This window comes from Henckelia pumila, unplaced genomic scaffold (genome assembly GCF_033568475.1).
Source record: "Henckelia pumila isolate YLH828 unplaced genomic scaffold, ASM3356847v2 CTG_674:::fragment_3, whole genome shotgun sequence".
NCBI lineage: Eukaryota > Viridiplantae > Streptophyta > Magnoliopsida > Lamiales > Gesneriaceae > Henckelia > Henckelia pumila.
The window spans coordinates 243,595-315,683 of NW_027331881.1; the positions used below are offsets into that span (position 1 = coordinate 243,595).

The 72,089-nt window shown below is 33.6% G+C and overlaps 3 protein-coding genes across 5 annotated transcripts in view; 2 read left to right on the forward strand and 1 right to left on the reverse strand.

The window, feature by feature from the left end:
* The first annotated feature begins 26,483 nt into the window (after positions 1-26,483).
* On the forward strand, positions 26,484-44,629 carry LOC140873580 (DNA-directed RNA polymerase 3, chloroplastic-like). 3 transcript variants are annotated; one of them, XM_073276757.1, is made up of 19 exons: positions 26,484-27,354; positions 28,457-28,660; positions 28,749-28,882; positions 29,140-29,209; positions 29,617-29,675; positions 29,908-30,025; positions 30,341-30,454; positions 30,625-30,753; positions 31,702-32,118; positions 32,652-32,702; positions 37,372-37,442; positions 37,655-37,739; positions 37,842-37,994; positions 39,569-39,643; positions 41,702-41,791; positions 42,231-42,278; positions 42,373-42,487; positions 43,319-43,422; positions 43,885-44,629. In XM_073276757.1, the coding sequence occupies exons 1-19, from the start codon at positions 26,518-26,520 to the stop codon at positions 43,993-43,995; spliced, it is 2,985 nt and encodes a 994-aa protein (XP_073132858.1). In that variant the 5' UTR covers positions 26,484-26,517; the 3' UTR covers positions 43,996-44,629. The 3 variants fall into 3 exon arrangements, 2 of the variants coding, with proteins under 2 accessions (XP_073132858.1, XP_073132859.1); XM_073276758.1 differs by lacking the exon at positions 30,625-30,753; XR_012148080.1 differs by lacking the exons at positions 42,231-42,278; positions 42,373-42,487; positions 43,319-43,422; positions 43,885-44,629 and having other exon boundaries at positions 39,558-39,643; positions 41,702-41,757.
* A 2,246-nt stretch (positions 44,630-46,875) lies between these two features.
* LOC140873589 (nuclear pore complex protein NUP43-like) lies at positions 46,876-49,474 on the reverse strand. Its single transcript, XM_073276771.1, has 5 exons — positions 48,827-49,474; positions 48,182-48,254; positions 47,610-47,847; positions 47,384-47,457; positions 46,876-47,255 (listed from the first exon to the last, which is right to left on the reverse strand). Exons 1-5 carry the CDS (start codon positions 49,438-49,440, stop codon positions 47,202-47,204), a joined length of 1,053 nt encoding a protein of 350 aa, XP_073132872.1. The 5' UTR covers positions 49,441-49,474; the 3' UTR covers positions 46,876-47,201.
* A 17,087-nt stretch (positions 49,475-66,561) lies between these two features.
* Positions 66,562-72,089, forward strand: part of LOC140873594 (protein REDUCED CHLOROPLAST COVERAGE 2-like) — a gene marked incomplete at its 3' end in the record, with an annotated part of 6,352 nt that continues 824 nt past the window's right edge. Inside the window, 10 exon segments of the mRNA XM_073276774.1 lie at positions 66,562-67,016; positions 67,689-67,750; positions 68,539-68,631; positions 68,747-68,819; positions 69,364-69,768; positions 70,491-70,555; positions 70,667-70,798; positions 71,357-71,398; positions 71,469-71,709; positions 71,712-71,992. Of these exon segments, the coding sequence (XP_073132875.1) occupies positions 66,944-67,016; positions 67,689-67,750; positions 68,539-68,631; positions 68,747-68,819; positions 69,364-69,768; positions 70,491-70,555; positions 70,667-70,798; positions 71,357-71,398; positions 71,469-71,709; positions 71,712-71,992 (1,467 nt within the window).

Here is a 72,089-nt window from a genome sequence, read left to right on the forward strand (position 1 = left end):
CATCCAAGAGTTGGGTGTAATTTCTGAAGCTGTTGGTCCAGTCCCGGTGTACTGTGACAACACGGGTGCCATTGCTCAGTCAAAGGAACCAAGGTCTCATCAGAAGTCCAAACACGTACTGAGGAAATACCACATCATCCGGGAGATCGTGGAAAGATGAGACATCAGTGTCGAGAGAGTGGCCTCTACAGACAATATCGCTGATCCGCTTACTAAGCCCTTGCCAGGACCATTGTTTGACAAACATCGCGAAGCAATGAGATTACGTAGTATGACTAGTTGGCTTTAGGGCAAGTGGGAGATTGAAAGAGTGGGTGCCCGGTTAGCTAACTTGTGGCTAAGGGCTTTTATGACTCTATGTAAAATAATCTTTTGTTTAATATAATTTACACTCTTATAATGGCATTGACTTTATCTTTCTTCATAATGTTATATTATGATATACTATTGTTGTTTTGATAAAGACCTTGAATATACTATAGTGTATGTAAGATGTGGTAGCACATGGGGATGGCTATCATGAAACACATCTTATAGTCACTGTATATTCTAAACTGTTCCTAGTCAATTGAGCCGTCCGCAAATAAGGATAAGGATCGCTCGAGATTGAGACTAGCATTTGAGATGCCGAGTACCACGTTTCATTGGTGTGGAACATAGAGATGTTCAAAGCATGCAAATGGATATTCATTTGATGAATGATCGAACTACCCTATTCGGACTTTCCAAGTGGTTATCACTTATCGAGTGGATAAAGTCCGCGGTTTTGGTTGTACACCATTAGTCCTTATTACTTGAAACATCATTGAGACTCTATATGCTAGTACTGTACTTTGACTCGTTTACCGACTCTATTGGGGTCATCAGGTGTCGGGATTGGGTACAGTTATGACACATATAGGAGTCGATGCTTTGTTGTCAAGGATTCACCACATACTTGCGAGTGTGGATATCCTATGTGATCTGAGGAGATATTAGTGTGACGAATCTTTGGTCAGAGTACATGATGTGTTTTAGGTTAATGGGTTTTCCTAGTAACACATGTGATGTCACTATTTGATCTCCAAAATGTAATGCATAGTTATCGAATCTCGAACGACTCTCGATATACCAATGGTTGTTGATTCGATCGGGATATATGGATGAAGGGACCGTACTGTACGCTAACCAAAATCTACTGGTTCTTGCAGGCACTATCAGTAATACCTAGGAAATCATGGGGCGATGTTGCTAGGCGCTCTTACCATGATTCGATGGGTAAGTCGGAAATTGTTGTTTCGAGTCACAAGGAGTTGTGAGCCCACGGCTAGCTGTATTCCTGAACCATTGAGGGTTACACAAGTAATGGATTACTAAAACCCCGTAGAGATAGTTAAATTTAAAGAGTTAAATTTAATATGAAAGAGAAGTTGGACTTCTTAACTAAAGGGAGTGGGATTTCCTAAAATGACAAAGGGATGGGCATTTTTGAAAATCACTGAATTTGGATTCAGAAAAATTATCTTGACTCTAAAAGATGCAGAAATGGTTTTTGTGCACATTGGTGAAATCAGTTTATCAATCGGAGTCACGATGAATTTTATATTAATTTCTATAACGACAGGCTTGGCTTGTTGGGCTTAGCTTTAAGGAGTTAGAGTCCTAATACAATTATAACTTAATCTAGTCTAGAAATTATCTATAAAAGGGACTGCAGTGTTCGAAAATTCCAAGCTTTCAGTCTAGCAATTTTCGAAAATCAGACTATATTATTCAAGAGGTTTTTCGAAAATTCCTCTGTCCCTTTTAGAGAAAAATTCGACTTGTATTTTTTGTGAAAAATTACAAATCGAATTAACAGATCATATCTGTTTATTCTCTACGTAAAACTTCTGATTGATTTCTAGTGCAGTCAATCAGAGGGTTTCTATTTTTCATTCATGGACCTAATTCCGGAGTTAGATCGTGACTGTCATCGGTTCCCGAGATTTACAAGAAGAGCAGATTAAATTCTGTTGGAGTCCACGATCAAGCCTTTGCTTGACGAGGTAAAAATTTAATTGTGATTTTATTTTTACTTGAACAAATTTAATCTTAAAAGTTTTGATACTCATATATGGAATCGTTCCATATAATAAAAATAAAATTTTTAAACTTCCGCTGCACCGGGTATCAATTTTTAATTGATCTGAACACCGTTTTCCAACATGTGGTTCTTCTGTTTTAACCACATATCTTGGGGGATTCCCTATGGGTTGTTCACCCTCAAGGGAATTCATTTTTAGATCTACTACTTTGAGATTCGTAAAAGAATCCGCAAGATCTTGTAGATCCTCGAGATTTAATCTTTCTAAAGTAGTCATCAGATAGTGTTTTTTTATGATACTGCTTTTATAAGATTAATCATCATTTCATCATCAGTTAAAGGTTTTTGAACCATTTTGGTTTTACCTTTCTGATGTAACAAAGGTTCGGTACCAAACGAGAGTGGTAACCTTCCTCCTGTATTTCCTTTTCTAGAACCAGAAGTGTGTTCTAGATTTATGATTTTATTTTGAAGATCCTTTAGAGTTCCAAGAATTTCTTATTGTTTCTTAAGGATTTCTTCAATTTGCCGAGGTATTTCGTACAGCTGATTGTTGTAATATTGTACCGTCTTTTGAATTTCTCTAAGATCTCCGGAGAGTTTAGAGGAATCTGGGGTAATCTCTAAAAATTGAGAGTTAGAAATCATCTTTCTTTATCCCTTCAAAATTGAAAGCATTAATCACAACCTGTTGTAAGTAATATATTGTGAATGGATTAACTTGTTTATAGGATTTCATATGAATAAAATCCTCTTGATTCAAACCTTCGTTTGAAGTCATCTTTTGTAAAAATCTTCTCCTTTTTTGCGGATAATTCAAGTACCATAATTGAGCACAAACATTGCATAAATGAAGTACATAAATGCATAAATTGGGTACAAGAATTAAACATTGGATTTGACCAAGTTTGGTGGTCCTAGGGAGTTTTAAGAAAGAATTTTTATTGTAGGGATTTATAAAAAAGTTAGGTTTTGGTTTAGGAATTTATTCACAATTGACTCATAAAAGGGGCATCTCCAAACCTTTTATTTCAAAATTAATAAAAAAAAAACATTTTTCAAGCAACTGGAAAATGATAATTCAAATTTCTGAAAATGAAGAAATTGATGACATAACAATCTGTCATGTATAAAAATAAGCTTTGTTATCGAAACCCGATCAACAAAAACAAAATAGTAAAAATAACAGTTTTTACTAAATGGAAAATGTATGAGAATACAAAAACAAATATTTTTAATTTATATTCTCAAAATATAAATTTTGATATTGAAAATTGTGAAAACAATCTGAAACATCTCAAAAATTGTCAATCTTTAATTGATAATTTCGAAGATTTTCAGAATCTACTAAAACAAATAAATTCAACAAAATGACTTTTAATAGCTCTAAGAAAATTAAGAAGTTCTATCATCTGTTAGAATGACGGAAGTAACAATTCCAAATCAAAACAGTCAGATTGACGAATCTGAATAAAATCAAGAATATAATTTGAGTATTATATTTAATCAAAGTAAGTTTGCTGAAATACAGAAAACATGATTTTATAATTCAAAAACTAATCTAATAGATCAACCGGGAATATTAAGTAAGATTTCAAAAAGAATCTAATTTATTATTCGATTCGAACAAAAGAACGATAATGTAAAATAAATAACGAACTAAGGTCTAATACTCTAAAGTTATTAACAACTCAAGATATTGAGACCATCATGGCAAAAGAAAGTGAAAAAGAACGATCTGAACTGAAATATGTTCACATCGGAGGAATTGAAATAATTGTATCAGCCCACTACCGAGAAGGAATAGATACACCAATTGAAATCACAGTTCGTGAAAAAAGAATACGTAATTTTAAGGATTCCATCCTTGAAAAAATTGAAGGAAACTTATGTTACAAAAAGATGAAATTTTGTATTTATCCACAATACAATATATCTCTTTTTGATAAAAACATAAATGATGTTTTAACACTAGATTATTACTTTTATAGAAATAATCTTATGTTAACAGGAAACCATCCAATCAATATAAACTATGTTATCGGTTTAGCAATAAGTAATAATTCTCAAACAGGAATAATTTCATCAAAACCAACTATTTATGTTGAAAGAATGTTTGAAAATATTACAAGAATTGAACACCCTCGAAAGACATTTATTGAATAAATAAATCCCTATAAAAGATGGAGTTCAAATGACCTCCAAATCACAAAACATTATGTACCAAGAAGATCATTATCATTTGCTAGAAATGATGAAGATATTCTTGAGAAGATTGGAACCATGAATCAAAATATTCTTAAAATTAAACAAGCTATTGTTAATGAATCAACCTCATCGTAATGAAGTCCTTAATAAAATTAGAAAAAGATCTAGGAGATTTAGAAAATAACATTAATAAGATCAATCTAACAATACAAGAATTAGAGAAAAATTTCAAAGAATATATTGATTTAGCTACGACTAGATTAATAATAGAACAAAAAAAACATAGTAATGAAATATTAAGCTATCTTAAGGAATTTTTTCCAAAGGATAAAGGAAAAGGGAAAATAGAGGAAGAACCATTCAAAATTGAATCATAGTATAGAAATCCTCTCATTTATGAAAAAACTAAGTATGGAGATATTTAGTGAAACTGATCAATCTGATTATGAACAAATAGGAATAAATACAGAAGAATTATATCATTCTCATCAGGAATCAGAACAATAAAGAGATATGGAAATTTCAGATTCAGAATCAGAAGATGATTCTAGACCACAATTAACTCTACGAATGAATGTAGGAAGCAGTGGTGGTGGAACCAAAACTGAAAACTTTGAGTATAACAGAGATCAATATTCTGAAACCTATAAAGATGTTAGAGATATACTTAGAGAATCAAAAAACGTCAGGATTTGTAAAACAAAACATACTAGATTTAGGATGTTCTACTGCAAAAGAAAGAAAATCAAAGATAGATCATTGGGCAAATGAATTATCTGTACAAATTCAATTAACACCATTATTAGACAAAAGTGAGAATATCCAAATATTAACTCATGGAATGATAAAAATGACACTGGTAGGAGCAGTAAGAACTTGGGCTGAAAACCTAGTAATTACTAATCTACCACAAGGAATGACAGGACATCAATATTTTGAACTATTCGTTGATGCCTTGTATCAAGAATTTTTAAGAGTTTATAATAATGATGCTAATTTAGTAGCCAAAAACATAGAACAAAATAGAGCAATTTTTATCTTAGATAATATTAAATTATGCAATTTATGTTATGTAGAAGAATTTATTTGTGATTATGAAATAAATTATTATCATTTATTAGATACTGATAAAAAGGAACATTATAAATTAAGTATCTATAACAAGATACCTAATATACCAATAAATAGTAAAGACGAATTTCTAACCAGCTCATATGCTAAAACTTTAGGAGGAGATATTAAATTTATCAAAGATCTAATAACACAAAGATGCCATGAAGTAACATTAAATAAAAGAATTTCCAAATCTTACAAACAAAACAATAAACTTTGTTGTGACAAAATGGAATTCACAGTAAAAGAATATGGTTGTAAAACAAACACGCCACATAAACATTTAAAACGACAAAAACAAAATAAACCTAATAAACTTTATAAATCATTTAATATGAAATTTATTCCTTATAAGAAAAGGAAATTTAAAAAGAATTTTTTCAGAAAACCTTATAGAAGAAAATTTTATAAAAGTTTGATAACAAAAAACCACCTTGCCCGAAAGGAAAAGGAAAGAATTGCACATGTTGGTTGTGCAATGAGGAATGACATTATGCAAATGAATGTCCAAAATGAAATGAAAAGAAAAACAAAGTTAAACTTTTAGAAGAACTATATACTCTTGGATTTTATCCCGTAGAAACAATTGAATTTTCATCAGATGATGAAAATATTTATTACCTTGATGAATCAAGCGAATCAGATTTAGAATCGGATTCAACATTGTATGACTCAAGCTTAAAAATCGATTTAAAATAATCAATAAGTAATTGACAAAGATTAAACCAATTCAAGGCTATTTCCCAAAATTAAATTTTGCAAGGGCTATTATTTCAAATAAAAGTCAACTTAAGGCTATTATTTTAAATGGCCCAATTAAAAAAGTAGATCATTCTCAAATTTTATTTTAAAAACTAGACCAACACAAATTTTATTTTGGTCAAATGACCTCTCCCAAAAAATAAAATAAAATTAAATTAACCCCCTTTTAAGGAGAAAAACGTTATCCCTTCCCTCCATCTTTCTCTTCACAACGGCTCTTCTCTTCTTCTTCATCATTGATCATCTCCTCTTTGGTTTTCATTCTTCCTCCATATTAATCAAGATCACATTGTAGTTAATGTTATTCTGTCTATAAAGCCTCAAGTTTTTCTCAATATAAAAAAACTTGGAAGTTTAGGTAAGATTAGATTTTTTCGCAAAAAATCTACTTTTGTTTATAAATGTACTGTTTTGTATTATTATGTATATATTGTAAACAAAATTTTTTATAAATTTTCATCCTTAATTTTTCAGTCACCCAACACTATAAGATCAACCGCTCGATTATTTTTTCAGTCGCTCGAGCTATTTAATCGCAAAAATTTATTTTGTTTATAGATTTAATGTTTTGTGTTATTGTGTATATATTGTAAACATATTTTTTCATTTATTTTCATACTTAATTTAATTGTTCAGTCGCCCAACACTATAAGTTCAGTCGTCTGACTATGTATTCAGTAGCCGTAGCTGTTTAATCGCAAAAAATTATTTTTTTCATAGTTTTACTGCTTTGTGTTATTGTGTATATATTGTAAACATAATTTTTCATTTATTTTCATCATTTATTGTTCAATCGCCCAACACTATAAGTTCAGTCGCCTGACTATGTTTTTAATCGTCCGAGCTGTTTAATCGCATAAATATATTTTATTTATAGATTTAATGCTTTGTGTTATTGTATATATATTGTAACATAATTTTTCATTTATTTTCATCCTTAATTGTTCGGTTGTCCAACACTATAAGTTCAGTCACCCGACTATGTATTCAGTCGTCCGAGCTGTTTAATCTCAAAAAATCTATTTTATTAATAGATTTACTTCTTTGTGTTATTGTGTATATATTGTAAACATAATTTTTTATTTATTTTCATCCTTAATTGTTCAGTCGCCCGAGCTGTTTAATCGCAAAATTCTATTTTTTTTCATAGATTTACTGTTTTGTGTTATTATGTATATATTGTAAACATAATTTTCATATAGTTTCATCCTTAATTTTTCAGTCATCCAACACTATAAGTTCAGTCGCCCAACTATGTATCCAGTCGCCCAAATTTATATGATGCAACTTGTAAATTTCTGACATCATTATTACTTATTTTGTATAGGAATGACGATCATGTAGTTGGCGATGATACAGATAAAGTAGTTGATTTCTCCACTTACTCATGTAGTTGTTGTGTGTTCCAATGTGATAAAATCCCTTGTAAACACGCATTAGCAGCTTGTCATCTGGAAAATTATGATATATATGAATTATGTTCACCTTATTACCTTGTGCATATGCGATGCCAATCCTACTCGGGTACCATTTACCCTGTGCCTCATCCAAGAGATTGGAAGATTCTCGATGATATTTCTATTTTGGGCGACAACAAATGAAGAAATGCAGTATATGCAATGATGTTGGACATTATAAGTTGACATGTAGTGATTAAATTCAAGATTTATAGTTATTTACCATATAATGGTATACCTACATTGATGTTAGAGATTATCAATTCTTAAACTAGTATAAAATAGCCCAAGAGTGACCGAAGGTGACCGAGTTATATGATATCAAAAGTGATTAAATTCAAGATTTATAGCTATTTACCATATAATGGTATACCTATATTGATGTTAAAGACTATCAATTTTGAAACTAGTGTAAAATAGCCCAAGAGCGGCCGAAGGCAACTAAGTCATATGATATAAAAAGTGATGAAATTCAAGAGTTATAGTTGTTTATCATATAATGGTATACCTACATTGATGTTAAAGACTATTAATTTTGAAACTACCGAGTCACTTTTTTAACTAATGTCTCTCGGTCGCCATTCGGTTGCCTTCCGTCGCTCTCGGTCGCTCTTAGTTTTAAGTTGTCTTATTTATCACTTGATTCAAATTTTTTAGCTTCATATCCATTTGAATATACAATAAAATATTGAATATATCCTTAGAAACATGAACTGACTTACTTTTTTTAACTAATATCTATCGGTCGCCTTCAGTCGCTCTCGGTCTCTCTTAGTTTCTATTTTGCTTATTTATCACTTGATTCAAATTTTATAGCTTTATATCCATGTGAATATACAGTAAAATATTGAATATATCCTTAGAAACATGAACTGACTCACTTTTTTAACTAATATTTCTCGGTCTCCATTCGATCGCCTTCAGTCGCTCTCGGTCGCTCTTAGTTTTTATTTGGCTTATTTATCACTTGATTAAAATTTTGTAGCTTCATATCCATGTGAATATACATTAAAATATTGAATATATCCTTAGAAACATTAATTGACTCATTTTTTTAACTAATATATCTCGGTCACCATTCAGTCGCCATTATTCGCTCTTAGTTTTTCTTTGGCATATTTATCACTTGATTCAAATTTGTAGTTTCATATACATGTGAATATACATTAAAAGATTGAATATATCTTTAGAAACATTAATTGATTCATTTTGTAACTAATATCTCTCGGTCGCCATCAGTCACTTTCGGTCGCTCTTAGGTTCTCTTTGGTTTATTTATCACTTGATTCAAAGTTTGTAGCTTCATATCAATGTGAGTATACATTAAAAGATTGAATATATCCTTAGAAACATTAATTGACTCATTTTTTAACTAATATCTCTCGGTCTCCATTCAGTTGCCATCAGTCACTCTCGGTCGCTCTTAGGTTCTCTTTGGCTTATTTAATATCCCTCGATCGCCATTCAGTCGCCTTCAGTCGCTCTTAGTTTCTCTTTGGCTTATTTAACACTTGCAATTCCATAAGAACATGATTTACTCACTTTTGTATATTCTGTAAGACAGATAACTGAATCAAGGGATCCAAAACAACACAAAATAATATTTCAATACAACAGTTGCAATTCATTAGTTTTTGTTTGCACTTGTACGAAATATAATAGCTACAAAACATGCACAATCACCAATGTTTGGGGGTTCTATCTGTATAACAGTATACACTTTCTCTCTCCGACAACAATGGAAGAATATGAGCTAAATCAGGGTTTGAATCATGAAATTGACCATTCACAATGTTTGGGGCTTCTAGTTCCAGTTCTGAAGGTGTCAACACACCAATAACCATCTGTAAATTTCAAATAACAATATTCCAATGGTTAATTACACTCGAGTATTCAAAATATTAAATAAATAAATCATTGACAAAATATTCACTCGATTTAAAGACTCGTGTGATGCTTTAACAACTTCATTGTACTTTGGAGATGATTTCACATGTCAATCATTTGAAATCCATCCACACATGCATAGAAGTATTCTGTCAAATCCATCTCTTTGCTTGACAAACTTTTTTTCAATGTCAGTAATACATTCATATGCAAGAATCTACATATAAAAAAGTATAACTAACTTAATATCAAATATTGACTAATAGTCGAAAACAAGTAAAATATCTTACTTGTAACGGATGAACAAATCCATTCAAGATAAACGCTCCATATTCGACAATCTTGTGTTTCTTCTGATTTTTTTTAGTTTGATTTGAGGTAAATCTCTCTTTAAACTTTTAAGCATTTTTCTATAAGTCATCGTTCCCCAAGGATATTTTTAAAACAAATCCAAATCCTCTACTAAACTCAAAATCATATCGTCAACTTGAGGAACGGTCTTTTGTCGAACTGACCAAAGAACAGCAGCACCAAAGTATAGACAAACTAATTTCAACTTTTCCAAATTTATAGTACTTTCAGGTGTTTTTCTTATCTCCTTCAGCTTTTCTGCCACCTCCTCAATATACCTTTTCATTTCCACCAAAATGTCTATCTCGAAATTGTATCGTCTCTCTAACTACAGGAAAGTCTTCTGAACAATCAAGCATAGTTATAAGTGCATACTCCATTTTTTAAAATCTCAAAGGTCGTTGATTCACAACCATCCACAACTCATCACTAGAAGATATACATGACTGTCTAGCCATTAAGAACCATATGATCTGACTGGATAAATTGTAATATCTCGAATACTTGATTAAATTACCAAATTGAGTTCCATCAACCATATTCATCATCTCCGCGTCATTCAGACATTCATTGATCGTCTCTGATACATTTTTGTAATGAGAGTTTGTTTAAACTTAACTTGCATTCAAAATATTTCTTTCTAGATAACTGAGGTTTCATTTTTACCTACGCTAAAAAAAGCATAAAAAACATAAATATTTTACAAAGATAACGGGAAAAAAAATGCTGAACACGATTTCTCAACAAAACGACAAATAGTTTATTCATTTATTACTTACAGACATATAAACGAGTTTAAGCATACACAATTTCACAAAAATAAACTATAATGAAACTAAAAATTCTATAAATAAAAATAATATAAAAATATAAACTTTCCCAAGCTTCTTCATCTGCCATTTTTTTATAAATTTTAAATGTATGGTTTTATGTTCGATTTTTAAATGGTCTTTGCTGGATAATTTCAATGGAGCTGAGAGAGAAATTATTGGTCACCTAAAAAGGAGAAAAAATTTATATCGTATAGTTCAACATCTATTAAAGAATACTCAGAGTAAAGATAATCAAACCTAAGAATTGAACTCACACGTAAAAAATTTTATAAATGAATTACAAAAAAAATACTAAATTAATCTCTAACATAAATAAGGTTACTATTAATAATACATTTATTCTGAAAATTGGGATCGCACTTTTGGACAAATTTAGGTGTGGCTAAGTAGAAACATATTATTGTAGTAATTCGCAAGCAAGAACTTGCCGAAGTGGTGTCAGGCTAGCATAACATTACATTATATTTCCAAGTATTCTGAATATTAACATACCAAAGTGAAAAACCAAAACTCAAAACTGAAGACAAATCACCGCTATGTCTTTACGAAAGTGGCGTCAGTCTAGGGATTCTGTATTCGTTCTGAGTGGACTCGATCGGCTATGATGAACTGATGGGTTATGATGGAGGAATTATTCAACATTACTGAAAAGCCAAGAACTCCATGGAAGTGAGTTCAAACGTTCTAATTTCTGGCCCGAATCCGAATCCAAATCCGAATCTTTGGCATCTCTTCTTCAAGCTCTGCTTGGATTTTTTTTTTGATCGAGATGGATGCCCTTCTAGTTTCAGCAGAATGTTAGATTTAGATTGGGAACGGAACTGGGAGGGAAAGAGGAAGGGGAAGTTAGGGGTTATGTTAAAAAATATGGAAAAGAAATTAAATTAAAAAAGATTTTAAAGAAGGACAAAAAAGACGTTTCCAAAGGGAGAGTTGTTTTTCAAAATAGCAATTTTCCGAGTACCTTTTCCCTAATTTTCCCTTTTTAATTGGCCCTCTTATCCTATTTGAGCACAGCTCTGTTCCTCATCAACGATGGCTTCCACAGCTCCATTCACCCCAAGACCCAAAGCTCAATTTCAGCAATCTCCTTCTCCCTCCCCTTGTTCTGCTTCCACTTCTTCTTCATGGAAACCCCACAAGAAACCCAGTTTCCTTTCCGTCTCAAGCCCCGATGTTCCCAATTTTTCTCTAAGCCCCCAGCTTCACTCAACCTCCTTCCCTGGAGCCCTTAAACTCCCTTCTCTCCAAAACCCTTCACCTGTTCTTTCTCCCCCTATATATGACTCTACTAATGAAAATTTTCTGGAGAAGATGGAAATGTTGTCGAATTTACAAGTAATCCCTGATGGGTTTCCTAAAAATTTACCTGGGGAAGAAATTAATAGAATTTTTATCCAGGACCCACCTTGGATATCCTCTATTTTCATGAAAAGTTTGCTTTTTAGGAGCAAGAGTAGAAGTGGGGTCAAAATAGAATTTAAAGAAATGGAGAGGCGCAACTATTATTTGTTGAGGAGGAGACAGGTAAAGGCAGAGACCGAGGCGTGGGACAATAAGGTGGAGGATTATAGAGAATTGGATAGGGAAATATGTGAGAAAAAACTTGCTCCGAATTTGCCTTATGTCAATAAATTGATGTTTGGGGTGGTTCTGAAAGAGTGGGTGCCCGGTGAGCTAACTTGTGGCTAAGGGCTTTGATGACTCTTTGTATAAACAATCTTTTGTTTAATATAATTTACACTTTTATTAATGGCAATGACTTTATCTTTTTTCATATTGTTATATTGTGATATACTATTGTTGTTTTGATAAAGACCTTGAATATACTATAGTGTATGTAAGATGTGGTAGAACATGGAGATGTCTATCATGAAACACATCTTATAGTCACTGTGTATTCTAAACTGTTCCTAGTCGATTGAGCCGTCCGATAATAAGGATAAGGATCGCTCGAGTTTGAGACTAGCATTTGCGATGCAGAGTACCACGTTTCATTGGTAAGGAACATAGAGATGTTCGAAGCATGCAAATGGATATTCATACGATGAATGATCGAACTACCCTATCCGGACTTTCCAAGTGGTTATCACTTATCGAGTGGATAAAGTCCGCGGTTTTGGTTGTACACCATTAGTCCTTACTACTTGAAACATCATTGAGACTCTATATGCTAGTACTGTGCTTTGACTCATTTACCGACTCTATTGGGGTCATCAGGTGTCGGGATTGGGTACAGTTACAACACATATAGGAGTCGATGCTTTGTTGTCAAGGATTCACCACATACTTGCGAGTGTGGATATCCTATGCGATCTGAGGAGATATTAGTGTGACGAATCTCTGGCCAGAGTACATGATGTGTTTTAAGAAATGGTTTCTTAGTAACACATGCGATGTCACTATTTGATCTTCAAGATGTATTGCATAGTTATCGAATCTCGAACGACTCTCGATTTACCAATGGTTGTTGATTCGATCGGGATATATGGATGAAGGGACCGTACTGTACGCTAACCAAAATCTATTGGTTCTTGCAGACACTATCAGTGATACCTAGGGAATCATGGGGCGATGTTGCTAGGCGCTCTTACCATGATTCGATGGGCAAGTCGGAAATTGTTGTTCCGAGTCACAAGGAGTTGTGAGCCCACGGCTAGCTGTATCCCTGAACCATTGAGGGTCACACAGAGTAATGGATTTTTAATCCCCGTTGAGATAGTTAAATTTAAAGAGTTAAATTTAATGAACAAAGAAGTTGGACTTCTTAATTATGAGTAGATGAGTAAGATTTCCTAAAATGACATAGGGATGGGCATTTTTGGAAACCACTGAATTCGGATTCAGAAAAATTTATCTTGACTTTAAAAGGTGCAGAAATGGTTTCTGTACACATTGGTGAAATCGGTTTATCAATCGGAGTCATGATGAATTTTATATTAATTTCTGAACATGCGGGCTTTGCTTGTCGGGCTTGAACTTATGACTAATGGGTCCTAAGCTGTTAGCGGCCTACATTATAAATAAGTTATTGCAGTACAGAAATTAGACACAACAGGTCACAAATTTTCGAAAAACCTAGTATTTTTCTCTGACAGTGGCCGCCCTCCTCCCCTCTGCTCGGAAAAATCCAGTCTGTGAATTTTGAATTACAGTCTGGTTTAACGGATCAAATTCGTTAATTCTCTTCGTAGAAACTTCTGATAGATTTTCTAGTGCAATCTATCAGAGGGATTAAATATCCGTTCGTGGACCTGATTGAAGAACAGTTCGTCCATCAGTTCCAGGGATATACAACAAGAGCAGAGCAATCTGTTGGTGTCCATAATCTCGATTCGAGATTGGAGGTAAAAATTTATAACTGTTATTTAATTTTTACACACACAATTTAATCGTAAGGTTTTGATACCCATTATGGAATCATTTCATATAAAATTTTAAACTTCCGCTGCACCGGGTATCAATCCTGATTGATCTGATCGCCTCGTTCTCCAACAGTGGTATCAGAGACAGGTTGCTCAGATCAAGCGATTAAATTAATCGATTGTACAAAAAAATTTTAAGCCTCGGTTTTTGAAACAAAATAAATATTTTAAAAATAAAATTTTTATTTTTTTTTTCGGGCAAAACCCGGGCAGCGATTGGATCGCTGCCCGGGGGGGGGGGGCAGCGATCGTCGCTGCCCTAGGGGCAGCCGGGCTGCCCGGCCCGAGCCGTTTGGGGCGCGGGCAGCCCGGGAATGTCCAGGGCGGCCCGCGAAAAATTAATTTTTTAATTTTAAAATTAAATTTTAATATGTTAAAATTCTATTTTTGGTCCGATCGAAAATTGTTTTTGATTGGTCCACGAGGCGTCGGATCGAATTGTTCGAGTTCGAAAATTTTAAAATTGATTTTTGGATAAATTTGAATTTTTTGAAAATTTCAATATTTTATCCGTTAAATTGAATTTTGAAATTAATTATTTTTGGTACAATTGATGATAAGATATGATCTTATGGATATATTGAGTAAAATATGATTTTATGTATAAAATTGGATTTTATAGATAAAATATGATTTTATTTGATAAAAAGATAAAATATGATTTTGTATGTAAAATAAGATTTTATATATGAAATATGATTTTATCCTTTTAAATTTAAATTGTAATTGCATGTTATCCAATAAATTAATTTTGAATTAAATGTTATTGGATAAGGATGATCGATTGCCATCACCAATTTTGTAGGTGTATGTTAGGAATTTACATTTGTTTTTATTGTTGTTGGATTTATTAATGGGCCTGGTTTATGGCCCAATATGAATTGTCATATGTAATAAAAGTGGGCTTGGTTTATGGCCCGTTCCCACCCCTTAAAAATGTATCCCCTACTTGTCATTGTTATTTATTGTAAATACATTAGATTTAGTGGGAGATGAAGATTTGAAGATGGAGGTGGGCCCAGCAGACAATAAAGACAGAAGAAATGTAAATTGGAAGCACAATGTAATAGGATTGCATTGCATACTGCATATTACCTAGGATTGGACTAAGACTCGTGATTGGCAACCACGGGTCGATTAGAAATGGAATCGATCATCCTATATAATATGTGATATTATTGTTGTATGCATGTTTTAGACAAAATTGTGTGAATCCGGCAAGCATACAAAATTTTAAAAATGATGAGACAAATTTTGAAAATTAAAATCCCTCATTTTAAATATGATTTAAAATTGATATCAAGATAAATAAAGGAAATTTAAATTTGTTTAAATGTTTCTACCTTCCATCAACGATCAATGTATGAGATGCTACCCGCGGATACGGTCCGGCTCATATTATTGGGGGGGCCCGTTCGTCGAAAAGCTGTACATTGGATCGACACATGTTGTAAGTTGGGTGGAACTCCCATGGGATCGGCTCATATTATTGGGGGATCCACATGGCGACCGTCCATCACAACTTAATATTGATGGGTCATCTTGACATGTCACAATAAACGGCGTCATATTATTGGGCCCTTATTGGACATGAGGTAAAAACATGGAGGTTGCTTTGGAAGCAATTGGGCTCTACCTTTTGAAAATTATGGTTGGCTGATATTATTCGGGACCATAGTTTGTCAATTGGACTCCATGTTCTCACTAAGAAAAACAGTTTCCCGTTTTCACTAGAGGGTAGTGAAATCGTTAAAATAGTGGGAGTGAGATTCATAAAATAAATTTCGCCTATTTTATGTCTTAGTAAATTACTTAAACAATCACTGATATTTGTCTGTTTCTTTTCAGTATTTCATATAGATGAATTCGCGTAATCCACTTTTCTCGATCCTCGAACAAAATAAATTGACTGGTGCAAACTATACGGAATGGTTCCGTAAGTTGAAGATTGTCTTGACTTCGGAGAAGATGCTCTACGTGTTAGAAAAATCTCCTCCGAAGGAAGCACCAGCTGACATAAGTCCGGAAGAGTTAGCCAAATTTGATACATGGTGGGACCATGATATCAAGGCCAAATGCTATATGCAAGCCTCGATGTCTGATGAACTCCAGAGGCGATTTGAGGATACCGTGAATGCTGCTGACATTCACGTACAACTCAATGAACTTTTTGGGGCTCAATCGAGGGCTGAAAGGTTCGCTACTGTAAAGGAGCTAATGACGTGTCGCATGCGTGAAGGGACTTCGGTCCGTGATCATGGGGTACGAGTGATTTGGCTCATACAGAAGTTGGTAACCCTTGATTTGGTGTTGGAGCATGAACTCAACGTGGACTTACTACTTCTATCTCTTCCTTCTTCGTTTGACGGATTTGTGGTGAATTTCAATATGAACAAGATAGAGGCCTCCCTTGAAGAGATGGTCAATATGCTTGTGACATATGAATCCACTTTAAAGAAGGATAAACCGGCTTTCTTGGTGGGCTCCTCTTCTGCTAAGAAGGGGCCAAGTACAAAGGGTAAGAAACGTTCTGCCCCACCCAAGAAAATCGAACCAGAGAAGAAATACAAGACAAAGGCTTCAAACATGGAAAAGTCCAAGGATGTTTGCCATTACTGCAAGAAGCCCGGTCATTGGAAGCGTAACTGCAAGGAATATCTAGAGCAGTTGCGAACTGCGAAGGGTATGCTCTATATTGAAATAAATGTTTCACTTAATACTACTTCTTGGGTATTGGATACCGGATGTGGATCTCACATTTGCAATGATTTGCAGGTGATGACAAGAAGTCGCAGGCTTAGAATGGGTGAGACCCAGTTGAGACTCGGAAATGGTTCCAGAGTTGAAGTTAAAGCTGTGGGAGATATTTATTTAATTTTGCAGAACGGTTTTAAGTTACTTTTGAGAGATGTTTTATTTGTTCCGGATTTGATTAAAAACATTATATCTATTTCTATGCTTGATAGAGATGGTTTTTCTTGCAATTTTGTAAATGGGATTTGCAATATTTACAAGAATGAATGTTTGATTAGAAATGGACAACTTGAAAACGATCTATATAACTTAAAATTGAAAGACGTTCTAATAATTTATGTTGATAAACCGGCAACAACAAACAAAAGGAAAATCGATAGTCAAAACCCGGCAAACCTTTGGCATGCCAGGCTAGGTCAAATTTCCTCAAGGAGGATGAACAAGCTAGTGGGAGAGGGCATGTTTGATATGTCTGATATTAACTCTCTACCTACTTGTGAATCCTGCCTAAAAGGAAAAATGACTAAATCTCCTTTTAAGGGAAAACCTGAGCGTAGTCAAAATATGTTGGATTTGATCCATACAGATGTTTGTGGTCCATTTAGAGTTGGTACTCAATATGGCCACACCTACTTCATTACATTTACTGATGATTATTCTAGGTATGGGTATTTATATTTAATGAAATATAAGTCTGAAGCATTTGAAAAGTTCAAAGAATTCAAGGCTGAAGTAGAAAACAAGCTAGGTAAAAGTATTAAAGCACTTCGATCGGATCGAGGTGGATAATACTTAAGTACCGAGTTTTTGGACTATCTGAAAGAGAATGGGATTCTCTCTCAGTGGACTCCTCCTATGACACCACAGCTGAATGGTGTATCGGAGCGTCGTAATCGAACTTTGTTGGACATGGTTCGATCCATGATGAGCTTCACTGAGCTTCCACCTTCGTTTTGGGGCTATGCGCTTGAAACGGCGGTATTGTTGTTGAACAATGTCCACACCAAAGCAGTGGACAAAACACCATACGAGTTATGGAATGACAAAGCTCCTAAGTATTCGTACTTGAGGATTTGGGGATGTCCTGCTTACGTGAAGCAAACAGTGGGAGATAAGTTGGATAGTCGATCCACCTTATGTTATTTTGTAGGGTATCCGAAGAATTCAATCGGATATTATTTCTATCATCCTGCTGAAACAAAGGTGTTTGTTTCAAGGAATGCCACCTTTTTGGAGAAGGAGTTCTTATTGGATAAGAAAGGCGAGATGATGGAACTCGAAGAAATTCGAGAAGAACCCGAAATACAAAATAACGATCCTACACCTCAGGAACCATTGATAGACACGCCTGTACCTAGAAGATCCGAGAGGACTTCTAGACCTCCTATTCGATATGGTCTTCTTCTTGAAGGGGATCAAGATGAACCCGATGTTGGATGTGATCCAAGAAACTTCAAGGAAGCAATTTCTGATGCGGATTCAAATTTATGGCTTGAAGCTATGCAGTCGGAAATAGATTCGATGCATACAAAACAAGTTTGGTCTTTAGTAGATCCTCCCGATGGAATTGTTCCAATAGGGTGTAAATGGATCTACAAGAGAAAGCTTGGGCCTGATGGTAAGGTATTGACCTACAAGGCGCGATTGGTGGCGAAAGGTTATACTCAAAGACAAGGAGTTGACTATGATGAAACCTTTTCACCAGTTGCAATGTTCAAGTCCATAAGAATCCTTATTGCCATAGCTGCTTGGTATGACTATGAGATATGGCAAATGGATGTGAAGACTGCTTTTCTTAATGGAGACATTAAGGAAGAAATCTATATGAAGCAGCCTGAGGGGTACACATCCATGGGAAGCGAGCATAAGGTATGCAAGCTTCAGAGATCAATCTATGGTCTAAAACAAGCATCAAGAAGTTGGAACCAGAAATTTGATGAAACAATAAAGGATTTTGGTTTCATCAAGAACCCGGAGGAACCATGTGTGTACAAGAAAGTAGTTAAGGATGCTGTGACATTCTTAGTACTTTATGTTGATGACATCCTACTCATTGGGAATGACGTAGGGATGTTGCAGTCAACAAAGATATGGTTATCAGGTAGATTTTCGATGAAGGATTTGGGTGAGGCATCCTATATTCTAGGGATACAGATCTATAGAGATAGATCTAAGAGAATGATAGGACTCACTCAATCAACCTACATCGACACCATATTGAAATGGTTTTCAATGGATGGGTCCAAGAGAGGACATCTACCCATGTGTCATGAAGTTTCTCTATCCAAGTCTATGTGTCCCAAGACTGATGAAGAGATAGAGAAAATGACACATGTACCATATGCGTCAGCCATAGGTAGTATCATGTATGGGATGATATCTACCAGACCAGATGTAGCATTTGCTCTGAGTGTCACGAGCAGATATCAAGCTAATCCCGGTCAAATGCATTGGAAAGCCGTGAAGGACATTCTTAAGTACTCGCGAAGGACTAAGAATATGTTCATGGTATATGGAGGAAGAGAACTGAAATTGGAAGGCTATACCGACTCTAGCTTCCAAAGTGACGTGGATGACTCGAAGTCAACCTCTGGATTTGTGTTCATGCTCAATGGCGGTGCTGTCTCTTGGAAGAGTTCCAAGCAGGACACCACAGCGGATTCCACCACTGAGGCAGAATACATTGCAGCATCAGCTGCTGCTAAAGAGGCCGTTTGGATGAGGAATTTCGTCCAAGAGTTGGGCGTCATTCCTGAAATTGTTGGTCCAGTCCCGATGTACTGTGACAACACGGGTGCCGTTGCTCAGGCAAAGGAACCAAGGTCTCATCAAAGATCCAAACACGTACTGAGGAAATACCACATCATCTGGGAGATTGTGGAAAGAGGAGACATCACTGTCGAAAGAGTGGCCTCTGCAGACAATATCGCTGATCCACTTACTAAGCCCTTGCCAGGACCATTATTTGACAAACATCGCGAAGCAATGGGTCTACGTAGTATGACTAGTTGGCTTTAGGGCAAGTGGGAGATTGAAAGAGTGGGTGCCCGGTGAGCCAACTTGTGGCTAAGGGCTTTGATGACTCTTTGTATAAACAATCTTTTGTTTAATATAATTTACACTTTTATTAATGGCAATGACTTTATCTTTTTTCATATTGTTATATTGTGATATACTATTGTTGTTTTGATAAAGACCTTGAATATACTATAGTGTATGTAAGATGTGGTAGAACATGGAGATGTCTATCATGAAACACATCTTATAGTCACTGTGTATTCTAAACTGTTCCTAGTCGATTGAGCCATCCGATAATAAGGATAAGGATCGCTCGAGTTTGAGACTAGCATTTGCGATGCAGAGTACCACGTTTCATTGGTAAGGAACATAGAGATGTTCGAAGCATGCAAATGGATATTCATACGATGAATGATCGAACTACCCTATCCGGACTTTCCAAGTGGTTATCACTTATCGAGTGGATAAAGTCCGCGGTTTTGGTTGTAACCATTAGTCCTTACTACTTGAAACATCATTGAGACTCTATATGCTAGTACTGTGCTTTGACTCGTTTACCGACTCTATTGGGGTCATCAGGTGTCGGGATTGGGTACAGTTACAACACATATAGGAGTCGATGCTTTGTTGTCAAGGATTCACCACATACTTGCGAGTGTGGATATCCTATGCGATCTGAGGAGATATTAGTGTGACGAATCTCTGGCCAGAGTACATGATGTGTTTTAAGAAATGGTTTCTTAGTAACACATGCGATGTCACTATTTGATCTTCAAGATGTATTGCATAGTTATCGAATCTCGAACGACTCTCGATTTACCAATGGTTGTTGATTCGATCGGGATATATGGATGAAGGGACCGTACTGTACGCTAACCAAAATCTATTGGTTCTTGCAGGCACTATCAGTGATACCTAGGGAATCATGGGGCGATGTTGCTAGGCGCTCTTACCATGATTCGATGGGCAAGTCGGAAATTGTTGTTCCGAGTCACAAGGAGTTGTGAGCCCACGGCTAGCTGTATCCCTGAACCATTGAGGGTCACACAGAGTAATGGATTTTTAATCCCCGTTGAGATAGTTAAATTTAAAGAGTTAAATTTAATGAACAAAGAAGTTGGACTTCTTAATTATGAGTAGATGAGTAAGATTTCCTAAAATGACATAGGGATGGGCATTTTTGGAAACCACTGAATTCGGATTCAGAAAAATTTATCTTGACTTTAAAAGGTGCAGAAATGGTTTCTGTACACATTGGTGAAATCGGTTTATCAATCGGAGTCATGATGAATTTTATATTAATTTCTGAACATGCGGGCTTTGCTTGTCGGGCTTGAACTTATGACTAATGGGTCCTAAGCTGTTAGCGGCCTACATTATAAATAAGTTATTGCAGTACAGAAATTAGACACAACAGGTCACAAATTTTCGAAAAACCTAGTATTTTTCTCTGACAGTGGCCGCCCTCCTCCCCTCTGCTCGGAAAAATCCAGTATGTGAATTTTGAATTACAGTCTGGTTTAACGGATCAAATTCGTTAATTCTCTTCGTAGAAACTTCTGATAGATTTTCTAGTGCAATCTATCAGAGGGATTAAATATCCGTTCGTGGACCTGATTGAAGAACAGTTCGTCCATCAGTTCCAGGGATATACAACAAGAGCAGAGCAATCTGTTGGTGTCCATAATCTCGATTCGAGATTGGAGGTAAAAATTTATAATTGTTATTTAATTTTTACACACACAATTTAATCGTAAGGTTTTGATACCCATTATGGAATCGTTTCATATAAAATTTTAAACTTCCGCTGCACCGGGTATCAATCCTGATTGATCTGATCGCCTCGTTCTCCAACAGGTTCGAGCCTTTGAGGGAAGCCATCTTGAAGGAACAGAAGACCCCGAGGACTAAGAAAAATAAGGCGGCTTTTGCGCCTTTTGTAGTTGCCCTGCCTGCTGAAAAAATGGTTGTCATCGCATAAGATTATGGCGCTGATGATGATGGGTGGAAAGGAGGATAGACATGTGCGAGTCGTGGATGCATCAATTCAAATCGGGGTGGCCATTGAGCAAGATGTCGGAACTATCATTTTGTTATTTGAGGCATTGAGTCTTTTTTTTGCCACTAATGGTTTTGTCAATTACGGACATATTTGAATATTTATTTTTTACTTCCACTGCCTCCTTTGGATATGCATTTGGATCATTTCTGTCGTATACAATCCAGATAAACTGCAAAATAAAAATAAAAAAAAATTAGTTAAAATTTTCTATAAACAATTTCATTGTTGCAGTGTTTATATATTTTCATAGTATACCTCATCATGATTCATACGATCAAAAGAGTCTCTTATAATTCGAAGAGAGTGTGTCGGTGCATGAGTATAACTGAAAACATTGTTCCACCTACAATAAAAAAAATGATTAAATATCGAGTAAATTAATCTGAGTTCATATTATGACAATAAATTTTTTACCGAGCACCGTAGGGAGAAAATGGCATAATGTCATCAGCAGGATTCGGGGCCACAAAATGAGATAAACCAGTTCGATCAGGAATAACACATTTAATCCTGCTCCATGCCCATATCTGTCATGAGTAAAAAATATAATTAAATAAATATTAATTTAATCTCATTTCATCATTATAAATTATACCTGCAAAATATATAGACGTCCGGCTATTTTAGATTTTCCTATACGTGTTGCATTGCACAACTCACGATATAGGAACGCTAAAACTGCACCTCCCCAACTGTAAGATTTTATTCGATCAATGTTCCGGAGCAGTTGTAAAAAAATCAATCTAGCCGATCCTCCTTGATAATCTGGTAGCATTATTCCTCCGATAATCATCAATGCTACACACCGACTATATTTCACAACATCAACCTCGGAACTATTATCATCAATGCCTTTGAAATGCGTCGCTAATGGCATAAATCCCAATAAATTTAAACATATGTGTTGCCATTCTCCCACTATATGTGAAGCATCTATACCAGATATAGTCTCACCATCAATTGGTAAACCCCAAATAACTGAAATATCCTGCAACGTGATAGTCGTCTCATCACATTTAAAATGAAATGTGTGTGTTTCACGTCGTCATCGTTCAACCAAAGCAGTGATCAAATGATGATCATAAACACGAAATCCACACTGCAAAACACCGAAAAATCTCATATGATGTAAAAATGCTTTAACACGGCTATGTAAGTCATTCTCCAAATATAATCTCCAAATCAAGTTGTCTGATTGTTTGGCTTGAATAATTTTATCAATATTTTTCGAAGAAACTACTGATGATATATGTGATTCCTGCAAATATAACACGCTCAAATCTTGTACCGTTGTCATTCTGGAAAAAAAAAAAGACAAAAACTAATCAATAAGTTAAATAATTATAACAATCAATTATACTTATAATAAATACACTAAAAAATAATACATACCACGATCGAATAATAATCTTCATGCTATTTGGAAATAAAATAAAACATTAAATACAAATTACATTAATTATAACAAATTTGTCTTAAACTAACTTTCCTTATATTTTTAATTTTTTATTAACTTAAAAAAAAAAATCAAAATGCAATATTTTTGTGTATATCAACAACTAAAATTAAATATTTTAAAAAACTATCATATTTTTTTTTATCATATCTAAATAAAATAAAGAATATCAAAAAAATATATGTTTAATTAATCTAAAAATGTGATATTATAAATATTTTATATCACATTTTTTAATATGAACACAAAGTATTAAATATTGGGATATCAAACATTTTATATTTACCAAAAATTTAAAGCTTAAAAAATACAAGTTATATTACAATTTGTGATTAAAAATAATGTTGTATGAATATTATTTTTTTATAATATTTAATAAAAATATGAAGTGATTATCAACGTTATATTTATAAGATAATTTTTTATTTATCTGTTTTGAGTTTTTAAACATACTATTACTATCTGTCTTGAGTTTTAATTTATGTAAAGATATCACAAATTTAAAGATAATTATAAATGGTTAATATTTTAGGTAACTTAGTTTAGGAATTAATACTATTGACAAACTTATTAAAAACAACGGCAATCAAATAAAGGGTATAATTGTAGAGCGTGAAGGATTAACCAAAACATTATATAATATAAAAATATATTATATTAACATAACCAACAAACTATAGTCAACATTTAACTTAAAAAACATGAATAATAATAGTATTATTTAAAATATTCACAGAACTTAATATTTGTTATAATAATATTAATACGTACCTCTATTTTATTTCACGTTTAATATCAAATTTACCGGCAAAAACAATATGAACAAAAATTCATATGAATAATAACACAATTTTTTAGAGAAATAATTTTGCATGCAAAATATAAAAAGAATTAAAACAATAATATTACAAACGTACCTAATTCAGAAAACAACGCAAAAAAGATTAAAGAAAGCTTCGGTGCTTCTTCTATAAAATAAAAAAAGAAAGCATTAAAGGAAAGGGAATAATAGCTTCGATTCTTCTTCTACAAAATAAAAAAGAGAAGCATTCGGTGCATGAAAAGAGGGGGAAGGACAGCTGCGCATGATAAAAATGAGAGCAACACTCATCTATTTATCATACAAGAACAATAATTTTGCATCACGGGCCAAAAATAACAAAGTGGAGGGTCCGCTTCTGCGATCAAGAGGACGCTGCGAAGCGGACGCTGTCAAAAAACAACGTTCGCTTCTGCAGAAAGCGGACGCTGCTTTTGGCAGCGTCCACTCCTGCAGCAAGCGGATGCTGCTTTGGCAACGTCTGCTAGCTTTATTAGCGGACCCTGCATTTTACTGCAGGGTCTGCTATTGGCAGGATCATTTTGCAGTAATACTGCAAAACCCCCTGCCATGCATACGCACCATTCGAATCAAATTGTGACTAAAAATAAATGATATATTCATCACTTGTACCTCTTTTGTCATGACTTGCAATAATTGTCAATTATTTTATAATTTTTATATAATATTTTTAGAGTTATTTGCATCAAATATCTCTCTAAAATATTGTATACACACTTTTGACTTCACCACCGTGAAATTTTAATAGTCATCTCACACTCCGACCTTTTATAAAATTAGCACACGTTCCCTTTCATATGAGTGATTGGTTGAGCATGCGTTACTCATGTGTGTGGGCAAACATTTTGAGTTTTTTTTTTTTTTTTTTTTTGCATCAAATACCCATGTGAAATATTAAAAATACATATTTGATTCCTTGAGAGTATAATTTTTAAATCTATTTAACTCATAATACACAATTTTTATTAAGATCCAATTATAAAATATTTATCAAACATTTTCATTTTATTAATTTTTATTTTTATTTTAAATTTATTATTCTTAATTAATTTGTTTCTACAAAAAATATTATTACTTAATCTTGCTATCATTATTTTATTAAACTCACTTTTTATTTCCAACTTTTTCATTAAATATGCATTCATAAATAAGAATTTAAATACCTAAAAGTACCAAAATACTGAACCAAAATGATAAGTTCATGCATATTACTTTTTAGATTTAGGACTATATATATAATATTGAACCAAAATCTAATTTTTTCGAAAAGATACAGTGCACAATTTGTAGTAAATAATAAAAAAAATAAAGTGAAAATGTTTAATAAATATTTTATAATAGGATCTTAAGAAAATTATATATCATGAGTTGAAGAGATATAAAATGTAGAAAATTACCCCATTTAAATAAATAATTAAATTGGTTTTATTTATAATTCTATATTTAATTAAGTAAAATAATATAATTTAATAAATTAAAATAATATAATTTTAATAAAATAGCTATGAAAAGTATTAGTTATTTTATCTTAATATTAGCTATACGAAAAATATATTTTTATAATCAATTTTATTTATATTAAAGTAAGTAATGGTCAATTATTTTTTTTTAAAAAATTAATACTTAAATTAATTAAAATAATTTCATAAATAAATTTAATTAGAAATATTATTTAATTTATTAAATTAATTTTGTTTATAATATCTAAAAAATTTTGGAAAAATTAATAATATGTAAAATTAATAATTAATAAAATAAAAAATGTTTAATAAATATTTTATAATTAAATCTTAAGAAAAATTGTGTATTATAGGTTGAATAGATAGAAAATTATAGTCTCAAGAGATCAAGTACGCATTTTCAATATTTCACATGGTATTTGGTGCAACAAAAACTTCGGAATATTTTTCTAATCACATGAGTGACGCGTGTTCAACTAATCATTTATATGAAAGGGCACGTTTGCTAATTTTATAAGAGGTTAGAGTTGAAGATGCTTATTAAAATTTCACATGAGTATTTGGTACGAATAACTCAATATTTTTATATTTGATAAATTCATTTATTATGCATGCAATTTAATTTTTCAAATGCAGGTTTTATATTTAAAAAATAAAATCTTCACATATTCATTAGCCGGAGATATATATAGGGTATGTATATTTATTATTTGTTAATTTTTTTTATAAAAAAAACTCCAAAATATCGCCAATGAGGTTTAAGGGAGGTTTTTTTGGATGCCACCCTCTTATCCTATTTGAGCACAGCTCTGTTCCTCATCAACGATGGCTTCCACAGCTCCATTCACCCCAAGACCCAAAGCTCAGTTTCAGCAATCTCCCTCTCCCTCCCCTTGTTCTGCTTCCACATCTTCTTCATGGAAACCCCACAAGAAACCCAATTTCCTTTCCATCTCAACCCCCGATGTTCCCAATTTTTCTCAAAGCCCCCAGCTTCACTCAACCTCCTTCCCTGGAGCCCTTAAACTCCCTTCTCTCCACAACCCTTCACCTGTTCTTTCTCCCCCTATATATGACTCTACTGATGAAAATTTTCCGGAGAAGATGGAAATGTTGTCGAATTTACAAGTAATCCCTGATGGGTTTCCTAAAAATTTACCTGGGGAAGAAACTAATAGAATTTTTATCCAGGACCCACCTTGGATATCCTCTATTTTCATGAAAAGTTTGCTTTTTAGGAGCAAGAGTAGAAGTGGGGTCAAAATAGAATTTAAAGAAATGGAGAGGCGCAGCTATTATTTGTTGAGGAGGAGACAGGTAAAGGCAGAGACCGAGGCGTGGGACAATAAGGTGGAGGAGTATAGAGAATTGGAGAGGGAAATGTGTGAGAAAAAACTTGCTCCGAATTTGCCTTATGTCAAGAAATTGATGTTGGGGTGGTTCGAGCCTTTGAGGGAAGCCATCTTGAAGGAACAGAAGACCCGGAGGACTAAGAAAAATAAGGCGGCTTTTGCGCCTTTTGTAGATGCCCTGCCTGCTGAAAAAATGGCTGTCATCGTGATGCATAAGATTATGGCGCTGATGATGATGGGTGGAAAGGAGGATAGACATGTGCGAGTCGTGGATGCAGCAATTCAAATCGGGGTGGCCATTGAGCAAGAGGTCGGAACTATCATTTTGTTATTTGAGGCATTGAGTCTTTTTTTGCCACTAATGGTTTTGCCAATTACGGATCATATTAGAATATTTATTTTTTACTTCCACTGCCTCCCTTGGATATGCATTTTTGTTGCTCGTGGGTCTTCTTCGTTAGTTGGGCTGTATAAGATTATTTTGAAGATGCTGAATTAAATTGGAATAATTTATAATATTCAATACCACAGATAAGATAGTGACAATAGTAATAATAAAAAAAACAAGAAGAACAAGTCATTGAGGTTCACGTGGGGGTGCTCTCTTATGACTTATGAGGGATTATGCATGTTGATTATTAGCATATGTTCTTTCTTATGTTGATATGGATAAAGGGTGGTTTTTCATCTTTATTATTTTAGCTACATAAATTGATGTTTTTGTTCAACTTATGCTTTAAATTATTGAAGTATATGTTATTGATGGAATTGAGCCTAGTATTATCCGGATAATCATTCTATGCAAATGTCTGGAGCATCAACTAATGTTTTAATTTAGTTCAGAATGAGATGAGGTTGTTTTACAAGGCAAAATGAAAATGGTTGGCATGTTCTTCGTGCATATAATTCAGAGTTCCTACGAGGAAAGTAATCCCATAGTTTGATAGCACATTTTTTCTTCAGCCAGACAAGGTTCATATATTGTTTCGGGGACGCTGATTAAAGAAGGTCTTTTGGATGATTTTGCTGCTTGTGATAAACGTGATCAGATTCAGCTATATTGACGAAGATTTGCCGCTTTGAATTTGTGATTGAGCAGTTTAGGTCGAACATGATCAGATTCAACTATATTGACGAATGTTTGCTGCTTTGAATTTGTGATTGAGCAATTCAAGTCCCTGTTATGATGAAGAAAGCACATTATGTGTTTGCGAGTATCTATTTGCTCTGTGTTATCTCATTAGACTGTGAGGTCGTTCATTCACGTCAATCCTGTACTTTAGAACAACAAACCCCTGTTAGCATTCTCTCACTTCACACTTTTGCCAAATCGGAATTCGTTTTCTTACTGGATATATATAAGTATGAAGATTAGTAAATAATTGAGTCTCTGTAATTGATTTTTTTTCCAGGTAAGAATCCATAACTTCTTGGAGAAAACAAAAAAATTTCAGGGAAGAGCAAAGGGTGAGGAAAGTGAAGGAGATTCAAGTAAGGACGCAGCGCTTTTAAGAAAACGAGTTAGGAGTCTAATTAGAAAGAACAAGGTGATTGAGGTCCAAAAGCTGGTGAGAAATGAGGAATTTAAGTTATGGGGTCGAGATACACAGGCTAAGGTTTGGAGCTCCATGATAATCGCAGAACTGAGTTCTTAACATTTATGTACTTACCTTCTTGTTTCTCAGCCATTTAGATGTCTTGCAGTTGGGCTGTTGTCTGATACAATTGTTAATACAAACTGCTTATGTGCAACCTCCAGTCACTCAGTCAGCTGACAGTCCCCCTGATGTCCGCCCTGCATTTAGACACGTTTTCAAGATTGCAACCAAAGATTATGGGTGAGTGATATTTTATTTAATGGGATTTTAATTTTTACCATCATAAGATATTGACACCAAGCATGTGTAATATGGCTGATAGCATTGACTGTTGTGCATTGCAAAATCACCTAAGCAACAAGTTGCATTTTGTTCTGGAACTTCTGATTGTCAAGTTCATGAATTATTGCGAGCTCGTAGCCCATAGGTTTGATAAGTTTTGTGGTTAATTTGGTGGGCAACTTTGGTGCTCATAATTTTTGCTCCTCGTCTCTCAGGCAGAACATTGTCAGGAGGTATGGAGTTATTGACTGTGATCCTCTTGTCCTTGATGGGCTTGATACCACTGTGAGTCGGTTCTATAGCTAATTTGTTTCATATTTGTCTTATCCACAAAGTTCTTGTTTTTGGCTCTTGGCATCAGCATATTGCATTACTCTACGTGGCTTGCAGTGATTAGGTCAATGACTCTTTATCTTTTTTTTTTCATCCACATTATGGAGATGTGTAATGTGTTAAACAAAGTGCAGATTTTGATCTTTATGAAGTTCATTTTGACACTGAGCCCTGATGCAATTCTTACACATAATTGAGAGTCACTTGTGAAAGTAGTTTCTTTCATGTGAAAGTGCAGTACCTTTTCATCTTTGAAAGTTCTATCAATCCGGTTTTGGATTTTGTTTTTTTATCTTCTTCAAGCATCATAATTAGCTTTCACCATTGTCTTGAAATCTCTAATTTTATGCCCTTTCCAGGTTAAACATATGATCATTCCTTATGTGCCAATGTTGGTGCCACCAAAAAAATGGAAGGGGTAGACTTCTATTTCTCAATTGACAGTTCTATTTGAAAAAACGCTCTCGTGCTATAAATCTAGTGTGTCAATGGAGTTCAACATAAGATGCCAACACTTGAAAAGAACTTTCATAGACCTGTAACACCCAACTCTTATTACTTACATATTGGAGTGACCTAACCTTGGATAATGATGGGTGCTCTCAGTTGACATTCTTACGTTCCGTTATCAATTGGTCTCATCCTTTCAGGTATGACAAAGGTGGGTACCTGTTCTTACCTTCATATATGATGCGAACCCATGGGTCACGGCAGCAACAGGATGCCGTTAGAGCTGCTCCAGCAAAACAGCTGCAGAAAGTATATGAGGTGAGATGTGCACCCATGTTCTTTACATTATGTTGGCGTGCTGTGCACTCAGTTAGGCGATGGAGTCACGCGTGAAATGGCATTTTTTAGGCATCTTCACTATGTTCAATAGTTCAAATGCAACTTTCTCTTCAAAACAAGTACTAACTTAAGTATTGTAAAGTGAAACATACTTATAATGTTCTCTTTGATTGTTGGAGTTATTTTATAACCTCTTCCTCGTACCATGATACTTGTTACTTGGATGCTCTCTATTTCTATTTAGATGTGTTTGAATGAGGTAGTGTGTTAAGTTCTGATTGAATGAATATGCAGGCTCTTGATACTTTAGGAAACACTAAGTGGAGAGTGAACAAACGTATATTAACTGTGGTGGAAAGTATTTGGGCCAGTGGAGGCAACATTGCTGGTTTGGTAGATCGCGAAGATGTAAGTGTAACTTCCTTATTATTTTGTCTTCACTCGTGGAACCACGCTGATGCCACTATTCTCAGAAATTGTGTGATATGTGAAGCTTTTGAGCCACATCTCTCTGATCTACTGATCTGCACAGAATAAGTTTGCCGTATCATGATAGAAATACTTTTTTCATGGTGTAGGTTCCCATTCCCGAGTTGCTCTCTAATGATCTGCTTGAAGTTAAGAAATGGAAATGGAATGTGCGAAAGACAAAGAAAATCAATCAAGAGAGGCATTCTCAAAGATGTGACACCGAACTCAAGCTATCAGTACGATTTTAATCATTTGGAACTGTTTATTGTGCAAAAGTAAAAAAGTATTCAAGTTACATAACTTTTGTTTCCTTGGTCATCTATAACATTTAATGCCCGGTGCCTGGGATGCATTTTCAAGCATGCAAATTTTTTTACCAGGAGTTACAAATAAGCTGGGTAGTCATTTTTCAATTTCATAGAACTGAAGCAATAATTCCCTCCAAAGGTCCCAAGTTCAATACTGTAAAGTATTAGCTTCCTCTTTGTTGATATTGGGTTTATAAGTTTATTTTTTGTTACAAAATTCATAAACTACCCAGTCTAATATGATGTCTCCTCTATTATTTCATGAATGATAACCTGATGTTATTATTTAATTTGAATAAATCCTTGATGCCCATATTCAATTAAGTACGAGTATAATTCCAGTAAGGTTATAAATGGCCAGCTTGGACAGTTTAGTCTGTTGGGGATCCTAATGCAAAGATAGACAGCGATGCAATTTATTTAGAAATTCCAATTTTAAACCTACATTTGAATAACAGAATTTTTATCTCAATCGGTAACCTGGAGAAGCTGGAAATAGACTTAATTTGTGGCTCTATCAATGCAAGAAATAGAAGCTAATTCATATTCTTTTATCAGCATCACTATTCAGCTTTACGATTGCAAGCCCTCGTTATTATGTTATTCTATTTCATTTTTGGTAGATTCTAAGCCCATGTTAACAGGAAGATGATTTAGTTATGCAGCTTTGAGATAATTTTAATTGTAAATTTAAACACGAACATCAATAATTTTTTACTTACTTTTTCCCAAGAAGCCCGTCCATTGACTGAGTTGCTTTGTCGACTGGTTTAATAAGCATAAGCTAGACGATATTGTTCAAGTTGAGGGGGGGGGGGGGGGGGGGTGTGGTCAAAGACTATAAAGATGACACTAAGCAGAAATTTTGTGATTCAGGTCGCACGGAAGATGAAAGATGAGGAAGGTTTTTACTATCCCCACAATCTTGATTTTCGTGGCCGTGCATATCCCATGCACCCTCATTTAAATCATCTGAGTTCTGATCTTTGTCGAGGAATTCTTGAGTTTTCTGAAGGTAGGCCACTAGGGAAGTCTGGGTTACGTTGGCTGAAAATTCATCTGGCAAACCTATATGGAGGAGGCATTGAGAAACTCTCTTATGATGAACGTCTCTCATTTGTGGATACTAATGTAGCCGAAATATTAGATTCTGCTAATAACTTCCATAATGGAAATTGTTGGTGGTTGAAGGCTGAGGACCCTTTTCAGTGTCTAGCTGCATGTGTTAATCTTGCTGAGGCCCTAAATAGTTCATCACCACACACTGTTATCTCACATCTGCCAATTCATCTGGTATGCACTTGTAACCTGCAGCTCATTTTTGCTTTTATCAACTTCCATTGATGGAACACTAATACAAGATAAAATAAAAGGGTGGCGGTGACTGTATGACTCAAAGGCTTGATGAAAAAACATGGTTTTGAAAGAAAAAATTTACTGTCGTATTCATGCAGCATGTAAAAAGAATCTGAAAAATCGTAGATTCTTGATTCTGCTGATTGTCATTCCAAGAGATTCAGTAAGGCGAAATTTAGCTTCAAATTTACAGATGGTTTCTCACTTATTCACAGCCTTATTTTTTACGAGCTGCTTCAATTTTTATTTCATGTTGCTCACGACTTGAGCAGTCTATACCTTAGATCTTAGTTTAATGGATTTTTTTTACCATCACTCGCTTTTCATCCTTCCAAAATATCGTGTTCTCCTTTTTTGCCCCTTATTTTTGTCCCTCGACTTCTATTGTGATTTTTTTTCTGAGCATTTGAATTTTACCATGTCATTTGCTCTAGTAATCTTAATATTCGTTGTTCGGTTTTCTGATGTAGGATGGCTCCTGCAATGGCCTGCAGCACTATGCGGCTATTGGAAGAGACAGTGTAAGCCATTTTTTCATATTTGTTTATCTTCTGTGGAGGACTTTGTGTGCCTAAAATTTGTGTTCATGATTTATAGCTATCGGGGATGAGACAGATAAACTCTTGTTTTTTCAATTAAAAGTTATATTCTTGAAGCAGTTTAATGCCTGAAACTCTTTTTTTTTTTAATAAAAATAATAATAATTGTTAAAAATATGAACGACAAGAGAAGGGAGAGAAATATTGTTTCTCATATATTTTACTAACTTCTAGAGTACAATATAAATAGAAGAAAAACTAACCTAATAATCTGAAATCCCTATGTTTCAGTATTATTATTCAAACTAGATATGTTATCTTCTAATCCTAAAGAATTAATGATAAGATAAGAATACTCAAAATTTAAGATAATATCCATATCTCCAACACTCCCCCTCAAGCTAGTGAATAGATATTTATCATTCCTAGCTTGCTTGTCAATTCTTCAAATGCTGTTTTCGACAGGCTCTTAGTCAAGATGTCTGCAACTTGTTGCCTTGAAGGAATATAAGTCATGCACACACTCTTATCTTCAATCTTTTCTTTGATGAAATGTCTATCGACCTCAACATGCTTTGTTCTATAGTGGTGGACCGGATTGTGGGCAATATTTACAGCTGCTTTGTTGTCACAATAAAGCCTCATAGGTTCTTTGTTGGGTATTCTCAGTTCTTCAAGTACCCTTTTTAACCATATGCCTTCACATAGTCCTTGAGCAACAGCGCGTAATTCAGCTTCTGCACTACTCCGAGCCACTACCGATTGTTTCTTGCTTCTCCATGTTACAAGATTGCCCCACACATATGTACAATAACCGGTGGTGGATCTTCTATCCATTACTGACCCTGCCCAATCAGCATCTGTGCAAACTTCTATTAATCTTGGTTCCATTTTTCCGAAGAATAGACCTTTTCCAGGAGTGCCTTTGAGATATCTTAGAATTTTTCTTACTGCCTCCAAGTGTATGCTGCATGGAGAGTGCATGAATTGGCTAACCACACTCACAGCATAGGTAATGTCAGGCCTAGTGTGAGATAAATAAATTAACCTTCCAACCAGCCGTTGGTATCCTTCTCGATCAACGTTACTCTTATTATCTCCTGGTCCAAGTTTCAAATTCTGCTCCATTGGTGTCTTAGCTGGCTTGCAACCCAACATGCCTGTTTCTTTCAACAAATCTAGAGTGTATTTCCTTTGGGATATGGTGATTCCCAGTTTGCTTCGTGCTACTTCCATTCCCAAGAAATACCTAAGATTTCCAAGGTCTTTGATTTCAAACTCAGTAGCCAAAAACTTCTTCAATTCGTCTGCCTCTTCTAGATTATCTCCAGTGACGATGATGTCGTCTACAGACTATCAAAATAGTAATTCTTCCATCCTTGGAATGTCTGAAAAATAGAGTATGATCAGTTTGTGCTTGAATATATCCACGACTTTTGATGGATCTAGTAAACCTCTCAAACCACGCCCGAGGAGATTGTTTGAGTCCATATAGAGCTTTCTTCAGTCTGCATACTTGGTTAATTCCCTGTTTTTCTTCAAATCCAGGAGGAAAATCCATATACACCTCTTCATTGAGGTCCCCGTTCAAGAACGCATTCTTCACATCTAATTGCTGTAATGGCCAATCAAGATTAGCAGCTAATGACAATAAAACTCTTACAGTGTTTAGTTTGGCTACAGGAGCAAAAGTTTCTTGATAGTCTATGCCAAAAGTTTGAGTAAATCCTTTAGCCACCAATCTCGCCTTGTACCTCTCAATGCTCCCATCTGCTTTATACTTAATTGTGAAGACCCATTTGCATCCCACAGTCCTCTTATCCTTGAGCAGTGTTGTGATCTCCCATGTGCCATTTTTTTTCAGAGCATTTATTTCTTCAAATACAGCCTTTCTCCAATCTGCCCTTGCTAGAGCATCATGAATAGTTCTAGGAATCTCATTAGTTGAAAGGTTACAAGTAAAGGTTCGAAAATTGGGAGAAAGATTATTGTAAGAAATAAAATGTGAGATAGGATGTGCAGTACATTTTCTTACTCCTTTGCGAAGTGCAATGGGTATATCAAGTTCGGAAGAGTTTACCTCTGGTTCAAGGGCTTGTGGAGGTGGATCCGGTTCAGCCTCTTGGTTCTGCTGAGCTTTAGTTGGCTCTATCCCTTCAGCTCGCTTTCTCCTAGAATAAACAAAGAATTTCGGTGCTGCTTCATCTCCCCCTGTTTCCAAATTTTCAGTTTCTGTTATGGGCATCGTAGACTTAGATTCTGTAGGTATGAAACTGTCATTTGAATTGTTAGGCACAAGCACAAGTGGGCTGGAAGACACGGAAACTTGCTGAAGTGGTGTAGGTGATGGTGGTAAAGGAGTTTGCCATGACTGATCTTCAACCGTATTCTCCCCCTGAAGAGAAGTGGTGGGAAAGAAGGGCTGAGACTCAAAGGACGTGACATCCATGGACACAAAGGTTTTTTTCAGCTCCGGAGAGTAGCATTTATAGCCTTTCTGAGTTGCTGAATAACCTATGAACACACATTTTATGGCACGAGGGTCAAGCTTGGACTTGTTTGGGTTGTGATTGTGCATGAAAGTAGTGCACCCAAATGTTTTAGGAGGTAATGATGAAATGGCACGAAAGAGGGGATATTGTTTTAACAGAGTTGAGAGAGGGGTGTAAAAATTGAGGACTCGGGTAGGCATTCTATTGGTTAGATACGCAGCTGTTAGTACCGCTTCTCCCCAAAGATACTTTGGAATATGCATAGTGAACAACAAAGCTCTGGCCACCTCTAAGAGATGACGGTTCTTTCTCTTGGCAATGCCGTTTTGTTGAGGTGTGTTTGGGCAAGAACTATGGTGGATAATACCCTCACTTGAAAGATAATTCCCAATAATGGATTGATAGTATTCACGGCCATTATCAGTGCGGAAGACTTGAATGGTGGTTTGGAATTGTGTTTTGATCATAGAGTTGAACTTTTGAAAAATTTGGCCAGTTTCTGATTTTTCTTTTAAAAGGTAGACCCAACACACCCTAGTATGATCATCAATAAATGTGAGAAACCATCGAGCCCCAGAATAATTCTTTACACGTGATGGACCCCAGATGTCACTATGAACTAATGCAAATGGGCGACTTGATCTATAGGGTGTAGCAGGAAAAACAGAGCGTGTGTGCTTGGCTAGTTGACAAATTTCACATGATAACAAGCTGGACAAGTTAGAACTTTTATTGCCAAACAAAGATGGGAACATATGTTTCAAATACTGAAAGTTTAAATGTCCTAATCTACGATGCCACAACATAATTGTGTCTTTATTGGAAAAATAAGAATCTATTTCAGCCTGAAAAGCTTGTTTATTCTTAGGAATAACAGCTTCAAGGTAATAGAGCCCTCCTTCCATTCTAGCATTGCCAATTGTCTTACCCGAATCCTGCTCCTGAAATATGCAACAAAACTTGGAGAATTTAGCTGTGCAATTTTGATCTATGGTGAGCTTGCAAACTGATAACAAATTGCAGGTCAGATTTGGGACATGTAAAACAGAGTGAAGGGTTAATGAATCTGAAATGCGAACTGAACCTTTACCAGCAACAGTGGAAAATGTTCCATCCGCAATTTTAACTTTCATATTGCCAGGGCAAGGAGAATAAGATGAAAATAGCAGGGAACTACCTGTCATATGGTCAGAAGCGCCTGAATCGATGATCCAGGGTTGGTTTGCTTCTGTTACAGCTCTATATGCAGTGGAAAAGGTACCTGTTTGTGCTAGGGTACATGAGGCTGATGGAATTTTTGTCATGGATTGACTAATCAGCTTCTGAAGATGTTCTAGTTGATCTCTGTTCAAGTTAAAGCTCACTGATTCAGTATCAGGGAATGAAGATGGGTTTGTAACACTTTCCGCAGTTGCTTTAAACCCCCTGTTATCATAACCCCTACTGCGTGGCTTCCAATTTGCAGGCTTCCCATGCAACTTGCATTGAGACCTCTTTAAAAATTTTTTGGAATTTAATACATCTGAGGTAGACTCCTTGGATTCCTTAGAACTCTCCGTCATGGCTGTTTTTACTATGATTAATACGGAACAGAAACCGGTTTTGATACCATGTTAAAAATATGAACGACAAGAGAAGGGAGAGAAATATTTTTTCTCATATATTTTACTAACTTCTAGAGTACAATATAAATAGAAGAAAAGCTAACCTAATAATCTGAAATCCCTATGTTTCAGTATTATTATTCAAACTACATATGTTATCTTCTAATCTTACAGAATAAATGATAAGATAAGAATACTCAAAATTTAAGATAATATCCATATCTCCAACAATAATAACAATAAATAAATTCTAGCAGCATACTTTCTCGAAGTATCTGTTTATGGCTGAACTGTATGTTTATGTTGTAATCCAAGACGCAGTGTGAATTATCTTTGTTTGCACTAGCATATGATGGATCTGTCTGCTAAATTGCAACCGAAACTTATTGAGTTGCATTTTACATTTCTTGCTTTATTGTCTATTAGCCTCTCTATAACCCTTTGAATGCTCTTTATTGTGCCTTTAATCATTATCGACTCGGGCCTCTTGATTTCTCACTTGAAAGCTTTAAATGACATCACACGTCTCTTTGCTGGCTTTCTGATTGTTTTCAGTTTGAAGCTGCTGCTGTCAATTTAGTTGCCAAAGATAAACCTTCTGACGTTTACTCAGAAATTGCAGAGAGGTTTGTTGATTTGACCATTAAGAAATTAATTTTGTTGCAAATTGAATACTGGAATCTTATCAATCAGATTTGATAGAAGCCTCTTCAGCCAAACCCACTTCTAAACCTGCTCATGCATACTTTATTCTCATGTATTTCTGGCAAGTCATTTTACCTTCAATAGTATTATTGACATCATATGTGCCATTCATATTTACTTACTGTCATTTTAGGGTCCATGATATCATGAAAAGAGATAGTATTAAGGATCCTGAAACTGATCCGAATGCCTTGCTTGCCAAACTCTTGATTGGTCAGGTTCGTATTTATTTTATAGAATTACCAGTAACTGAACTCTGTTTTCCTTGTTTTGAGACATCATTTTCACATCCAAGGACCTGATTTATTGAAAGCTTTTAGGTAGATAGGAAACTTGTCAAACAAACAGTGATGACTTCAGTATATGGAGTCACCTTTGTTGGTGCACGCGAGCAGATCAAAAGAAGGTTGGAGGAGAAGGGTCTCATTACTGATGACAGACTTCTCTTTTGTGCAGCTTGTTATGCTGCTAAAGTAAGTTTCATGCACAAGAAAGAGTTTTGTTCTTGCATCAATGTCGATGTTACTTTTTTATTCTACTTCATCCTTTCCTTTTTCTGCAAGTTCAATTGCGTTAACTTCTTGATTTTAAAGAAATTATCGGTGCTTGATTTCTCAGCTAACTGCCCAAGCTAAGTTTGTTTCTTTCGCCCGTTACCGCACTTTTGTGTCATTTGCCCAGTAGTATTCAACCGATGGAGTGGTGGTCATATGGTTAATGCCCATAATTTCTAAAATTGTCATGTCACTGTTATGGATTGTACCGAAGCATTCATGACGATACTATAATATCAAAAAAGTGTAATAAATATTTGATAAGACAACAAAAAATTTACGTAGTTTATCCAATATAAGCTACGCCCACGGAGCTACTGCAATCTTTATTATATGGAGAAATTTTACAAGTCTATACAGCAAAACTCAATATCTCACAATCTCAACACCGAGTATAACCAAGAAATGATTTCTCTAACTCAAAAAAAAAATAAACACTCGATATTTTTCTTTGTATTGCTCTATTGAATAGAGCTTTTGATGGGATGATGGAAACTGAAAGAGATGGAGCTCTATTTATAGAGCTCCCTGTGCATGTGAAAGCTTGAGCCGCAGCTTCAATTTTTTCTTCAGTCGATTGCATGTGTAAATCTTTTCACAATCTGATACCCACCATTCTTGACAATTTAAAGCTGTCAACACCAACCATACTGACAACTTGTCTTTACAGTCACCTTATGTCTTGGATTACTAGTTACTGGACATTTGACTTTGGTTAAATGCATGGCAAAGTTGCTTAGTTTCTAGTTTGATTTTTGTAGTCAGCATAAAATTACTGAATTATATATTTTATTCTCGATTAGTTTAGTTTTTTTGGATCAATCACGCTCCTTGTTGAGTTATTGTGTGGCCGCGTGGGTATATAACTCGGTAATCCAATCATGCAAGCGTTTGGACATCTGGCACTCGACAAAAAACCTTATTATTGTCAAGGTAATCCACAAGTTCTTGTTCACCTTTTAGGCACCACTCAAATGTTGAGTAAGCGGTAAGGGTGTGCAGGCATCATTAAGTATTTGTCAGTTACACCCTGTTACATTTGCTAGCAGAGTTCATGGTAAAGGTTAATTTTTTTTATAATCATCGGGTTTCAATGTTTGTTATAGACGTATAGTTCAAGCTTACTGCTGAGGATTCAAACATGTGCTCAAGATCAGGGATTTTATTGCCAAAGAAAAGTTGCCATGCTGAAAGAATTCTCCTTACTTCAAACATTGACAGTGAATGAGAATTCAGTAGACTTTGACATGTTTAATCTTAAAACCTACTACTGAACTTAGTGATATTCATTCCATGATAGAGTTTCTGACTATAATTATACAACAATCAAGAACATTTGTGGTGTCTGCCAACCTTTCTAGAGTGAAGTAACATGTGCACCCTCTTATAATATCTAAGATTTTTCTGAAAATAAATGTTCGTTTCTTTTTGCTGAATTGAAATTGTGATAATATTTGAAATGGCTTGTTAACACATTCATAGATCTTTCACAGGTTACGTTGACTGCCCTTGGTGAATTATTTCAAGCTGCACGTGCTATAATGGGTTGGCTAGGTGATTGTGCTAAGGTTTGTCGAAGATTGCAAACTTATTTATATTATGTTGAAATTCTTACTGTTAAATTTTTTTAACAATAGGAAGATGGTGAAAAGAGTAGGGGCAGAATACCACAAGCCACTCATAATTAACTTAATGCTAAGCTGTTTTTGTACGGTAACCTAGGGTGTCAAATCCACTTGCTACTTTTATGCATCTGTAGTTTGTTTAATCTACTGAAGTGAATATAAATAAATTTTGAAACATTGAGAATTCAACATAAACTAAAATTTAATAAGAATTTATCAATTTAAATACAATGAGATCAAGAACTAGGCATCGGGATTTCACTTGAATACTTGATTAATTCGTTTTTTAACTACCAATTTTAATTTCGTGGTACTACTTCATTATATGATTCATGTCTCAAATATACAATCAGAATATATTCTGTGACAACAGAATTGTAAAAATTCTCCTATGTTTGTCTTTTTGAGGCGTTTCCTTTCAGTTAAGAATAATGGGATTTGCCATTTACATGGTTTGTGATTGACAATATACCTAGGATGGGTTCCAGTAACTGATAGTACATGCAAGAAATCTACAAGAAACAAATAATAAGCACATAAGAAAAACATGAGTGAAACTGCAACATATAGGTATATCATGTGTTTGGATATATTGTCCAACAATCCATTTTCTCACGAACAACGAAACCAAATGCCAAATGGTAGCCTTATAGGCTCTTATTTTCATTTCAACTCCAAAACTCGTGTTCACCAATTTTCATATTTACCAACAAGAACCTATCAAAAATAAAACTTTTGTCCTTCAGAAACTGATATCAAAATGTTTGCATCATTGAAATATATTTTTCATAAACCACATCTCCAGGAAATATTTTCCAGAAAGTGTAGAAAGCAAGATCAAACATAGCCATAATATATGGATTAATAAAATTGAAGATATAAATAATTATTCTCAAAAATAAAATGATTGGTAAATCTTATATGGGAAATAAGGAATATTATAATTGAAATTCATAATCAAGATCTTCAAAATTGTAAAAAGGTCTACCCTAACATGTGGAAAGTGGAAAAACAATGTTTTGTTGAGCCTTTTCCATTAATGCAGGAATTATATTTTTAATGTACAACCCAGGGTTTGTTCTGCATGTGAGCCCACTTCTTCTACCCTCTACGGGTTTCTTTAAGTTATACCCAACCTTTTATGCATTAAATAAAAACAAATAAAATTAACAATTAAAAAGTTACTGCAGAGAAATGCTACTTTTGGGTATTTTTTGCTTTACGCTCTGTCAATTAATTTTGTGACGTTAAATGCAGATTTTTATTTTCTCATTGTTTGGTCATGAGGGTTTATATCCAAGAACGGATGCTTAGAGGACTAGAAAAAGTTCTGAATGCGATTACTTATCCTTATGAGAAAGCATCTCGGAATGAATATTGTTAAAATGATTCCTAAATGAATCTCAATAAATTTTGTGAAATTTATATTCTGATCTTGATGATATCTGTTAAGAAATGGACTTGGAACTAACTCAACTTCAAAACCTAGCTCAAAGGGGAAGGTTTGTCTTTGTCTATATATTAAACTCCAGGTTATTTAACCAACCGATGTGGGACACAATTAACATACCAACACACCTCTCTCACGTCTAGGAATGAAACGACTTGAGCGTTGAGACATTAACGGGTGACCCAACTATGGGACGGATGACCCAATTATGGGCAGTCCAACAAATACGGCGGGTCTGATCTGTAATACCATGTTAAGAAATGGACTTAACATTAACAAGATTGATGTATAGAGGGCTAAAACTCTGATTATTCTCGCCTGTTTTATAATAAAATGAACACCTGCCTATATATGTGAGAAGACCAAGGATATATAAGAGTAGGAAATTATTCCTGTATATATCACAATAAAATTGTGCAAAAAACTTGTTGTGGTCTTGACATTATAAAGTATAATTCCAAAATATTATCTCTAAGGCGACGTGTTTGTTAAGTAGGTCGTTGTTGTCTGCTGAATTTTATATTTTTTTTTTGTACAATGAAATTTGACAGATTATCTCCTCAGAAAATCAACCTGTTCGCTGGACAACACCTCTTGGTCTTCCTGTAGTACAACCATACTTTAAAACTAAACGTCATGTTGTAAGTGTTGTACTCTCAATTAGACAAACTCACTTTATTTTGTGAATATGTATTTTGTGTAAACTTAACTAGATGGAATCATTATGGTACCATAGCGTGAAAGCATACAAATTGTTTTGATGCCCATAAAAGAAATAGATTGTGAAAGATCAATGGTATCAATGCTTTGCTAAATGATTTTTGCAATCTAACAAGCTGACTGAGTAATAGTCACTAGTCAGTATTGGAACCATTAAATTCTGCCATGGTCATTACTGGAATGCCGTTTGCTGCTTCTTATCCAAATTGTGGGCACATTCCTACTGTATTGGAATCGACATTGTTAGTTGCATGATTTAAAAATAATTTAGCATTTCAAATATCACATTGCATGATGCAAATACAACTTGTGGATTTGTTACTGTCTTACTGATTTGAGTCATGACTCGCGTCTATGCAGATTAGAACTTCTCTTCAAGTTTTGGCTTTGCAACGTGAGGGCAATTCAGTAAGTTGGACATTCCTCGGTTAGCTCTCTCATATTTTTGCGAAGAATTTGGCCTTGCAATTATTAAGGGCTGTATTACAATGTCTTACTCCAGGTTGAGTTAAGAAAACAGAGAACTGCCTTCCCTCCCAATTTTGTGCACTCGCTGGATGGCTCACACATGATGATGACTGCCATAGCTTGTCGGGATGCTGGAATACGTTTTGCAGGTTTGTTTTGATAATTCTACACTCTTATTCATAGCTATGCTGCATGGATACGGGTATCGTATCGGATACGACACGGATACGGCTACACGGAAAATTTTGAAAATATAAGACACGATACGGCTAAGATATGGCGATTATTAAAAACTATAAAAAAATATTATATATATATAATATAAATTTATTATTAAAATTTAAAAATCCTAGAATAGAAAACTATATTTCATCAATGATGAAAGAACGAGAGCATGAAAGAAACGGGAATGAGGAAGAGTGAAGAAAAAATGATAATTTAGGGCTTTTTTAGGCCCAATTCATTTAATTTATTTATTAATTAGTCCTTAGAAATTTATTTTTTTCAATTTAACCCTTGAAAATTTTTATTTTTTTTGCAATTGAGCCCAAAGGTATCCAGAAATGTGTCCTAGCCGTATCCGACTGGTTAAACTTTTAAAAAGTCAATGACATGGTTTTTGCCGTGTCTGACACGTATCTGCGTGTCGTGTCCGTGTTCGACACTTCAAAAAAAAAATTGGAGTGTCCATGCTACATAGATTCATAGACTTGGTGAGAGTGATATCATCGTGCGAGTGAGTTGTGTGGGAAGAAGAGGAGATGCATATGTGGTGCGCGGAAAGAAATATTTGGGATTCAAGATGCAATGGAGTTTAGCATGTTTATTATTATCACCATAATCTTTTGGTGTCAATTATGCTACATGTTTCCCATCTATTGACGGCCAAAACTTAGTTGTGATATTTCAGAACTTGCATTCTCTGTTGATCAGATTGTACTATGGAAAATGAATCAGCTATATTTTCTTTTGGATCACAGGTGTGCACGATTCCTTTTGGACTCATGCATGTGACGTTGACAGGATGAATCAAATACTAAGACAAAAATTTGTTGATCTGTACAGCATGCCGATACTGGAAAATGTGAGCAATCTTAACATGTCAAGTGTTGTTTTGTAGTGTTACATGGTGTTGAACTCTGCTGTTGCTTCCTTTATTTAGTGTCTCTGTGTGCGTGTGAAAGATCTTCTGGATGCTCGGGAGTTGAATAATAGAGCCTACAATTTTTTTGCACCCCTACCTCTCGGATTCTAAACCACCTTCTAAGGATTATTGTTTATTTGTTTTTCTTATTAAATTCTTAAATAAAGAATACATTCAAAAACGCGAGTTTACCAAGTGTAACAGATCAATGCATGTGAAATATATGCATCAATGTCTTTATTTCACAACTCCTACCTGAGTTCGTAGACCATATAAAGTAATACATGCTACACTACTTTATTTTCGTCGAAGTTACTTTTTAAAGCCTCTTCTGTATGGCACATTGTTTACTGTCATTTTATATGATTAACTCGCGTTTTATCAAATGAACTGCACAAACAGCTGCTTGAAAGCTTCCAGGCATCCCATCCAAACCTGAACTTTCCTCCTCTGCCGGATAGAGGAAATTTTGACCTTGAAAAAGTTATTGAGTCTCCATACTTCTTCAACTGACTGTACCTAATCTGCCTGTCTTCGAGCACTTACATGAACAAGGCTATCTTGTTTAGCTTTCTATTGAGAGGCTGCACTTGAATGCTAGAGAGTTCAGCACACGCTGATTTCAATATGAGAAGAGATGACAGCTTGCTCTTCAAAAAATCAGAGGCATTCCTGCAGGGACTAGCTATTCTGGGATATCTGGAAATTGCTTCATTCATCAGCCATCAGAATTGGCTTGTAAGAATGTCTGCGTCTTACTAACCCTTCACGGGAAGAACTTCAAGATTGGAGGGTTGAATTATATTGTTGAGGGCAAGAACGAGGTATAATTCATTCCTTGGGTATTGAAAATTGGTGTTTGGACGTCGCTTCAAACAACGTTGCTTTCCTGCAAGTGTGTACTGTTATCTGTATGCTGTTGGAGCTGGGAAGAGCAGAGCAAATCTAATTTGTCGACGGGGCTAACTGCTAACTTTTACTTTGTAATATGGCAGCATTTGTATTTTTATATGTTGCCAAAAATACATTGTTGGTCAAATAGGTTTTTTATGGCCTCTTTTTCCCCTGTAAATTAACCTTCAAACACGAGACATTTATTCATGTATGTATGTTAGATCTTGGTCAAGCAAAAATTAATTCTTTTCATTTTTTCGGTATCATCAGAACTACAGACAAAGCCACATAGGTTGATCTCCTAGCAAACCGGTTTCCAACGGTATTGTCCTTGCGACATAGGTTGACATAGCCACCTAAATCTTGGTCAAGCAAAAATTAAAACTACATTTTTTGGTTTACAATTGTTATATTTACAAAAAAATTTCATAAATACAGTATAATCTTGCTAACTTAATACTCGATAAATTAATAATCTCTATAAAGACTTGGGTCAGTTTATTTCAATCGATAATTTCGATAAATTAATGAGATAATAAATTTTCAAAAAACTCTTATATTAATATACGGTCTTATCAATATTATAAATTAATAATCCTATATAATTACAAAATATAATTAGAACAAGTTATTAAAATGTGATTATATTATTTGTTTTTTTCTTGAAATTCAAATCTAATTGAAATCCATCTCTGACTTTTCTCGTTGCATCCAAAAGTTCTGGTCTTACATTCTCAAACTTTAACGAATAATTGTTCAAAGTTGTTTTCCCAATGAATATTTTCTTTTTTGTAACTGATTCCAAAGATATTGTATCATCCTCTACTTCGAGGTTGTTTGACTAAGTTTATTAAAAACAACTTATAAGCTCTAGGAACTTATAAGTTGTTTTAGGAGCTTATAAGCTGTCAGATTTTATTTTTAAAATAAGATATTAGAGTGTTTGGATGATGTTGACATGTTTAATATATAAGATAAGATTTTTTTATTGTCAAAGTTACCAAATACAATGAAAGTAATGTAAATAGTAATATATATATATATATATATATATATATATTTATATTTATATAGTTTTAGAATTTTATCATAAATTTTAAAAATATATTAAAAAATAATACTATTTTATATTTTAATTTTAAAAAAATTGATAAATTATATAAAATGATGGGTAGGAAACATGGTGGATATTTAATAAAATATATATAAGGATGATATGAAAAAGTAAAATATTAAAAAAATACTTTCTAAAAAAGTAAGAATGACTTTATCTTTTTTTTAAAAATAGCTTAACAACTTATAAGTTGTTTGGAAAAAATTTTACCAAACAGATTTGAAGAAATTATAAGCTCTAAAAAAACAGCTTAAAAACTCTACAAAAACAAGTTGTTTTGTAGAGCATATAAACCCAATCAAACATCCTCTTCTTCATCAATGTGATTTTCAGTTGCATTTCAATTGCATTAACTGTAATTTTTTCTGAATTTTGCACTTTTGAACATATCAATTTTCACGTAGATAATATGCAAATATTTTTTTAGTAAATAATACGATAACTACTAGTACTACATCAATTTAATTACTATATATTAATTAGATTGAAAATACACGCTTTAAAATAATGAATTATTAATTTGTCAATTAATTAAGACATCTATAAATTAATACAATTTCATGGTGCGACATTATTAAAGGCAAGTTTGCATTAAATCATCAAATCCAGACATATTTTTGCATGTAGTCTCTGTCAAAAAAAAAATTTGTTTGAACTCTCCGATTCACACAAAAATCTGCACTTCTTGGGCCCACATATTTTTTTTGGGGTGAAAATCAGTACAAAACATTGAAAATATGATACTAATATATGATATTTGAGTACTAACTAGTTTGGATTTGGTACAAAAGATAAAAATTTGGATACAAACTTTGAACAACTTTATTTATATCAACATTTACAACACATGTTGAGATATTCAATAATTATATATTAGTATCAGATCTAAAATAATTGATACTTCAATATCATATAGTAGTATCATATTTCTAATGTTTTGTACCGTCGTTCAATTAAAAAAGAGAATATGAAATTAATACAAATACGTGCATACGTATTTGAGTACTCTAAAATACATATTAATACCAAATTTGAAACAATTTATGCTCAAACATCATATATTAGTATTATATATTTAATGTTTTGTACCAACTTTCATTTGAGAAAAAACATGTGAACCTTGAAAGTTCAGAAACATTTTGCTTTAGATCAAGAAACTCAAACAAATTTTTTTCTGACAGGAACTTAATTGCAAAGTTATGTTTGGGTTTGAGATTTAAATCAAATTTACTCCATTATTAATCTAAAGAGATTTTATCGTATCTAACAATAATCTTAATTAATTTAATAGTTTAATAAATAATAATAATACAATAACCATAAATACGTTTGGTAAAGTTTTTAGGAAAATATGTATTACAAAACTTGTGTCGGAGAATTTGATAAAAATATATAAAAAGCGTTTTTCTTTCTGGGGTCGGATTGAACAACTCTCCCAAAATTACTTGCGTCCACCCAGAGCATATCATTATAGCATATATTTCATACAACCAACATACTTGTAGAACAAACTTTGTTGATCCCCCAGCAACACTAAATTATGAAATGGCTGAAGAAATGAGTCGGCTGAAACTCGAGCTGGTGCATTCGGAAAATCGACCTAAAGTTATATCAAACTCATACGATAAGCTTAGAATGAGAATTTTCACATCACAAGCGAGCGAAAGCAATGGATGCAGCTCATTCCAATGCCTGGCCTTCACACTAAAGCTCATGGCCTCGTCAAGATGGCCAGCGATTCCCATTCCAAACTACACACCACATCCTGCAAGGTGACGGTATTTATAACGTTAAATATAGCATGGTTGAAAGTCAGATGAAGTGCAAATTCTTTTAAAAAATGGAACAAAACAATCAAAATGAGAATGGTTTTTGTGAATTGTTGAGATTTACCGAAGGATTTTGCCTGTCGATGTCAAAGCTGTTTATTGCACATGGTTCAGCCAAAATCTCAATCGGTTGCTGACCTGCAATATTGAGTAGAAATGTAGAATACATAAGTCCCTAATCATGAAGCATATATTTTTATACTCCAACACTCAGTGTCCACAAAATGAACGATCTGAGTCATTGATGGACGTAATTGCAAGAAAACGCGGCTACCAAGAACTATGCGCACCGTGCTCAATAACAGCAAGGATTCCATCTTCTGAACAAGTCATGGCTGGTAGAATCCTAGATGATGACAGGTTACTGATCTTAGAAGTATGAATATAATTGTCATACTGAACCTCCCATACGTCACTTTCTACAAGTGAATTGGTTGGCTCATCATGAAGACCAACTGATGACAAGATAGTGGACTCTTTTGGTGATCGAATATCCCATGCAAACACAGTACCAGAGGAGCCTCCTGCCTTCACGTACAAATATAAAGCAAATCCAAAGGTAAGATAACTAAATGACGACTGGGAAAATAACTTCAGAATCCAACCAATAAAGACACCCAAAGGATAAACTGAATATAAATTTTCACGCACATATATACATCCAATACCGGTTTTTTTTTTTTCTTTTTTCTTTTTTCTGCCCAATGTGAAAAAGTGGGAGGAGTACACAGTACTCAGTAGAACCAGTATTTAAACAGGATGATAAAAGTGATAAACTTCCAGATTATATATTGCGACCAGTCATTCATGGTTGTTTTAATTTCAGCACAGTCAAACTAAGAAGGATAAAGAAACATCTTACGAGGCAAGTATACTTTCGTGATGGGTGGATATCAATGGAATGAACAATTCCAGAAGTAGTCCCCCCATCTTTCCTGTCAATGTAATCAAGCAAACAACTTACAGCCGAACACAAGCACATAAATCATGGTCCATGGACCAGAAAATGAATAATCAAAACAAAAGTGCATTCACCTATGAAATGTCGCACAAAGTTCTAATATTGAAAACCAAGTGCGAAGTTTGGTGCAAACCCATACAAATTCCACTCATTAAATGCCTGTGATAGCATGCTCATATTACAACTGATTTATGTTTTCTACTTGGCTCGCATTTGGACGAAGAATTTGAATTTGAGAAATCAAAATTATGATAGATTGATTTGAAATGAATGGTTTTGAAATCCATTGGATTGACTGATATAGATACTGAAAACGGATAGGAGAAAATAATACAAACACCACCCTTACTGACCTCAAATGCTTCAACAAGATAAACAAAATTCACAAATAACAGTAACAGCTGATTATCAAATTCTCAAAAGTTGCAAGATTTACCCAAAACTTTCTCTAATATATTAAAAAACGGTATCTTAACTTTGAATTCCATACAACAGACCCATTGATCAAGACCAACATTCCTCTAAAGAGCAGCATCAAAACATTACCAATCGCCCTTGAACAAAGCCACTGGTCCACCAGGTTTCCGCTGATCCCACCAATGAAGGCCGAATCGACCAACCCCGCCGGTCACAAACTCCACAGGAGAAGCCCACTTAACCGCACTGTACGAGACCAACCCATTACTATCAAAAACCCTCCTAAAACCCCCCTTCTCCGCCAAACCCACCAAATTGACCCTCCCATCTTCCCCAACACTCACGCACTCGGTCCCATTCTCACTCAAATCAATTCCCGACACAGCCCCATCATGGAACCCCTTCTCAGGCACCGACAACTCGAAACTCAAAGACCCGTGAATCAAATCAGCAGTAAAGAATAGAAGTGAGCCGGAAAACGTCGAAGCGGCGATGATGGGTCTGGAGGGGTTAAAGGTGGAAGCGCAAGTTCTCAGTGAAGTGATTCTGGAAGGAACGGAAAGCGAAGACTGGGGTATGACAGAAGGGGACAATGCTAGGGTTCGGAGGGAAGGCGTGGAGGTGTCGGAATCAAAGCCGGCGAGGAGAAGATGGCGAGCGGAGGTGGAGAAATGTGGCAGCCAGCGGACGGCGTCGATGTATGTGTCTTGCGGGAGTCTCTGGATTTGTGCTGCCTCACCCATGGCAGTTCGCTGCTCCACTGTGGTTTTAGCTTAATAAATTATTATGGGATTTTCATCTTTTATCACATTTGTACAGTGTCTTTGTTTTTCTAGTTTTTTTTTTTTTTAAACATGAAAACTTGGGTTGTTATTTTTCGGTATGCATTTGGTAAACCGTCAAATTAATACAATAGATTGCAATCGATGTAACCTACTAACCTTGATATGGTACTAATTTAATATTGATGTGTTATTGATGTGTCTAATGTCACATCATCACTATTCACTCTGAATGAAAAATGAATACAATTACTAAAAGTTAAAAGATGTAACCTACTAACCTTGATATGGTACTAATTTAATGTTGATGTGTTATTGATGTGTTTAATGTCACATCATAACTATTCACTCTGAATAAAAAATGAATACAATTACTAAAAGTTAAAAGATGTACGACTTGAAATTTGATAATAAGATAACTAAAATCACAAAATAACAAAATTAGTCGACAAAAACTACCTTTTCCCCTAAATTTTAAAGAGAATGAACACACGACTTAAATGATATATAAAAAATAAAAAAACAAAATGATTCATTTTTTTTAAAAAAAAAAAATCGAATTTTGCACATAAAGTGAGTGCCAATTTTTCTTTTCTTTGATACAAATAAATTTATATAACAATATTCAATTGCTGATAATTACGCTTGAAAACTGACCAAATTATATAGTTGACGGTAAAAGATAGGAAGTTTAACAAACCATTGAGAATTTGGTTTTTAAAATATATGTTAGCCCCTCACACGTTGTGTATATAAAGTAAACATAATTTTTTGTGAATACATAAAAGTTTTATGTTGATTAATTTTCATATCATTTCGAATTTAAAACCAGATATGATATAATAATTATAGATAAATTACGAATAAGTTTGTTAGTTTATACTCTTTAATATTATTAATATTACATTTTTAGACGAGAATATAATTGTAATTTTCATTTAACTTTTATCAAATTAATTGAAACTTAGTTAGTATAGAGTGTAAAATTTTAATTAAAAATAAGATGGAGAAAATAATCAAAATTTAAAATCTCTCATTTTTATTCCACTTCATCATTTTAAAATATTTGAAATATTAGAGTCAATTTAGATATAGAAGTGATAACTTAGAAATAAAAAACTTAAATAGGTTTTGTTATTTTAAGTGTTTTATAATTTTTATTAAAAAAAACAGACGTGATCATGACGTATGGTTAAATGTTGAAAAATATTTTTGTTTTTATTTTTAAATATAGTTAGAAGAAATAGTTAAAAATTATAGCTTCTAAAAAGTCATTTTTTTTATTAAAAAAACAAAAACAACAAACACAACGCACTCTTGTAATACCAACAACATCGGAAGCTTCAATCATTGCCGAAATCCATCGATTATGTCTGCAGATTCCACAAGCTGCTGTCCATTTCTCACCAAGATTACCTAATGGAGTGGAACACTCTGTTGCTGAACATGTTTTAGATGTTAGGCATGATTTTGAGTGGATTGATGCCTTACCTTGTTTTTAAAGAAAAGATGTACATGTTTTCTAGGCATGATTTTGAGTGGATTGATGCCTTACCTTGTTTTTAAAGAAAAGATGTACATGTTTTTTTTTTGATTTTGAGTGGATTGATGCCTTACCTTGTTTTTAAAGAAAAGATGTACATGTTTTTTTTTATAAAAAAAAACCACACGTTATTTCGTTATAACATTAATCGTTTGGTTCGTGTGATGGGATAACTGAAGGATAGATAATTAGAATGATAAAACAATGAAAGATGTGGATAATTAATGTAAGGTGAGAAAATGTGTGTTGTTTGGTAGAGTTTTAAATTGAATGATAAGTTGTATGTATTCCAATGCAATGACAAAAATACCCTTCTTGTATATTAATTTTTTCAACTTATTTTTGTATATATCCCACCTAATGCATATATTTGGAAATTTCATTATATAATACTCAACTACTCAACTAATTATTTAAATAAACATCAATTCATGTATATTAATAAAATAATTATATTACATTAAAATTTAATTAATTTATTTATTTATAATATTTTTTCCATAATAAAAATAATAAATAAATAATAATTTTATGGTAAAAAAATAAATATAACAAAAAAATAATTAATTATTAATAAATTATCTATTTATTATTCTTAATAATAATATTAATTAATAATAATGTTGTTTGTATTATTATTTATTATCAACATATTAATAATATTAATTACTAATTATGATTATTACTATTAACTATACCATACCACTGAGAAGGTGAACGATATGATTATTATTGAATATGTTGATAATACATAATAATACTAACAATATTATTATTAAGAATAATAAATATATAAATTATTAATAATAAGAATAATAATATTGGTAATATATTTCATAAAAACCAATAGTTAAAATAAATATATTAATAGTAAATAATAAGATCAATAATATTAAAGTTAAGAATATTATATATATATAGATTTTAAAAAAAGAAAAATAATATTATATATATATATATATTGATTTAAAAAAACATTATCTTGATATAATAATGTTTAGTATAAATAGTTCTTATTTTATGATTTAATTCTTATTGTTTCTTATCAAATAAAAATAATTAAAAAAAATATTGTTAGTATTTTTATTTATTATTACACGTTATTCTTGTTATTATATTTCGTTTATTTTATTTATTATTAATAATAAATTTGTTCCGTATTATGAAATGATCATTTCATAGTAATTTATTTTTATTTATGATTACCATTATTTTCACTCTTATTTTTTATTTAATATTGTTTCATTATTATTGTTAATACATAAATATCCGTAATTGTTTTATTATTATTAATTTAATTCTTCATATTATTCTTAGTTATATTATTTGAGAAAAAAAATTAAAATAAAATAAAATTATGAACAATGTGGTTTATTGGTTAGAGGTAAAAGGGTATAATTAAAATTTTTGAAAGTGATAAAGACATGGATGACTTATACTAGGGTGTGAGAAGAGTTTATTAAACCAACCATAATACTACTTTATAATTTCTCAAATGGATTGGGTTGTATTAGTAAAAATGTTACCAAATAATGTATAAGAATATAACTCAACCACAATCTTACTTTATCATGATTACCAAACACTGCCAAGTTTTGAGTTACTACCGATGTCAAAAACCATGGCATGACATCCATCCAAAAAAAAAAAACTATTTTCCAAAAGTTAACATCGTCAGGCTATATCATGAGCCATCTGATTAGTATTTCGAGGACTGAATCGAATAATCAACATCGTTTTTACTCAAAAATAAATAAATAAATAAATAAATTCCCCCTCCTTTTATTTTACCCTATTTCTCATGTAGACTTGTAGATAATATTTGCCAAAACGCCTTCACACCTCACAAGAAAAATGCTGACGATCAACAAGAATATTCCAGCCTTCTTCTGCAACACATTCCCTCCAATTTCGTCCCATAAAAACTCAATCAAAAGACACGAGCTTTCTCCTTTACTGGCCAAGAAAACTAACATCCCCCAAATTTCTACATCATCTGAAGAAAAACCCAATTTTCCCACCAAATTTTCAGGCGGTAGAATTCTTCTTCAGTCTGCCATTGGAGTATTTGCATTAGGCTTCATAGATGCAGGGTAACCAATATATATATATATAGATATAATTCATTTATTCAGGTTATATATGTCGTGGGTTATTTGTGAAAATTGTGATGGATGTTCAGGTATAGTGGAGATTGGTCGAAAATTGGTGTGATTTCGAGACAAGTGGAGGATTTGCTGAAAGATGCAGCCTTTATTGTGGTTCCTTTATGTTTCTTCCTGGTTTTTTCATTGTCAAAGGGAGATGGGATCGAAGATTGATACCATTTTATTAGAAGAGTATTCGAAATACGATGATTCAATTGTTTTACATTTTTAAATATTTGAATTACATGGTCGATCGACGGATATAACGAATGTAACTTTTGATAAAATTACAAACTTCCAATCATATAGTTAAATGCAAAATTACCAAAAGTGTTGGCTATACGCTTTTTCCCTTCTCATACATATTTAGGCAAACATAAAATGAAACAGCGAAAGGGCAATTCCAGGTTGAACGATGTTATAATGTGTGAAGGTATATTAATTAAAGTTTTAAAAAAAAAACCAATAGTAATGACAGAAATCACATGCAGAAGATGCAACTTCCAAATTGTTCTTCTTTCTTGAATTTGTACGTTCGAATCGTGGAAAAAATATGTTCAATTCATCTATAAACACATAAGAATTAAAGAATTTTGGAATTTAAATATTCTTTGAAATTGGATATGTGGTTTGACATTTTGGAATTTCAATCTTCTTGAAAATTAAATTCTTATCTATAAATAATTTTACAAAAACATTCTCACCAAATATCTCAAATATGTATAAATAAAGGATAATATTGACATTACACAAGGTTAAACTTTAACTTTTGTTCACATTTTTATAAAAGGTATAGATATCTAGTATGCACCTAGTTTGACAATTTGACATTTTGGAATTTCAATCTTCTTGAAAACTGGATTTTTATCTAGTATGTACCTAGTTTAATAATTTTAACATCGTCATAATAAGTAATTTTATAAAAAACATACTCACCAAATATTGAATATATGAATAAATAAAGGATAATGTTGACATTGCACAAGGTAAAAACATTGGTTCACACTTTTATAGAAGGTATAAATTATTTAAATTCTTACTCAGCATTGTTCGTATAAGTTCTTGACTTCTTTCATTCAAAAATTTTTTTATATAAAAATATATTGCTATTTATATTATTTATATTTTTCTTAAGGAAAAAAAATTATTTTGCATGTATAAGAAAACCAATTTTTCGCAATCAAGGTTGTGGAAAGTCGTTCGCCTCACCTGCTTGAATGAACGATGGCCATATATTATATAAAATAATTTTGTAGGCTTTTATTCCCCGTGTCCATAAAAGAATCCTGCACTTTTCAATCAAGAAGTTTCTTTCCTATTTTAGTGCAACAATCACTTATATGCATAAAATAAATATTATTGATAGACAAAAATATCTCTAATCTTTAATGAGTCAATTATAAATAAATTACCAAACCCAAACTTTTCTTTCTTCCAACTCTCTCCCTTAAAGATTCTTTCTTTGCACTCCCTAAGAACCACAAAACTTGATTATTTTAATATTTAATTTTTGTACTCAATATGTGTTGTTTTGTACTTAGATCTGAAGTTTTATACTTATATCTAAAGATCTATGTGCTTATATCTCATATTTTAATGCTTATTTTGGTACAAAGAATTATGTGCAAAAAATGGTATCAGAGCTTTAGGTTAAATAGTCAGACTTAATATTATTCGTTAACTCATACTTTTCTTTGTTGAGGAGAAGATTTTTTACAAAAGATGACTTCAAACGAAGGTTTGAATCAAGAGGATTTTATTTATATGAAATCCTATAAACAAGTTAATCTGTTCGCAATAGATTACTTACGACAAAAAGATGATTTCTAACTCTCAATTTTTAGAAATTACCCCAGATTCCTCTAAACTCTCCGGAGATCTTAGAGAAATTCAAAAGACGGTACAATATTACAACAATCAGCTGTATGAAATACCTCGGCAGATTGAAGGAATCCTTAAGAAACAAGAAGAAATTCTTGTAATCCTAAAGGATCTTCAAACTAAAATCACAAATCTAGAACAAACTTCAGGTTCTAGAAAAGGAAATACAGGGGGAAGGTTACCACTCTCGTTTGGTACCGAACCGTTGTTACATCAGAAAGGTAAAACCAAAATGGTTCAAAAACCTTTAACTGATGATGAAAGGATGATTAATCTTATAAAAGCAGTATCAGAGAAAAACACTATCTGATGACTACTTTAGAGAGATTAAATCTCGAGGATCTACAAGATCTCGCGGATTCTTTTGCGAATCTCAAAGTAGTAGATCTAAAAATGAACTCCCCTGAGGGTGAACAACCCATAGGGAATCCCCCAAGATATGCGGTTAAAACAGAAGAACCACATAGTGAGTTTCAGGTTGGAGAAAATTCACATCCAGCAGGAACCAGATCAAGAAGAAGTAAAATCCCACTCCATCAAACTCCTTACGGAAAAACTGTTTTAGATCCAATACATCCTTATGGGGTTATGTTAAACCTTGATGTTTTGGACTTCAAAAACAGGGAAGATCTTATAGATGATTGGACGTCAGCTATGAGAATTGCAGCCGGGACATTAGATCTCAATAAAGAAGGATTTATTAAACTTCTAGAAATGAGTCTAATGGGATCTGTCAAGATTGCTTGGGAGATGACTATGCCAGATACGAAGGAATCAATCTTAGCAGGAGAATCCCTCAGCGAAATTGGAGAAAAAATGGCCACCCTATTTAAAGCACAATTTATAGGGGTAGACTATTTCAACAATCAAGATACAGAGAAAAAGAGAAGATATACTCAAGCTCTGTATAGCCTCGAGTTACATGATATCTGTTTAGTTGATGAATACATTATGTTATTCACTAAATACATATGGAATTCAGGAGTCGAGGAAAATGTAGCTATTCAGCTATTTTTCGCAAAAATGCCAAGTCCCTGGAGAGAAATGCTGATTAAAGAATACGTTCCAGGTCATCTTGACACTTTGGCAAGACGCGCGTCCTTTTTGAAAGGAAAATTGGCAGAATGGTGCCATATGGCAGCATTACAGAAGAACTACAAGAAAATAAGGGGTATAAATAAACGTACACCTTTATGTTGTAAAGATAATGATCTTCCAACGATCATTGGAAACAGATCACAGGGATTTAAAAGAAAGAAATTCAGAAGTAATCCCTACAATAAAAGAATGAGAAGTTCTTGGAAACCAAGAATATTTTGGTCCAAATAAAAGGCCAAATCTTATAGGTCAGGAAGAAGAAGTGGACCCACAAGAACATCCCCAGTAACAAGCTCATCACAAAGCAGGGGAAGAACACCATCAAGAAGAACTTTCAGAAGAACTCATACAAGAGCAAGTGAAAGTTTCAAGGATTGCAACTGCTGGACATGTGGAGCAAGAGGACATATATCTACAAATTGTCCAGAAAACGAGAAAAAAGGAGTTAAACTCTTTGAAGCAACACCAGATATGGATGATGCGGTCTTCTTTCAAGATCTAGTCCAAGTATATCAATTTGAGGATATCCCCTCAGATGAAAGCATATACAAAGAAGAGATATTGTTTAGTCAAGAAGATTCTGAGGATGGATCAGAATCAGAATCAGAATAAAGAAGAAGTGTTTCGGCATGAAACACATGAAAGTTTGGCTGGATTCTTTAGCCAAACCACGATATCTCATAATATGGTCCAAAGGATTATGAGAGAAAATCCAACGTTACAAAATTACCAGGGATTTTCGGCAGGACAAGTAGAAAGAGTCTTAGGCAACCTAGGGCTTAGACAAAGAAGACATAATTTGATTTACAAAGTATCCAGAAGGGAAATGGCAATCCCCATGGAGTTAACAAGTAATCAAATAGAGATGCAGTTAATTTCTTTTGAAGAAATAAGAGAGGAATTGCAAAAGTTGAAAGGTGAGGTAGCAAGGACGATGTCTTGGATTCATATTGGAGCAATCCAAATAATGATCAAGGCAACTTTTAAAGAAGGAATAGATTCACCCATAGATATCGTAGTATGCGATAAAAGAATGGGGAATATTCAAGATGCGGTCCTGGGTACTATCTCAGGAAATCTTTGTGCAGGAAAAATTGTAGGAGTTATCTATCCAAGAATAGCCTACAATTTAGCTGACAGGGACTTTAGTCGAGCCTTGACGTTGCATCAAAACTTCAAGGAAAAGAGACTAATGAAGGAAGGTAATAGACCATATTCTATTACATATCAAATTTCATATGCTCTTTCTAATACTCATCATTCTGAATTATTTATTAGAAATGAGTTCATTGAAATTCCAGAGATCTTTGGGAAAGTTGCTCATGCAATATACCCAGAAAGAATCGAGTTTCCTTTAATTCAGGAAACAGACATTCAAATTCAAGACAGACCGGTTCTATACAGAGACCTTAAAATAGAACCTCGAAGGTTATCTTTTCAAGGAAATCGAATTACAAGTAGGAGATGGGACAAATCTCCTATTCAAGAAATTCCACCAGAAGAAAAAGAGTTTTCTATAATAGGAAAACTTAGATCTCCAGAAGGATGGAAAGAAGTGAAAATAGTATTCGATATTACAAGTCATCGGAACCAGTTCCCTTGTAACTCGATTTACTATTTGGAACAACATGAAAAAGGAACTTACCAAGGATTGATAAATATTGGAGAATTGGAAGTTCAAATATGTGGAATTTCAGGAAAAGAAGTGGATCAGCTCATTCTTGGCCTAGAGTTTCTGGAAGACCATAAACCATGGAAACGCCTTGAAAAGGAATAGAGTTCATGGAAGAAGAAAAGACTTGGAGGATTCAATAAGAATTCTACGAGATGGAAAACCAAGAGAATTGGATAAGGGACAATCCCTTAATCAGATTAGAGAACTCTGTTTACAAATAGAGGAAGAAGCAGCTGTTGAAATTAGTAAGTCATGAACATGATTTACTAGATCGCATTGAAGAGGTAGAAAGGAGTAACCATACTCTACCTTCTGAAGCCTTAGGAAGACTAAAGGTGAATAGTCTTAATCGGATTACTGAGTTACAACACAGTCTTTTAAAAATGGCAGGGCCATTTAGTAATCCCTTTAAAAAATGACAACAAGTCCTTTCTCCATATACATTCCGATAGGGATGTTGTATGAACAATATAAGGCTGAATACTTTACAGCTTATATTGATTCGGGAGCAGGAATTTGTACAGCAAAAAGAAGAGTCTTCCCTGAAAAATGTGAAGAAGATTTGCCAAAAATTGCTGGACGAGATTTCTCTCGAAGAATTTTAATTCTTTGCAAAGGAATAAAACAAGCAGAGATCCTTATAGGAGGAGCAGGTCAGACACCTTGGTACAAGGTAAAGACACCACCAATCTATTTCCATGATACAGGAGCTGATATCCTGTTAGGAAATAACTTCTTACAAATGTTTAAGAAGTACACACAAGACAATGAGTCAAGAAGACTTATGTTCACTACAATTTGTGATCATAAAATTATCGTTCAAAGACTCAAAGTTGCTTTTTATCGACAATTGCCGATAATATTTCGCAGCCAGCGTGGTGATAAGGGACAACTTTTTCACCCAAAAATGAAAGATTCAAGAAGGTTTGGAGAAACCATGTTGAAAATAACAATAGAACAAGAACTCCAAACAGAGGATATGGAGCTTCTCAAGGTAACTCTAAATCATAGAGATATAGAATTAGAAAATAAGGTATCCCTTGAAGATGTCAAAAAGAGGCTCAAAGAAAGTTATAATGAGCATCCTTTGGCATGGTGGGATAGAAATCAACTCAAAGCCAGTTTTACTCTAAAGGAAGGCAAAGAGTATGAATTCGTCAGATATAAGCCTATCCCGATGAACATAACAGATCAAAAGGATATGAGAATGATTATCAAGGAACATTTGGACCTTGGTCTAATCAAAGAAGGAGTTTCACCATATAGTAGCCCAGGTTTTCTGGTCAGAAATCATGGTAAAATAAAAAGAGAGAAACCCAGGTTAGTTATTAACTACCAAGGTATTAATAAAATCCTGGAGTTTGACGGGTACTTCATACCTAGTAGAGAACATCTAATTAGCTGTGTACGAAATGCTAGAGTGTTCTCAAAATTTGATTGTAAGTCTGGATTCTACCAGATAAGAATGGAAGAAGGCAGTAAGAAATTCACAGCCTTCTCTACTCCACAAGGACACTATATTTGGGAAGTTATGCCTATGGATTGGCTAATGCACCCCAGATATTTCAAAGAAAGATGGATAACCTTTTTAAAGATTATTTCAACTTTATGTTTGTTTATATTGATGATATTCTTATAGCATCAAAAAATATAGACGAACACGTTAAACACTTAGAGATTTTCTCTAAAATTTGTAAACAAGAAGGACTGGTGTTATCTGAAAAGAAAGCAGTCATAGCAACAAGGAAAATTGAATTTCTCGGTATTGAGATTGATGAAACTGGAATAATTCTACAACCCCATATTGTGGAAAAGGTAAAGAATTTTCCAGATAAACTCAAAGATGTAAAACAACTCCAGAGTTTTTTTGGAGTAGTTAATTTTGCAGGGATGTTCATTAACAATCTAGCAATGTACAAAAAGGTGTTCAGTCCTTTGTTAAAAAAAGATGCTAGGTTTATATGGACCGATGACCATACTAAAAGGGTAAACCAATTAAAAGAGATATGTAAGAATCTCCCAAAAATGGCTATACCCGTAGATGAAGATGATCTGGTATTATTTACGGATGCCAGCGACGATTGGTGGGCGGCAGTCCTTACCAAAATCACTCCAGATGGGGAAATATCATGCAGATACTGTAGCGGTCTTTTTTCAGAATCTGAGGCCATTAGATGACATATCAACGAGAAGGAATTTTATGCGGTTAAAAGGGCTTTTGAAAAATGGCCATTATTTTTACTTGCTAAAAAATTCACTCTGAAGGTTGATAACACCCAGGTAAAAGCTTTTCTAAAAAATAAGATTGAATCTAAACCTGAGAAAGCTAGGTTATTAAGATGGCAAGCATTATGTCAAAATTATATTTTTGATATTGTTATTATTAAATCTCATGAAAATATTCTTGCAGATTTTTTAACAAGAGATGGAAGGCAGTGACGTGGATTCCATCCTGAAAATGCAGAGGCATCTCAGGGAACACCTTGGGTTGCTTCAAAACGAGTTCAACCAGTTAGCCATTAATGTTGAAATGGCCGGCAGGTTACAACAAGCTGATCGGATCAAAGTATCTAATCGAATTACAGGATGTATGCAAGCTCAAACACAACTATGGGCTGCTATTCAAGGGCCAATTGTGAAGGCTATAGAGAAACCATTGGTTTCTCATAAACAAGATATACTAAAACCATTGGTTTTACAAGAACAAGAAATACAACCACCGGTTGTGAAACAAGATGTTGAGGAATCTAAAACTCAAAAAAACAAGAGCTAATCTATCATCAGCCTTTGATGATCTGGATGAAGTAACAATTGATGAGGATAACTCATCAAGTCTACCCTCCGCCTCTGGGGTAAAAGAGGAAGAGATCAATCTTAGGCCCAACACTGACAAGGGCAAATCTAAGATTGATACTAATCCATCTATTATTTCTCCATTCCAGGTTTATCAACAGAAGTGGGAGAAATTGAATACAAGGAATGAAATCAACCCGAACACTTGCAGGGTTGATGTTGCAGGAATATATCCAAGGGTTTGGCTAAAAAACAATGTCAATCCTAAAGATGTAAAATTCTGGTATGAATTTGGGGCTTTGGCCTCAGTTTATACAACGTCACCAAGCTTTCTGGAGATATCACAGCTACCAAAATGGATTCAGGAAGCAGTCCAAGAAACATGGGCAAATAATGATCATTTGTCCAGAGGAGATGTGCTTGAGTTATATTTTTTCAGTACAGCTCCAGAACCAACAGTGAAAGGATCACACGAACCCTTTCATTTTATCAAGCTGAGGAGACCTGATATAAACAGTCATAAATTTATCAAGGATCCTAAAACTGAAAAAATACCCTTGGTGTCCACTTTCGGGAAAAATGAGATCTCAACCAGAAGGGCATGGGGTATTTGGGTCTGTCTTACTGAGATGGACAAAGTCAAGTTTCCATTCAAATTTTATCAGAATTCTGTGAACGGATCGTTCCTGTTGAACACAATGACAGGAAAAACTACAGCATTTGCGGAAGAACTCTTCGAAAAGAAGAGAAATCTTTTGTGGAACAACAAGCTGCCGGGGAGTAAAGAAACTCGCCGAAAATTTTGTAACATGACTTATATTGGACGATGGTCAGAGAATATCTGCCCAGAATGCCCAAATCAGAAGGAGCCAGAATTTGGAAAAACCTTTAGACCCCGAACGGATCGAAAGGATTTTTCCGAGACAAGCAAAGGTGGACAAGGACCACCAAAGATGCGTTTTCACAGGGGTCTACTTCAAAAGCAAAAGATGCCCCGACAACAATAAAGCAGGCATGTGAGGAGAATAAAGACAAAAGAAAGTGGCAGACATGTGATTCCTCCACTAGTAAAAGATGCCATCAATAATGGCATAAAAAATTCAAGACAGCTGCCTCCTTCACTAGTAAAAGATGCCATCAATAATGACATAAAGAAATACAAGACAACTGTAAGATTCCCTGAAGTTTCTCGATGAAACGAGTGGAACTACAGCTATAAATACAGGCATTTGAGGAAGCTGAAGACATCGATCATTTCCTTCAGTTTTCTTACGAATAAAATTGTTGTAATATTTTTCTTTCTATTGTAATAAGTTTGCGTTTATATATTTCAAGAACGAGGCTACTATGATTAGCTAAACAAGTTGTCTTCTCCTCTTCAAAGGAGTTGATTTATGTAATAATATTATGTCTGAATAAATTTTCTAAAGTCTCTTGTTCTTTCATGTTCATGTTTTATAATTAAATTTATATACCATACGCCTTAAGGTAGAAAACGAATTAAGGCTGTGCTGGGTGTCGTTGAAGGAGCTTGTGCAGAAACCATCTGTTGCGACTGCGTGGTTGGAGTGTGAGGAGCACTTCGTAAAACTCGGCAGGTATGACCCGACGACATTATGGTCAAAGAGGTATTTAAATTTGATTCACTTTACGGAAGCATGTTGGACCCTAATCTAAAGTATATAGGCTGGAAACCTTGCGCAACCAATAGTTCTTCACGACATGAACTGGTTCAATAGGTAAAACAATGCCAAAGTACAAAAGATTAGTTAAATACTTGTTTAATCAAAATTGGGGATCACTAGGGAGTGCAAACTAAAAAATTTGAATGTAGGGAGTTAGGAGAAATTTATGTTTAGGTTTAGGGATTTTAAAATAATTATCCCATCTTTAATAGAGAAAATTAATATTAAAATATATTATCGTAAATTTATTTGTGGGAAAATAATATTTTTTGGTTATGCTAATGATCAATTCACAGAGTTAGTTCACTAATATTGACTTTTAATTTTGCTTATTTATTACTAAAATATTGATGTGACACCAAAATAATTACTTCACATTACGGAGCTGTTTCCAAAATATTGAAAAAATCTAGAAAGAATTACATAAAAAATTGCTTAGAAAGAATAAAAAAATTAAATCTATAAAAAAACTCTATGAACTTCTTAATATCATGAGTCATAGGGATAAGTGGATGATATCCATGGGGCACTATCCCATGGGTAGCTGTCAGGCCTTGATTGGCCCAAGGCATGTGGGCCCGACACAAATCATGTGGGACCTACATCATTTGGGTCAATCAAGGCCTGCATCGAATTTTCTCATAGATAAATCAACGCATAATACAAATAAATAAAAAAAATCAAACTAAAGAAGCATAAAAAATTTATTTTTGTAACAAATATTTAAAAAAAAAACCAACTACAATATACAACTAGATAAAAAGATCGTATTCCATACAAAAAAAGACAGATGATTGACTCAATTTGAACAACCTAACTCACATAAGTAGAACAATTTAACGAGAAAATAGATTTTTGTAACAATACAAGAGGTTTTTAAGAAAAAAATATCAAAAAAAATTTGATCATCCTATCAAATTTTAAACAAAATAATTAATACACTCTCCAAGGTTTTAATAGAAAAACAAAAAATTCAATAATAATAATAATAAAAGATCTTGAAAAAATTGAGTCCCGCCAAGAGAAGCCACCTAGATAAGATTAGGGGTGTCAAAATTAAAATCAATCCGCCAACCCGACATGAGTCGATCCAAAATATATCGGATTAGAATTGTGGATTTTTTGGTTCGGGTTGACCGAAAGCTAATCCGAAAAAATTAATCATGTTTGGGTTGGGTTCAAGTCAACTCGGGTTGACCTGAATTTTTTTAATTATTATTTTTATATTACATTAAGAAAAATTTGCTACATTTGTATGTGTTGTATGTTTGAAAAAAAATATTGTATATTGATATAATAGATTTTTATCATTTAATGTTTATTTTATACAATTTTGATGTTTTAAAATAATTTTTATTTTATGTTTTGTAGTAAGTATAATTTAAATTTTTTACAACTAGAATTTCAAATTTAAATTATTATAAGCTTAGATTTTGTTATTATGTGTTTAATTAAAAATTATTATTATTGTGTTTTTTGAATTTTAATTTAATAAAATTTTTTGAAAAAATTTATATAAAAAAATCGGATTGGTTCGGGTTGATCGCGTTAATCGCATTAGCCGAGTTCGGGTTGATCATTTTCGAGTTCGGTCGGGTTCAGGTTGAGAAATTTTTAAAAAATATTTTCCTCAACCCAACCCGAATACACCCGAATTGGCACCCCTAACTGATGTTCTCCCATGGAGCCATTATGCTACATTAAAAAATGCTCACATTTATGTTACAAAAATATTAAATTTGAATAGTGCAAGACTTTTTTTTTAGTACAAATTGCATCGAATATCGAAATTACATCATATTGCAACACTAAATATGAAAAGTTATATGATATATAGAGTTATGTTATGCTGCCCACCTCTCGTGCCCACTTCCATGCCCACCTATGAGGTGGCAATCATCCAATGGATGAGATGAATCATATACAAATGGTTCATCCAATGGATGAGTGACACCTCATAGGTGGGCATGGTGGTGGACACGGAAAATGGGCAGCATAACAAAACTGATGATTATATATATATATATATATATATATATATATATGTATATATATATATATGATTCCCCTTTGTATTTATTTATCTAGTAAATTTTGTAAAATTAAATGATTTTAATGAATCACTAAATCTAAGCTCACCAGTCACCACTCTTCTTATGCATTTATTTCATATTAATTATATTACCAATTATTTAAATTCACTTTCTATAATAACAAGTATTTCTAAATATGCTAATTTCATAGGCAGAAACAGGTCTTCAGTTAGGTAGTGCTATTTTAGATTTTATACAAAGGTAAAGTGTAGTTTGCCAAAAAAAATTTAAAATCGATTTATTTTACTCCACGAGTGGGGGAAAAAAAACCCAGAAATTCTGCAGTACTTGCATAGAATATATAAGCGTACCATCTTCTATCTCCATAGCGAAATAAGGACAGACGTGGCATAAACTTAAGCTTGCAAAATCTATCATTTTATCCAATTAACCAAAATCTTATCTTGAAAACCAAAGCACGCGCTCCTTTCCTCTTCGCAATTTTCTCGAATCACGTTATCATTTTTTAAAGTCGTATCAATATTCTGATAAAAATTATTAAAATTGGAAAACGATTCAAATTCGTGGACTAAAAACCGTAAATCGGTCAACATCATGACAAACAAAAAACGGACATTTTGATTGAGAAAAATCATATTTTCTCCTTAATCAGCTAAGCAAAAATGTTTGAATCACTTAATCACGATATGCTTAGATATGAGTATTTGACTATTTGTTATATGTAAGCCAATCGTAAATCAACTAGTCTACCGGACTAATTAGGAGTAACTCAAATTCACCGAGCTCTTAACCAGTAGTATTTCCGTCTAATTGATATAGGTAAGTAAGAAAGTAGTGTTCGAGAATGTAAATTTTAGAAAATAATTTTTTATTTTACCTATATTTAATGAATCAATGGATCAAATCGGTTTTCAAAATGTGTTTATCTGACAATAGATCAAAGGGGTGTCAATTTGCCTATAATAGAAACATTTGAAAGTGTTTATTTCACACATTTAAGAGGAATTTTTGTGGGTTTAGAGCTCATAAGTTGGAGAGCTGGAATTGCATTTTAATTGTTATTAATTTGTAAAGTTTTAATCGAAACTTTTCGGTACAAATTTTGTTCAAAAGTGAGTTTTAAAAGATTCCAACAATCACTACCGGTCCTAAGTTCCTAACCGATGTAAAATCACTTGAATTATGTTTATAGAAAATTATATTAGCTTTGACTTATCAACTGGTTCAGAATAGTAAGTTTTTTAGATGAAGTTTATTACTGTTTTTTCAATATCATTATTTTGCATTTGACTTGGTATTTACGGTAAAATTCTATAAACTATGATTTATTCATATATTGCATCATCTAAGACATTTCTCGTTTTATTGATCATATTTCACTGCATATTTGATTTCAAGTATGTTATTGGTTCCTGATAGGTTATCGATCAGCTATTGACTGAATGATTGAATGAATGCAATAATGAATGACTTGAGCCTAGACAACGATCTATGTAAGGGATTGTTAGTCCACTGAACAACGTGATTTCGGTCCAGGAATGTGAGTTCCCTTTGACTCGTAAATAATTGATTGTACGGATCCTACTCGAGTACGTGGGGAAGAGTGCTATGTCGAATGTTGGTGGGAGTCACCTCTTTAGCCTACGATATTCACTTTATAATCCTAAATGGTCACTGCATTTCACATGACGGAATACTTCATACTGATACGTTATTACTGATACCTGACATCTCATATTGAAATACTGCATTGATATTGTTTGTCTTGTTATAAATGTATAAAGCTAGTTTATTCCATCACTATGTCCTTAAAGAATTAACCTCTATTTTTCTTCTATTTATTTTAAATTCCAGATACAAGATTCCAGGATCTCGAATAGGATCAACATTATGAAAAGTGAAATGTTGGTTTAGCGCGACCATAATGACAAGAGTTCCTGTAATTTTTCTTCTATCGTGCTTTTGTTAATATTTGTTTAGAAAAATCGTATAATTTTTCAGTATTTTTTAAAATTTACAATTTATTTTGGTTTTCACACAAAAAAAGACACTGTACGAGTACAAGACAGCCGCGGAATACTAGTATTAATGAAAATTTGTTTGTGGAGGGAGAGAATAAGTGGTGATTGTGATTGCGAGACATATAAATAATCCAAAGAAGAAGCTAAGCTGGGACGCGCGAGATGTCTCAAATTGTTAGCCTTACATTCTTCTTGAGAAAGTACAAAACTTAACAGAAGCAAGCAAATCGCTTGTGGGTTGTGTGTTACCTTATCCTATTCCTATCCCATCTCTCTTCTCTTTTTTTATATTTAATTTCTAATAAGTTGCCCCCTCTCTTTGCCCCCAAACCTTTCTGCACCAACTTTCTATTCACTTCCCTTCCCTTCTTCAAATAAAAACTTCCACATTCAAGTGTCACATTTCATGTGTATCAACTCCACCAACATGCCAAATTCTTGAATATTTTTCGGGTTTTCGGATTCGGGAACAAGGGATATATATTTAGTAATGCAACTTCATATGGAGTAAATTTGTGTATTTGTGACATTGCCATATAAAATTTGTGACGACTCATTTGAATTCCAATGGCTCCTTATAAAGCTGGCAAGGCTAAACCCCACAAGGCCAAAGGGGAGAAGAAGAAGAAGGAAGAGAAAGGTTTGATATCTTTAATTTCTTTCTGTGTATATACATACATAAATGCATGTATTTTGAAAATTTTAATTTAATTTTAGATGTATTATATATAGAAGATTGAATCTAAGTATCTTCAGAAATCTATGATTCATTTGTCATTAATCGGCTGCAAAATGAAATTAGTGTTCACCAATTAATGGGCCAGTCTTATCTTATATCATCAATAATAAAATGTGTGGCAAGAGAGGATTAGTACTCTATTCAAAATAAGGTTTTTGAATTTTTATTCTTTTACAATATTTTGAATATTTCCAAGGTATATAAATCAATTATTTTATCGAAATTTTATCCATTACTAGGTTCAATTAGCATACAATTATTTTCTTTGTTTACTTAATTTTGTAAAATTAGTCATTTACATTATCCCGAATCAATTCTTATAGAACACGGTATGTTCATAAATATGATAATTTGGTTCAGACAGCAAGATAATTACAACGATGAATTCATTTTATAATTTACAAAAAATTATGATGATATGATATTCATGCCTTTTTATTTAGAAAATGCAAATTATATTATTATTATTATTATTATTATTATTATTATTATTATTATTATTATTATTATTATTATTATTATTATTATTATTAAACCATTAATTTTGTTCTACCTTTGTTTCACATTTTACAGTGTTACCAACTGTAATAGAGATAACGGTAGAAACACCCGAAGACTTACAAGTGACACTTAAGGTATGCAAACGACCTTTTCCGAACTTGAGTAGTTGTGTTGTTTTGTTTTATTTGTTTATTTCTTGTTTTTTTTTTAGGTCCCGGAAAAGTTTGTTATCATCAAAATCGAGACTTTTTCTCAAACCTGATATCTTATATATGTCAAGATGAGTTAACAACATCGAACACCTAGCATCTAATTAGTAGTATTTTTATTACATTGAGGTCAATATATAGTATAATTTAAACATAAAGAAGCTATCTTTACTTTAGTAATTAGTATAATTTATTTGTATTATTTAAATTAGTAGAGAATAATTTGAGAGAAAATTTATTTAAATTTGACATTCTGGATTTTTTGCAAATGAAAAAGTACAGTCTAATGTATTTTTTCAAAGAAAACAACAATTGGCAGGGAATTTTATTTAAACACAAGTTATATTGAATTAATAACTTTCAATTTTTTGAAATTTCCTTGATAATATGGTTTTTATATCCAAAACATGGTAAATAATTTACTAAACTAAGGGAAATGAAGAAATTAAAATTCGAAAAAAAAAATAGTGGCAACATAAATTTTATTTTTTTAGTGGCAACATAATCCTTTTTTCTCTAGCGTATAATAATAAGATTTAAATATGTTTTCCCCCAAAAATATATTGAAAAAATAAAAAATGAAGAGAGATTAATGATGAACCACTTATTTACAAATAATATACAATTTTTTTTAAGCCACAATAATATACAATTGTGAAGCTCGATTTGTAGCATTATTATTTTTATTATTATTATTATTATTATTATTATAGGGAATATCGACGGACAAGATTTTAGACGTGAAAAAGCTTTTAGCCGTACACGTGGAGACTTGTCACTTGACCAACTATTCTTTTTCTCATGAGGTAAACATTATAGATATTTATGCTGAAATCCGCACTTTTTAATTAAATTTAAATTATTGGATTATTATTATTTTTTTATAATTTTTCGTGAATTTTACATGATTTATTTTTGTAGATTCGAGGGCCAAAATTGAAAGACACAGTGGAAATCTCGTCTCTCAAACCCTATCACCTCACAATTGTTCAAGGTATGCCATAAATATTTACCATTTCTTTCCGAAAAATACATTTTTCACTCATTTTCACATTTTTCCGTTCAAATTTTCATTTCTCCCAAGATAATTCCATTATTATATCATATTTATTTGAATATATTATTTTTTACTTTAAAATAATTATAAAATATTAAAAAGAAACCGTACTCGTTTTTAAAAAAATTATTTTAAGGACATGTATAATCGAAATAACTCCTTCCAAAAATTATAATCAAGACTCACATTATCTCCAAAAAAATATATTTTCAAAATAACTTAATAAAATATAAATTTTTACTGCTGAAATATATGAATAGCATAATGTTTTATAATTTTAACCATTCGTAAAACTTAAGTTAAAAGTTAAATTAAACAAAGTAATGTAATCAATTTATATCTTTTCATCTTCGTCAAGAGGTCGAGATTCGAGAGTACAAATTAAGGGGCATAAAAGACATAAATGAAAATAAAGGGGCCTAAATGAAAAAAATTAATTATTATTATTTTTTAAATTTTAAATTAAATTAAATTGGCGCAGAGAATTACACAGAAGATCAAGCGGTGGATCACATCCGACGGCTGTTAGACATCATCGCCTGCACAACTTCATTCGGTTCATCTTCGTCCCCCAAACCGGTTCCACGGACCGTGATCAAGGAATCCGGTCCAAAAGAAAACGGTTCGATCGGCTCGGAACCGGGTTCGGAGAATGCGGCGACGGATCCTCCCAAGTCTAAAGCCACCGACAAAAAGTCCGGCGGTTCCACCGTCGTCTCTCCGAAGGTCAAGCCTTCGAAGCCGGACGTTCACGCAACCGACGCTTCCGTCGGAGCGGATACCGTGGAGAAAGGCGACACCGCTCCGGGGCTAATGTACCCGCCGCCGAGGCTTGGGCAGTTCTACGACTTCTTCTCATTCTCTCACCTCACTCCGCCGATTCAATGTGAGTGTTGGTAATTGGTATAATGCACTACGAAATACGTTTGTGATTGATTATGTGCATTATGAACAGTTGGCGTTATTTTTGAGAAATGATAGTGGCGGGCATGTAGGCCAAGAGAGAAGTATACATCGAGCTTCTCATTTTATTGCAACAAATTTGAATTCTGAGCAACATGGGGTGACCAATAACTCGAAGGAGTCTCCAAATTAAACAAGGATTTTTTTGGGTTTGGGCTCTTTTCTTGGCTTTATAGTTTAATATTGTCACTCCCCTGAGAAGTGGACGAATGGAAGGGATGACTTGAAAAATGTCTCCCATAGGGTCAGTGTCGATAATGCCATCTATGTTCACGTTATACATTGATTATGTATGCACCTGAATACTGATAAATAAGTCAGTGCGGTTCAAAGTGGCTTGCCATTGGCTTCAACTTCTCAGGGAGTGGATATTGTGGGCCTGTGGCAACCTCATATCAGCTCCACAAGCAATTATGATAGGCTAATAATAAGCTGAAGGAGTTCTCCCACCAAGAAGGATAGTCTTTTGTATTTCTATTGATTTGTCTAGTATTTGGGAGTTTAGTCCTTTTATAAGTGGATACAGATGTAATGTGCTGGTTTTTCCAATCATTTGTACATTGGATATTGTGGCTGCTCGGCAATCTTCTGTCTACTCAGAGATGTGTACTTTGTTGGCTAATAGTAAGTCTGTAAAATTTGCAGACATTCGGAGATCTACTCGGCCATACCTTGAAGATAAAACAGATGAAGATTTCTTTCAAATTGATGTTAGCATCTCAAACTCTTAAGTGGCAGTTCTATTGTTCTCTTTCATCTCACGATATGTTCATCATGAGAGTTGACATGGTGATGGCTGAAGTTGAACAACTTGTATTTAGGTACGGATTTGCAGTGGGAAGCCAACAACAATTGTTGCTTCTCATAAAGGTTTTTATCCTTCTGGAAAGCGCAATCTTTTGAGCCACTCGTTGATATGCCTCTTGCAGCAGATAAGCAGAATTTTTGATTCTGTAAGTTATTTTTTCTTCAGATATTATTATATCTTCCTAATCTTTTCTGTAGTAGAATATAGAAGCGTCCAATTTCAGCATGGTATAACGGAAAAGATATAGCTTCAAGCAAATAAGGTTAAGGTTAGGGGTTACTTTCTGGGTGAAAAATAAGAATAGATAGAAGAGATATTATTTCCCGCTTCTCTTCTTGATGTAAACTTTTAGCTTTATCTATTTGTGTAAGTCAAAAGCTACTCTACAATAATTTAACGAACTTGACACTGAAAGGCCCATGGTTCTACACTGTCACACTGATGAGGCTGTTTGAGCTCTGGTGCTTCATCGGTATTGAGGTTAGCCATTGGTATTTTGTTGAGAGTTTAGTTATCCTGAGGCAGCTAGTATATGGTAAAAGCTCCGCTCCCCAACCTTTTCTCTGTTTTGAGCATGCCAGCTCTAGTGAGTTTTTATTTTCGTTAGAATGAGTGAACATACTTTGACGAATAATTGTATTATTTTCTTACTGCATTCAACTAAAATCTTTCAGAATTGAGTGGTGCTATTTTGTATTCTCAGGCATACAAGGCTCTCATGAAAGCTTTCACAGAGCACAATAAAGTGAGTGACTTTGTGCTTAAACCTGTAACATTTTTGGAAGAGATTAAATGATTATATGCTGTTATTTCAGTTTGGAAATCTTCCATATGGTTTCCGTGCAAACACTTGGCTGGTCCCCCCTGTTGTTGCCGAGAACTCATCAATCTTCACTCCACTTCCCATGGAAGATGAAAATTGGGGAGGGAATGGAGGTGGACAAGGAAGAGTTGGAAAATATGACTGCAGACCGTGGGCAAAAGAATTCCTTATTTTGGCAAAAATGCCTTGTAAGACTGCAGAAGAGAGGCAAATACGAGATAGAAAAGCATTTCTCCTCACAGTCTATTTGTTGATGTTTCTGTCTGTAAAGCAGTTTCTGTGATCGAACGGCTCATGAACAACAGTTTACAGTCTACTGATTGTTCTGGTTCATCAGTTTTAAATGAGGAAAGAATTGGAGATCTACTTATAAGCGTGTCAAAAGATATTCCAGATGCAAGCACAAAGTTGGATGGCAAAAATGACGGAAGCCAGGTTCTTGGACTATCAGATGAAGAGCTGACTAAGAGAAACTTGATTAAAGGAATCACTGCAGATGAGAGTGCAACTGTTCATTGTCTGTCTACAATTTTCCAATTCTCTTTCTAGATGTCTCAGCAAGTTGTATTAATAATTGAAACAATAAATTTTGCATTATGAAATCATTTTTATT

What these genes read in the sequence shown, in the direction of transcription:
- LOC140873580 (XM_073276757.1), top strand. Translation starts at nt 26,518, where the DNA reads ATGGCTTCCACAGCTCCATTCACCCCAAGACCCAAAGCTCAGTTTCAG. An exon ending in GTTTGGTAGATCGCGAAGAT is followed by an intron (nt 30,455 to 30,624) that starts GTAAGTGTAACT and finishes TTCATGGTGTAG; the next exon opens with GTTCCCATTCCCGAGTTGCT. An exon ending in CAGCTTGTTATGCTGCTAAA is followed by an intron (nt 37,995 to 39,568) that starts GTAAGTTTCATG and finishes GATCTTTCACAG; the next exon opens with GTTACGTTGACTGCCCTTGG.
- LOC140873589 (XM_073276771.1), bottom strand. Translation starts at nt 49,440, where the DNA reads ATGGGTGAGGCAGCACAAATCCAGAGACTCCCGCAAGACACATACATC. An exon ending in CCTTGCTGTTATTGAGCACG is followed by an intron (nt 47,458 to 47,609) that starts GTGCGCATAGTT and finishes TCAATATTGCAG; the next exon opens with GTCAGCAACCGATTGAGATT. An exon ending in TCGACAGGCAAAATCCTTCG is followed by an intron (nt 47,256 to 47,383) that starts GTAAATCTCAAC and finishes GTCACCTTGCAG; the next exon opens with GATGTGGTGTGTAGTTTGGA.